The 53,755-nt window shown below is 40.8% G+C and overlaps 1 protein-coding gene across 1 annotated transcript; it reads right to left on the bottom strand.

The window, feature by feature from the left end:
- Nucleotides 1-7,665: 7,665 nt before the first annotated feature.
- On the bottom strand, nt 7,666-53,130 carry LOC118400550 (V-type proton ATPase subunit B, brain isoform-like). The gene is made up of 14 exons (XM_035797521.2): nt 52,855-53,130; nt 24,231-24,286; nt 23,569-23,667; nt 23,380-23,473; nt 22,741-22,818; nt 21,903-22,042; nt 19,639-19,740; nt 18,695-18,792; nt 18,399-18,522; nt 12,418-12,568; nt 11,685-11,767; nt 11,364-11,468; nt 10,131-10,260; nt 7,666-8,549 (listed from the first exon to the last, which is right to left on the bottom strand). Exons 1-14 carry the CDS (start codon nt 52,958-52,960, stop codon nt 8,407-8,409), a joined length of 1,509 nt encoding a protein of 502 aa, XP_035653414.1. The 5' UTR covers nt 52,961-53,130; the 3' UTR covers nt 7,666-8,406.
- Nucleotides 53,131-53,755: the final 625 nt, after the last annotated feature.

The following is a 53,755-nucleotide window of genomic DNA, read 5'->3' as shown; positions in this document are numbered from 1 at the left end:
TGGCCTGACCTCACTAATGAATGGAAGCAAGTCGGTACAGCAATGTAGTGGAAAACCTTCCCAGAAGAGTGAAGGCTGTTATAGCAGCAAAGGGGGGAACAACTCCAAATTAATGCCCATGATTTTGGAATGAGATGTTTGACGAGCAGGTGTGAGTAAAACCTTTAACAGGTTAACTTTCACAAGACCGCATGGTGGCCCGACGGAGCTCTAGTGGAGAGGGTCGAGAGCTTCAAGTTCTGCGGTGTCCACATCACCAAGGATCTATCATGGTCCACACACACCAACACAGTCATGATGAGGGCACGACAACACCTCTTCCCCCTCAGGAGGTTGAAAGGATTTGTCATGGGACCTCAGATCCTCAAAACGTTCTACAGCTACACCTTTGAGAGCATCTTGAAATACTTTAAAGTACTACTTAAGTGTATTTTTTAGTATCTGTACATTCCATTACTATTTCTATTTTTGACAACTTTTACTTTTCCTCCACTTCATTCCTAAAGAAAATATGTACTTTGTACTCCATACATTATCCATGACAGCCAAAAGTACTCGTTACATTTAAAATGCTCAGGCAGGACAGCAATTCATGCATCTACTGTAATCAGGTCCTATTCATGCATCTATCAATATAACGCTTTGTCATCCCTACAGCCTCTTATCTGGCGGACTCACTAAACACAACTAGTGTGTTGGTAAATTATGTCAGAGTGTTGGAATATGCCCCTGTCTGTCCGTAAAAAAAAAAAAATTAAATTGCGCGGTCTTGTTTGCTTTAATGTTAGGAATTTGATCTATAGAATTGACTTTTACTTTGTAGCTTTACTCAAGTATGACAATTTAGTACTTTTTCCACCACTGCTCTAGACAAGGCAGTGTCAGGGGAAGGCTAAAAAAAATGTCAAACCACCCAAGTCATAGGCTATTCTCTCTGCTACCGCAACAAGTCCGGAAACAACCGGACACTGAACAGCTTCTAACCCCAAGCCATGAGACTCCTAAATAGTTACCCAGACTATCCTCTTTCAGACTTTTTGCAGAAACTCTTTTGAGTCATCACACACGCTGCTGCTACTATTTATTATCTGCCACTTGATTCCAAGTTATATGTACTGTATCTACATCAATTACCCCGTACATCACCTCGGAACTGGTATCCCATGTACAATACCAGTCAAAAGTCTGGACACACCTACTCATTCAAGGGTTTTTCTTTATATTTACTATTTTCTACATTGTAGAATAATAGTGAAGACATCAAAACTATGAAATAACACATATGGATCATGTAGTAACCAAAAAAGTGTTAAAAACCTCTAAATATATTTGATATTCTTCAAAGTAGCCACCCTTTGCCTTGATGGCAGCTTTGCACACTCTTGGCATTTCTCAACCATATTCATGAGGAATGCTTTTCCAACAGTCTTGAAGGAGTTCCTACATATGCTGAGCCCTTGGTGGCTGCTTTTCCTTCACTCTGCGGACCAACTCATCCTAAACCATCTCAATTGGGTTGAGGTCGGTGGATTGTGGAGGCCAAGTCATCTGATGCAGCACTCCATCACTCTCCTTGGTCAAATAGCCGTTACACAGCCTGGAGGGGTGTTTTGGGTCAATGTCCTGTTGAAAAACAAATTATTATTATTAAGCGCAAACCAGATGGGATGGCGTATCGCTGCAGAATGCTGTGATAGCCATACTGGTTAAGTGTGCCTTAAATTCTAAATACATCACAGACAGTGTCACCAGCAAAGCACCCCCACACCAACTCACCACCACACATGCAGAGTTAATCCGTTCACCTGCTTCGCGTCTCACAAAGACACGTCAGATGGATCAAAAATCTCAAATATTATTTGTTTCTTGGCCAAACAAGTTTCTTCTTCTTATTGGTGTCCTTTAGTAGTGGTTTCTTTGCAGCAATTCGACCATGAAGGCCTGATTCATGCAGTCTCCTCTGAACAGTTGATGTTGAGATGTGTCTGTTACTTGAACTCTGTAAAGCATTTATTTGGGCTGCAATCTGAGGTGTAGTTAACTCAAATGAACTTATCCTCTGCAGCAGAGGTAACTCTGGGTCTTCCTTTCCTCATGAGAGCCAGTTTCATTATAGCGCTTGATGGTTTTTGCTAGCGCACTTGAAGAAACTTTCAAAGGTCTTGAAATGTTCCGGATTTGTTCATTGTTTTATTTTACCTTTATTTAACTAGGCAAGTCAGTTAAGAACAAATTCTAATTTTCAATGACGGCCTAGAAACAGTGGGTTAACTGCCTGTTCAGGGGCAGAACGACAGATTTTTACCTTGTCAGCTCAGGGATTTGATCTTGCAACCTTTCGGTTACTAGTCCAACGCTCTAACCACTAGGCTACCTGCCGCCCGGATTGACTGACCTTCCTTCATGTCTAAAAGTAATGATGGACTGTCATTTATCTTTGCTTATTTGAGCTGTTCTTGTCATAATATGGACTCGGTCTTTTACCAAATAGTGCTATCTTCAGTATACCACCCCTACCTTTTCACAACACAACTGATTGGCTGAAACGCATTAAGAAGGAAAGAAATTCCACAAATGTATTTTTAACAAGGTACACATGTTAATTCCAGTTTACCTCATGAAGCTGTCATCAAGGCAAGGTGGCTACTTTGAAAAATTTCAAATCTTTCAAATTTCAAATAAAAAAACAAAGAAAAACCCTTGAAGGTGTGTCCAAACTTTTGACTGGTACTGTATATAGCCAAGAGTTATCGTTACTCATTATGTATTTATTATTTCCTCTGTTGTTAATGGTTTTAGTTATCTATTATTTCTCTATTTTCTATCTCTTTGCATTGTTGGGAAGGGCCCGTAAGTAAGCATTTCACTGTTAATGTAGGAAGCATGTGACGAGAACAATTTGATTGAATTGAAGCCCAAGAACTACATCTATTTTTTTTATTTTGAACAATAGCAGAGTTGCACTACAGCGGTAGGAATACAGTAGCTTGGTTGTTGGCATACTGTAGACAACACAAATGTTGTTTTTATTTTGAACAATAGCAGAGTTGCACTACAGCGGTAGGAATACAGTAGCTTGGTTGTTGGCATACTGTAGACAACACAAATGTTGCCATGTTGTCTGATCCTAAGGTTCACCTTATTGGAACTCATCTCTTTATGTTTCAGTCTTGAATATCACACAGATAAAAAAAATGGACATGTCTTTGATGGGTCATGTTCAGTTGCTTTCACAATTAGCTTTACATCTCAAGAACAGAGGTAACGCTGAAGGATGGGATGACTAGGACTTTGACGCTTTGTGCACTTCTTATGTGCTTTTTACAAAACAAGCAGAAACACGAGCATTTCTGTAGACTCGCTTACTGTGAAATCTGAAACTTTACTAAGAAATGTACTTGACAAACTTGACAATATAAGTATGTATGTTTGCATTTTTCTGTTCTGTCAAAGCTTTGCCGTGAACCACATATGTTCTCTTTTCAATTGAAAAGGTGAACTAATATTTCCACTGCGACTGAGGTGTTAACTATTCTGCTTTCTGTAAAAGCCACAACATCAGCGGAACTACTTGAACACGTTTGAGACTACTTGAGATCACTATACAAAGGTCAAAGAAAACCGCCTCCCTGCAACAATGGGTGCATTTTATTACAGCGTAATTAATGTCATTGTGTGATCAAGGTCAGAAAGGCAAATTATTCTAGAAACATAATGGATCTTATCACCAGAATGGTTATAAATTGTTGATGGAAAACAAAGGACATGAGATTCAATCTATTATGAATTATTCAAGTTATTTAGGGAACATTTTTTAGCCCCTGATGTTAGACTTTTTAAACATTGAAGTATAAAATCTCACTTTAGCCAGTTAGAGTTGTTGTAAAAACAGAAACATTCAGAGACACACTTAATACTATAAACATTGACAGGCGTAATCACAAACCCCAGTGAAAGAGTCTTACTGCCACTTAACTAATTAAACATTGTGGTCGAAGGGGAAAAATAGGAATTAAGGCCGTTAACACGGGCCGTTCCCTTCCCAATGACACCTAATTAAAACTTGATGAACGTCTGTGCCTGCGATATCAAAGTTCCGCCTGCAACCTCTCCACGTCATTCATTCAACAGCACTTAGCTGCCAGTTTCATCCCAGCCTCTCTCCTGCTCTTCTCTTTCACAGATTCCATAATGCCCAACTCACTCAACACCAGAAAATGACGTCTTGAACTAAATTACACGTTAATTATAATTGCTGGTAGACATGGTAAATAAACAGGCCTGGAAGTGTACAAGTGCGGGGTGACAGGGGTTCTGACACGTCAGATTTGGCAGTCTTAATTGTAAGTTTCGGCCTCACCATCATCAGTCCCGTCTTTTTTTTCCTCCCCTCTTTTCCCTCCTATCGGGGAAGACAGTGATTACCCCTGTGCCGACGTGCTGCATAATGGTATCAGCGCAGACAGAGGAGTGAATTAAATTGTATCTGCAGCCGTACGGAAGCCTTGATGAGGGGGCAGATGCTTTTGTGGTGTTATCATTATAGTACAATAGTCATGTTGTCATCAACCTTGCCATCGTCAATTGAAAAGACATGATTGTGTGTTGGGGGCTTTTTTTCTCTCCCTCTGTAGCCCCGGTGTTTCGTCGTGAATAGGAGCAATTTTCTAAGAGCTATGAAATCACGTAATAGGTCCTAATATGCAGCTGCTTGGCATAGCAAGGCAGCCTCTTAAAGTGGAAGTCAAACACAATATGTGTTTCTTGACTGGAGAAACACTGGATGTATGAGCAAAGGCCACATCTATTCAGATAAAAATCCCTCGACTGTAACGATTACAAAGAACTATTCCAAATATCTTCGATATTTTTCTAAAATTCCAGAGATCAAAATCACTGGCTTGAGTGATGCAGTTTTTGGTTTTAAGAAAAACTGTCCCTGCAAAATAACACAGAAACACATTGTATTTCGAGCACATTTGTATGTGTATGTGAAAAAGGAAAAGTAAAAGCCACAAGGAGAAGTGGCAGAGATGCTTTAGGTGTCATTTTGCATTCTGAACACTAACATCTACAAAAGAGAATCCAGTTAGTGTATGTTTCTCTATTAAACTAAAGATGAATACATTTTGCATTGACAAAAGGGGCAGCAAGAGTAAATAACTCTGTGCTAGGGTGTGCTTTTTACCAAAGGTAAACGTCAAACATACACAGTTCATAGCGAGTCCAGGTTTCAAAGGTCACAGCAGCAGAGATTGTGTGGTTGACAGTTGACAGAGAATGTTATCAGTAAACACTACACAACAGAATTGAATGTGTTAACAGTCACAATATTCCCTCTTATACAATCACGGACTAGTTTCCAATATGATGCAAATGTTGCCAGGTGGGAAAACAATATCAGTCTGATATGTAAGAATATCATGTTAATACGAGCTCAATCATCTTTGTCAATCATTTTCTAAGACTGCCTCGTCTCTTGCTGCCGGCATCCGTCGACACTGATACGACCAAAAACACAAAAGAGAACAAAAAACACTGACAATATCTCTTTTTCATTTTCATTAGTGACCTACTTTCACTGAGCCAGTCAATGCAAGATCAGACTCCACTTAAACTCAAATCGGAGTTAGATATTCAGAGGGAGAGAAGCGGAGGTCATGAGGATGATGGGCTATGTAACAAAGCTTCCCAATATGAATGAACCTTATGTGAACCTTAACAAGTGCTATATAAACCGCTGCCGTATGGCTTTAAAGTGAAATGAGAAAAGCAATATCATCCAAAAGTCAGACTACATTGATGGTCCTAAGGCACAATGCATACGCTCTTAGAAAGAAAAGGTGCTTTCTAGAAACTTATGTGTTCGTCAGATGTCCCCATAGGAGAAACCTTTGAATAACCCTTTTTGACTGCAGTTAGAAAGAACCCTTTTGGTTCCAGGTAGAACCCTTTCGATAGAGGGTTCTACATGGAATCCAAAAGGTTTCCAACTGGAAGCAAAAAGGGTTCTCCTATGGGGACAGCAGAAGAACCCTTGTGGAAGTATTTCAAATGTATTTATTTTTTAAATTGAGGATAACTCTGACTTACATGTAACATAATCAGCATTGGTTGCTTAGTAGGTACCCTACTGTGAGGCACTGTGCAGTCATTTCAATCTACACACCAGGTCAAGTACTATTTCCTTTAAGTACTATTTCCTTTAGGGTACAACATTTAGGTCACATGTACTTTTACTCAACACTGCTGATCTAACACATCATGCTGGCTAGCACCCTACCCCCAAACTCATCCTCTCTCTGAATGCTTGGCCCTATTTTTGTTTTTACCTTAGGTAGTTTGTACCTGCAGCCAGAGAGGATGAGCTGGAATTTGGGGTTGAGTGGGTGAATAATGTGCATTCACCGTGTTCCAAATAGGTGATTCAGAGGGCACCTCAGACAGACATCATACGTTCAGTTGGGGTAAAAATATTTCAAAGTAGTAGCTAGTATGTATGTGTATGTATTCAATATAATTAAATATTTAACCAGTCGCATTCCTCAAATTAAGGGGATGATGACGCAATCTTTGCAAGATGAGGGAATATGATTTCATTGGTCATCAACGCAAGGCTCAGTAATTTCATTCAGGGTAAGTGGAGTTAGCCTACCCCGGAGCAAGTTAGTTCTGAAAGATGTGGAATGTTGTCCCACTCCTCTTCAATCGCTGTGCGAAGTTGCCGGATATTGGTGGGAACTGGAACACTGTTGTACACATCAATCCAGAGCATCCCAAACATGCTCAATGGGTCTGCTGAGTATGCAGGCCATGGAAAAACAACATTTGAGATATGCTCTTTTTTTATTTTATTTAGTTCCTCTGGGGTTACCATTGCAAGAAATTCCAAAATTACAGTAGTGAGTAGGCTACACATTACTGGCACGTGCAACAGGAAATTGATACCTTGAGACACCTGTGCCAGAGATACTGTATATAATGTTGAGATGGTCTCGTCTCCGCAATGGGAGTCATTGTCCCAAACACAGTAAGGCAGGTGTTCTGCTTATAGCTGCATTTCCACGGGGACAGATTTTAATGAGAGTGGACCCTCTTGCCATGCCTCTTCCTTTCTGCCTATGTACACGACTCACCTTTGGTCATATTTTACAACCTCAGGTCTGATCTAGGATACAAGTGCATGTTTTTGTTAATTTGGGCCTATATTACAGTCTATGACTCACACTTAAAATCAAAAAATATCACACAGATTTTTTGCTGACAGTCACTACTAAGCCCTACTACAAGTGCGCGAGACCCATCAACCTTAAAAGGGTCAATCTGCTGTTGCTATATCCATTTTGGGATTCTTAAATTCATATATACCCATTGATTCTTGAAAGGTATGACTTATAAATGTCTCACGAGCTTCGTTAATTGGTCTTAACCCATGATATGTGTAAACAAACACCGTATAGCCTCAACGTGGTTTAGACTATAATTGCATTATGATGGATGGACAGCCCGCCCTTGCAACTATAGCTCCATCTATGAATTTGACAGTGGTCTAAGCTACATACCAAATCAGTGGCAGGGTAGCGGCTGTTTGAACTGCAGATTGCCCCTTTAAATAACATTGATTTTGTATGCAATGTCAGGTGGGATTATAAACATGTCATATCCTTCATAGTTCTAATAGAATTTATTTATGGACAGGAAAACAGAAGAGCCATAACAGATGATTTCGGCTAACGAACAAGAGAATTAACAACGAAACAGGGGAATGTTTAGTATTATTTTTACAGCGCATACATATAGCAATAACAAACCATGTAAACAATTATCTTTCAATAGTAATTAGAGGCCAATAAATAAGCAATTACAGTCTACAAAGTTCGACATCTACAATATAAATCAATTTCAAGTAGCCCAAAAGTTTGTCCAATATCGAAACCCTTACCTGAAGCCTATACAAGTAAACATTTAAGTACCAATGAGGTTCAGTGTAATAAATTAAACTACGTCATGTCACTTTCAGACCTCCTGGGTGTTTGATGAAGTCCTACAACATCTGAAATAAGTGATTGAAGTGCTATCTTCAGGGTGACAGTAACACACATATTGGACAAATTTAAACCATTGAAATGTGAAAGAGAACACACAACTTCCTTTGAGATCTAAATGTATAGGATGTCTTACCTTCTTGGAAAGTTTCATTTACTTTAGGTGGGGACAACATTCAATGAACAAAATCCAACAGTAACATATCCCAATAAATAACAGGATCATTCTTTGATTTAAGGGTAAGCTTAAATCTCTAAATAAAATGAGACACAATCCATACGGGGTTCTGGACACAGATACAGTACAATACATTACAGAGGGAGCTGAGATTACTGCTCTGATCTCTGAGTTGAGGGGCGCTCAGTGACGAGCTGCAGACTCCCTGGGGTAGAACTCAGCCAGGGTGCTCTGGGGAATCCGCTTCAGCATTTCTTTGGGAAAGATTCGGAGCAGCTGCCAGCCAATGTCCAGGGTCTCATACACAGTCCTGTTGTCGTAAGGGCCTGAGGGGTGAGGTTACATTGTTTTAGATATTGAATGCTATGACATTTGACAATATTCCATGTGATGACCAATTGCAAATGTAATATTTTACTCAGAGGTTTTATTAAGAGTATGAATAGAACAATATCCCCCAGTGATATTTTTCAGAACACTTGTGGGTGCCATGGTCAACGTCAGGTCATCGAGCTTAATATGTCTTAAATGCTGCCGCCCCTCCCCCCTAACAATACATCACAGATTACTCTTGTCAGAAAGAGATCATTTATAGGCTAGATATTAAGTCAATAATCATACCGTGTCACAACAGGATTACAAGCATTAGGTCCCTGTGAAACATAGCCTACAATTGTGCAACCCCTTCTTTGTAATCTCATTATCTGAAGGACAAGACTGAACGGCAGGCACTTGTTTTTCGGCCAAAAGACAGCCCCATTTGTCTGTTTTAGCTGAGAGAGAAGACGCAAAAGTCTGACATGATACTTGCATTTCATATTACTACTATGGAGCGAGGGTTTCCATTTGAGGTTTCAATTCATGTCAGTAGACTCAATACTAATGAGATTCTCATTTTAATGGATCGCATTAGGCTTTGACTCATGTTAAAAAAGGAATTCAGGCTCACTATACACTAGGCTGGATAGATTTGCTCACAAATCCTTCCTTTAGCAATCTCATCAATCCAAGGCCAAGTGTGAGAATAGGTTTGGCATAATGCTTTGACAACATGCACACATTATGAATGTCACCAAGGTGCTGAGGGAAAAAAATACATTATATATCTGACATTTTGTTTGCCATTGGTTTTTGTTTCCCTCTGCTGATAAAAATGATCATGACTGAAGGCATTGAAAAGGTACCTTTACTAACAAAGACCTGAAGGAAAGAAGAATAAACAACATGCAGAATTCATAGGTCCTTTGCTAGAGCCAAGAGCTGGCAGATCTCAGTCAAATATATTTCAAAACCCAGCGATGCAACATCTTATGATAATATCGGCAATTAATGACATGCAAAACAAAATGGTTTATTAAGAAACATCTAACAAACCTTAAATAGCTGAAATGTGATTCAACATGCAAACTAAATATTGGATTATTGGATTACAATAATAAAATATTTTTCAGTCATTGGGCAAAATCAATCTCCATTTTAATATCACACTTGAATGATGCCGATATGCAGGCAGAATTTTGGGGTAATAGAGGTCAGAGACCTCAGGCAACACATGATCAGTCAATGCTTTAAAGGAATTAGTGGAGTAAAGGTAAGACAAACATAAGATACAGGAGAAGCCATGGTGGCAAATGTATAATATGTAATGCAACATGTAAATAAAATCTCCAGACAAGATCTCTGAACAAGTGTGTCAATGACCTGGCCAAGCATAATGCCTCTCACTTAACGTTGTAAAAAGCCTGCCAAAACGCCCATTCATTCTGTTACCAAATACTGGACCCCGGGAGAATGCCATGCCACCGTTTTCACCTTTTGATTTAAATTATGCCATACAACTAGATTTTTACTAGGCATGCTCTCTGGTTGTGGTGCTACGGTCATAAGTTGAGTCTCATCTGTCTCACCCTGAGCGATGAAGTTCTTCTCAAACTTCTGCAGGAATTCCAGGTAGAGCAGATCATCGGAGGTGAGGGCCTCCTCTCCCACCACGGCCTTCATGGCCTGCACGTCCTTACCAATGGCATAGCAGGCATACTGAGGTGGACAAAGGCATGGGAAAAGAGGTAGATCAAAACATGGAGATTCAAATCAAATCAAATTCTATTTGTCACATAAGCCAAATACAACAGACCTTACGTGAAATGCTTACTAACAAGCCCTTAACCAACAATGCAGTTAAGAAATATATTTACTAAATAAACTGAAATACACAAAAACAAAATAACAATAACGAGGCTATATACAGGGGGTACCGGTACAGAGTCAACGTGCGGGGGTACAGGTTAGTCGAGGTAATATGTACATGTAGGTAAGGGTAAAGTGACTATGCATAGATCATAACTGAGTCAATGCAAATAGTCTGGGTAGCCATTTAACTAGATGTTCAGGAGTCTTATGGCTTGGGAGAAAAGCTGTTAAGAAGCCTCTTGGACCTAGACTTGGCGCTCCGGTAGCTCTTGTCGTGCTGTAGCAGAGAGAACAGTCTATGACGACTAGGGTGGCTTGAGTCTGATCATTTTTAGGGCCTTCCTCTGACACCGCCTGGTATAGAGGTCCTGGATGGCAGGAAGCTTGGCCCCAGTGCTGTACTGGGCCGTACGCACTACCCTCTGTAGCGCCTTGTGATCGGAGGCCAAGCAGTTGCCATACCAGGCGGTGATGAAACCAGTCAGGATGCTCTCGATGGTGCAGCAGTAGAACTTTGGGGATCTGAGGACCCATGCCAAATCTTTTCAGTCCCCTGAGGGGAATAGGTGTTGTCGTGCACTCATCACGACTCTCTTGGTGTGTTTGGACCATGATAGTTTCTTGGTGATGTGGACACCAAGGACTTTGAAGCTCTCAACCTGCTCCATGCTGTAGTCAATGAACAGCATTCTCATGTAGGTGTTCCTTTTTTCCAGGTAGGAAAGGGCAGTGTTGAGTGGAATAGAGATTGCGTAATCTGTGGATCTGTTGGGGCTGTATGCCAACTGGAGTGGGTCTAGGGTTTCTGGGATGATGGTGTTGATGTGAGCCATTGAGAGAGAAGCATGGAGGGAGGTCAGTGAATTAAAGGTGCTGTATGCAGCAAACGCTGAATGTGTATTGTCGTTCATTAGAAATTAGGCTTCGTTATAGAAGATCTTGACAACTACCAACTGATTGGAGACATCAGCATGGTCTTTACGGGTCATTCCTTCACCGATGGCAGACTTCATCAATCGAGACAGAGAGGGCAGCACATTGATGGGTGGGTAAATCTGAAAGGAAAGCATGAAATAATAGAATAATAGTCAATTCAATGTTCAACAAAGTAGTAGTAAACAAATGATCATTGGGCAACAATTGGACAATTGTCAGGAGAGAGAACTATAGTACTCAAGATAGACTCCTCAATAGTCAGGTACAAAGGGTGGGTTTGAGCCATATTAGTGAGAATGTGAATACATGTCTATCATCAGTGAGTATGTCTGTACCTGTCTGTTGTGCAGCTGTCTGTCCACATAGACCTGTCCCTCAGTGATGTACCCTGTGAGATCAGGAATGGGGTGGGTGATATCTGGAAAACACAGTTAACATGGAGGTCAACATCAAGAGATAATATCCAGGGTTCAAGTCACGATAAATCAAGTGGCCTTTGAATGTACAGTAAAGCGAGCGCATGTTTGATAAAGCATGCACTGAGCACGCTCGTAAATCACTGTTCCCAAAATAAATGTCAATGAACCAGGCATACACTTTAAAATGTCTACAATTTAAGTGTAGAATGCCTATAGATACTGAAATACAGATCCAATGTAAAGTTTACAGCATTTCCCAGTTTAAGGACAATGAGTGTTTTGATCCACATCTTGGGAGGATAGTGCTCAAAAATATGCTCGCTCAAATTCTCTGACATTAAAAGTGGGGGGACTCCCATTCAAATACAGATTGGAGGCCCATCAAGAGGTTACTATAGTAACGGCAAGCAACAATTTGTTCCCTGTCAAAAAAAAAAAGAAAGAATGCAGCTCTTCGGAGACAAAACAAAACATTTTTTATTTAACCTTTATTTAACTAAGCAAGTCAGTTACATTGACGGCCTACACCGGCCAAACCCGGACAACGCTGGGCCAATATTGCTAATGTGACAAGTAAATAATTTATATAAATACATTATTTCCTAAATAAATCTAGGTTGTTTTTCTGAGAAAAACCGGCATGTCTCACCATCGTTGGGCATGGTGAGGATGGGGATCTGAGTGATGGAGCCGTTCCTGCCCTCCACTCTCCCAGCACGCTCGTAGATGGTGGCCAGATCAGTGTACATGTAACCAGGGAAACCACGACGACCAGGGACCTCCTCTCTGGCAGCAGACACCTGGGGAGACATGGGACAAAGAAGTGAGCCATAGGTGGAACCAGGTAATAGGAAATGGGACCCTGAACACAAACTACTGAACATTTCATTGTTAGAGCATGTGATTGAGTCAATGAATGTATTGGACTGTGCATTGGGATTTAAAGTGGAATGGACAGCATTTTAGCAACATGAAATCTGTTCATATACAGTTGGAGTCATTAAAACTCGTTTTTCAACCACTCCACAAATTTCTTGTTAACAAAGCATAGTTTTGGCAAGTCGGTCAGGACATCTACTTTCAGCATGACAAGTATTTTTCCCAACAATTGTTTACAGACAGATTTTTTCACTTATAATTCACTGTATCACAAGGTCAGAAGTTTACATACACTAAGTTGACTGCGCCTTTAAACAGCTTGGAAAATTCCAGAAAATTATGTCATGGCTTTAGTAGCTTCAGATAGGCGAATTTACATTAGAGTCAATTGGAGGTGTACCTGTGGATGTATTTCAAGGCTTACTTTCAAATTCAGTGCCTCTTTGCTTGACATCATGGGAAAAATAAAAAAAATCAGCCAAGAACTGAGAAAAGAAATTGGAGACCTCCACAAGTCTGGTTCATCCTTGGGAGCAATTTCCAAACGCCTGGAGGTACCACGTTCATCTGTACAAACAATATGCAAGTATAAACACCATGGGACCACGCAGCTGTCATACCACTCAGGAAGGAGATGCGTTTTGTCTCCTCGAGATGAACGTACTTTGGTGCGAAAGTGCAAATCAATCCCAGAACAACAGCAAAGGACCTTGTGAAAATGTTTGAGGAAACCGGTACAAAAGTATCTACATCCACAGTAAAATGAGTCCTATACTGACATAACCTGAAGGGCCACTCAGCAAGGAAGAAGCCACTGCTCCAAAACCACCATAAAAAAAAGCCAGACTACGGTTTGCAACTGCCAAAGATCGTACTTTTTCAAGAAATGTCCTCTGGTCTGATGGAACAAAAATAGAACTGTTTGGCCATAATGACCATCGTTATGTTGAGGAAAAGGGGAGAGGCTTGAGCCGAAGAACACCATCCCAACAGTGAAGCACGGGGGTGGCAGCATCATGTTGTGGGGGTGCTTTGCTGCAGGAGGGGCTGGTGCGCTTCACAAAATAGATGGCTTCATCAGGCAAGGAAAATTATGTGGATATATTGAAGCAACATCTCAAGACATCAGTCAGGATGTTAAAGCTTGGTTGCAAATGGATCTTCCAAATGGGCAATGACCCCAAGCATACTTCCAAGTTGTGACAAAATGGCTTAAGGACAACAAAGTCAAAGTATTGGAGTGGCTATCACAAAGCCCTGACCGCAATCCTATAGAAAATGTGTGGGCAGAACTGAAAAGGCGTGTGCGAGCAAAGAGGCCTACAAACCTGACTCAGTTACACTAGCTCTGTCAGGAGGAAGGGGCCAAAATTCACCTAAATTATTGTGGGAAGCTTGTGGAAGACTACCTGAAATGTTTGACTCAAGTTAAACAAATTAAAGGCAATTCTACCAAATACTAATTGAGTGTATGTAATCTTCTGACCCACTGGGAAATTGATGGAAAAAATAAAAGCTGAAATAAATCAATCATTCTCTCTACTATTATTCTGACATTTCACATTCTTAAAATAAAGTGGTGATCCTAATTTACCAGGGAACAGGGCATTCTTACTAGGATTAAATGTCAGGAATTGTGAAAAACGGAGTTTAAATGTATTTGGCTAAGGTGTCTTTAAACTTCAACTGTACACTCCCAGGAAGAATTACACTTAAAAAAAATAATTCTAACAAGCAAGCGCTTAGACATTGTCATTTCCACAAGTAGTTAGAATGTTTAGGAATTACGTATACTAAGGCATTTGTGAAAATTCTATAGCAATATAAAGTGGGAAAGTGTCATGCGTTTGGAAAATTAAGACACTGCAGTTAATCAAACCTAATAAAAGCATACGTCTCATCGAGGACCGGAGTCTATGCAGACTAGTGCGCCATAGCCATTCAGCGGTACAGTAGTCGTATATGCAAATAAGCAGTTTTCCACAAGGGCCTGCTATCATTCACTTTGAATTGGACTTTGTTTACATGCAATTGCAACAGTGCGACTTTAGATCATTAGAATGCTTAGAATAATTTGTCAAAAGCCACAATACACACTTGAATGGATTTCTGCAAATACGAAGCTAAATACCACAAGAGTCCTCTTACATTTGGGAATTTTACAGTCCTACCGATCAAACAATCATAAATAGTCTGCTCGTCCTTCTGCAAATTGCCTGCCAATGCACGCGTTGTCCCAACCAAGCACCCAAGCTAACTGGCTAAAGTTGGCTAGCTTAGTAGCTAGTTACTTCCAGACACACATGAGAAAACACCTCACTGACCATTTCACTCAGTCTAGCAGAGCTGGTTAGGCTGTTGACATGTTTTATAGAGAGTGTTCATGACTAACTTATTTTGCCTACGTTTTGCCTCGATGGCTAGCCAGAGTGAATTTGCAAACGCAAGAGATATGCTAAATGGATAACAGTAATTTCTTACTTGCTAACCAAATGACATGTGCATCTCTAGCTGTGTAGCCACCGAAAAACAATATGAGGGGGGGGGAAAAGTCAGTCATTCACCAACTCCTCCAATGACATGACGTCCTCCTAGCTAATTTTAGGCTCTGTGTTTTTAGTTTGCTACATAAAGATACGCTAGAATTATTAGCCACGTTATGACTGACATTGCCCTTGCTAGTTGGATTGTAATGACATTCCCAGCCTTAGTTACATTCGACTGTTTTTGTCCAAAGTCATTGAAACGGAAACAGTGCATCCCGAATGGAAGCAGCAAACAATGTACCAGGCCAGCTGTGATTTACAACCTAATAGCAATATATTTTGGACTACCAAGGAAGTATTGGTAAATTATATTAATCATGCATTGAACTGCATCCATCTATTCTGCCAACAATGCCTTAGTGGACATCATGGAATGTGAGTCAAATAGAACACATTTTAAAAACATCTTATAAAGTTGGTTTTGTAGCATAAACTAGGAATTTGAGATTGTTGACTGATATTATGATCGACTGTTTGTTTCATATCTGCAAAAGTAGTGAACACTGTCAGTTCCACATCTGCCACACTGATCCTCAACACGGGAGCCCCTCTGGGGTGTGTGCTTAGTCCCCTCCTGTACTCCCTGCTCACCCACGACTGTGTGGTCATGCTCAACTCCAACACCATCATCAAGTTACTGACAACACGACGGTGGTAGGCCTTATCAGCGGCGACGATGAGTCAGCCTACATGGAGGTCAGTGCCAGAACAACAACCGCTCTCTCAATGTCAGTAAAACCAAGGAGCTGATTTTTAAAAAATGTTTTTTTTTTAACATTTTACCTTTATTTAACCAGGCAAGTCAGTTAAGAACACATTCTTATTTTCAATGACGGCCTGGGAACAGTGGGTTAACTGCCTGTTCAGGGGCAGAACGACAGATTTGTACCTTGTCAGCTCAGGGGTTTGAACTCGCAACCTTCTGGTTACTAGTCCAACGCTCTAACCACTAGGCTACGCTGCCGCCCCTGATAGTGAACTACAGGAAACGGGGCGGGCGAGCACACTCCCATCCACATCGACGGGCCGTAGTGGAGCAGGTTGATAGCTTCAAGTTCCTCGGTGTCCAAATTATTAAAGAATTAAAATGGTCCAAACTCACACAGTCGTGAAGAAGGCGCGACAGCATCTCCCTCAGGAGGTTGAAAGGATTTGGAATGGGCCCTGAAATCCTCAAAAAGCTCTACAGCTATACCTTTGAGAGCATTTTGACTGGCTGCCTCACTGTCTGGTATAGCAATAGCGTCGCCCTCGATCGGACAGCCTAGTACATCACTGGGGCCGAGCTCCCTGCCATCCAGGACATCTACAAGGCCCTTCTTCCCCGATTGCTCAATTTGGCAGGAAGACCAGCTCTAGGAAGAGTCTTGGTGGTTCCAAACTTCTTCCATTTAAGAATGATTGAGGCCACTGGGTTCTTGGGGACCTTCAATGCTGCAGAAATGTTTTGGTACAGTTCCCAGATCTGTGCCTTGACACAATCCCGTCTGTCTCGGAGCTCTACAGACAATTCCTTCGACCTCATGGCTTGGTTTTTGCTCTGACATTCACTGTCAACTGTGGGACCTTATATAAACAGGTGTGTGCCTTTTCAAATCATGTCCAATCAATTGAATTTACCACAGTTGGACTCCAATCAAGTTGTAGAAACATCAAGGATGATCAATGGAAACAGGATGCACCTGAGCTCGATTATGAGTCTCATAGCAAAGGGTCTGAATACTTGTGTAAATTAGTTTTTTTTTTTTCGCTTTGTCATTATTGGGTATTGTGTCGATTGTTCTGTTTTTTTAAATTAATTTAATCCATTTAAGAATGAGGCTGTAATGTAACAAAATGTGGGAAAAGTCAAGGGGTCTGAATACTTTCTGAAGGTAACGTATGTGGATGTGTAATGGAATACTTTGTTTGTGCTTTCTTATAACTAATTTCTGTGTTCTATTCATGTGCTGTTCTATAAACCAATGTCTGTGTTCATGCAAGTGGCTGACTGTACAAATCCTCACTATCAGTAGCTGCAATTTGTCAGTACAACTAGACCTTGTTTTGAGTACAAACGAAAGATCTCAGTTTCAAGGTCTCAGCTTAGAGAGAAGAGGTCTCGTGAGGTATTGGTCTGTCACATGTTATGAACCAGTATTGGTCGGTCACATGAATGAAACAAAACGGTAATGATTCATTAATTATGCAAATCTAACTTGTCTGTGCATAGCCGTATATAAGACAACTGCTGGGACTGCCCACAGACAGAGCTCCCGATTAACATGTGTACTATGCTGCATTTAGTTGGTTGGAAACTCTCCAGCGCGCTGACAAATAAAGGATGATTCATTTAAGATTGACTTCGAGTGTCCCTGTGTGAGAATTTCCACGACAGATGTTATGCAAGTGAGCAGATGATGATGGGGTGAATGTGTGAGTGTGAATAGAGACAAAAATAAATAAGTCAATGAGGATACAAGGTTACCTATGATAGTCTGTGTAGCTATTTATCAGTCTTATTGCTTGGGGATAGAAGCTGTTCAAGAGTCTGTTGGAGCCAGAGTTGATGCACAGGAACCGCCTGCCGTGCAGAAGCAGAGAGAACAGTCTATCGCTTGGGTGGTTGGATTCTTAACTATTGTAAATAAGGTATTTCAGTTTTTATTTTGATTAAATTAGCAAACATTTCTAAAAACCTGTTTTCGCTTTATCATTATGGGGTATTGTGTGCAAATTGATGAGGGATTTTTTTTCCCCCGATCCATTTTAAAATGAGACTAACGTAACAAATTGTGGAAAGAGTCAAGAGCTCTGAATACTTCCCAAATGCACTGTACACACACACACCCTAACATCTCTGTATTTCTTTATTCCATTCTTTTACTTTCAGATGCGTGTATTGTTGGATATTAATGCACTGTTGGAGCTAGGAACACAAGCATTTCACTACACTTGCAATAACATCTGCTAAATACGTGTATGCGACCAATAAAATTTTATTTGATTTGTGGAGGTTTTCAATATCACAACCATGTAGCCTGTACTGACCAAACTTTAACTGTCATATTGAATTTGCTACCCATATTCAAAAGTTTGAGAGTTAAGGCTCTCAAACTTTGACAGAATTAACGTGCAAGTCTGACACGTCACAAAAAGAAAGTATGAGTTATTTTTTCCCCCAGGAGTAAACAGCAGACCTCATTGAGTTAGTTTGGTTGCCCACCTCTCTCAGAGCTTCGGCATATGAGCTCATGTCAGTCAGGATGACCAGGACATGCTTCTCACACTGGTAGGCCAGGTACTCAGCTGAGGTCAGAGCAAGGCGAGGGGTGATAATGCGCTCAATACTGAGAAAGGAAAGAACAAGGAAGGAATTCAATTTGAATTAACATTAAAAAAAAGGTAGCAATATTATACAGACACTTTATTGCCGTGAATCCATGATTCCATAGATTATTTATTATAGGAGGGAGCTAGTGCATTACTGATTTGGCACAGAGCTTATGCAAATGAACTCACGTGGGGTCGTTGGCTAGGTTCAAGAACAGGCAAACATTGTCCATGGATCCATTCTCCTCAAAGTCGGACTTGAAGAAGCGAGCAGTTTCCATGTTCACCTGAAAAGACAGGTTTGAGATTGCACACCAAGTTGATAGTAGAAGGCCTTGAACATTCTTCAACAAAAGCAGGAATATATTAGTCACCCAATGGCAGAGAAAGAAAAAATGCATATCAGAAAAAGGAGCTCCTGTTTTCAAATATCACAACAAATTAGGGTAAATTCTTCCCAAATACTATACAGAAGGCAATGTAGTGCAAATTATGCTGCAGCTTACTGGTTCATCAGTTTTCAACTCAAGGTAACTTAATATGTTCTGATATGTGAAAACAGGGTTAAGTGTTAATACGCTCTCCTTTACACACGTGTCCTTTCCCTAAATTGTAATCTCCTTTACATATGCTTCAAAATGTCCTAATCCTTTTTCACACCAGTCTGCCCCATATGCATTGCATTTCCGCTACCCTGTTACAGAGTTCGTGCTTATGTTACAAGGCCCTCAATGGTGTGTGAATTAGCCATCAGCAGGGAGAGGATAAGGGGGCCCAGAGGAGCAGAGGTGGGGGTCACTAACATCTCTGCCACAGGTCACAGAAGATTCCCCACCCGGTGTTAAATAGTCAGGACCAGAGCAGCTGAACTAGAGAGAACTTGATACTGGCCGGCTGAATGTGTTCAAGACTGCTGAATAATAATCTGTCGACGTGGCCAGAACCTGCTCAAAGGAGCAGACGTAACAGGGCACTTAAAACGCTAAGTCACCTGGTGAATGAGAGTGAAAAAAGGAGCTGGGGCAGTGTCACATTGGGGTTAAGAGGAAGAATTAGCCACACAATAGAGGAAAAAACAGACAAGAACAAGATTTAAAAAAAAATTTTTGTCTATCTGGTGCCACTCAGCTCACCCCCATGGCGGCAAAGACGATGGCAAAGTTATCGTCGCTGTAGTCCATCACATCCTTGGATTTCTTCACCAGGCCAGCCTGACGACAAATCTGGGCAGCAATCTGAGAACCAAAACACAGGATTAAAAATGACGAGGTCTTGAAACATTTATGTTGATAAAACAGCCAGTCTATTCAAATGTTTGAACATCAGCGAGCGCCCCATCCAGCCAGCTAGCTACTGGAGTCTTCTGTGTGTGTCGGCATGCGTGTGTGCCCAACTCTGCTTGTGTCGGAGGTGCATAGTTGGATAAAAACTCAGTGATTAGGAATGTAGAGGGGAGGAATTTCACGCTTATCACTTAATGTAATGGTTGCTGTCTGTTAAATCAGGGTTGGCCTCTCAGTGCACCCTGAGCTGAGACACCTGGCCCATTGAGATCCGCGGCACAAATGACCCCATGACATCTGTTTAATGAAACGAGAAGCATTTTATACCATTCCAGTGACACGAGAAGTCAACCAGCACCATTAGTCAGGCAAGGAGTACCCTGTTCACTGTTTTTAATACAGTAGGATTCTACAGTGGGCGCTCCATTCAACCACCCTCTTTTGATTTGATCTTGCATGTTTTAGTTTGGCAGTGTGCCCAGACAGTCATAAGGTCATAATACGGTCATAATGAGGCTGTTTACAAACAGAGATGACTGGTGAGAGGACAGCCACCTCAAGCGTTTAACGACCTCATGGCTGGGCTACCAATCCTACATTAAATCAGTGCTATTCACACGATCGCCTAATCTCCTCTCGCCACCATTGTCTAATTAGTTTAATTCGTTTACCAGTTCAACCAGAAGGCCTCAGCGGCCATCACGCTCTCTCCCCAAGGCATCAGAAAATAGCCTCCCTTCAGTCATGGGAAACCATGGACACGGTCTGATATGACAATATGAAATCATAAAACGATGCAGTATACTCTTAAACGTGTTTAAGACTGTATACATTAACTATTGAAACTCATAACCTTGTTTTCAAAGTCATTGTGCAATAGCTCGGTGCTCCGGACTTTTTGGGTTAGTCCTTTAGCACTGATATATCTTATCTTTTCCCTGAGATTTCAAGTGATCATGGAGACTGATAAAACTAACAGAAAATTAGGCTTATAACATGTTGGAATGGAGAATGATTCTGACTTCACTGCCCAGCACCTTGCACCTATAATGTGCCATAACTCCCAAAATTGAGTCAGTTGAACAACAGTCAAGCTGGCAATGACAAGACATTATTTTTCACCCCATTCCAAGTTCAGTCAAAGGTAAAACCCTGACAAAAACATGTTGGTTTTACTTTCAACAATAAATAAGCACTTTTACCAACTTCAACTGTCCTCAAAGAGTTGATGAATGTCCTTTTCGCTTGAGTTCACGCCAAGTATGTTAGCTGTGGCACTTTTCCACAAAAAGTAAACTTTTCTAATGAATCCAATTTTAAATGACTGTCTGCGATACGCAAATATTTTCAACTCTGTTCTCCAAATCCAAATGACATACTCTATGACACCAGTGGAACTCTGGGAGGTTTGGTTGGTCCGTCCTATATTTTAGGCGGTGAGACAGGAAGTGAAGTCCAGGTGGCTGCCATGTGCCCATAACTAACACACTGACACACAGAGACATGGATCTGACTCATGTTTAGAGGCAGGTTGGCAACTAATAGCAGTGCCGTATAATAACGTTATACGCTACCTTCAGGTTCTCTCTTTAGTAGGTTTAATGCAATGTGTTCAAACCATTGTAACTAAATAGGTTGCTAATACATGAGCCTAAAATGAAATGGGGAACAAGCATCTAGTTAACAGTGTCTCTGATACAGACTATCAAATGTGACAGGTGCATGATTGTACAAACACTACAAGACATATGAAGTGAGTAAAATTAGTAGATGTGTGGATTTCTGGAATGCGGTGTGTGACGATAGACAGGGCGAAGCTCTCTGTGAAATAAGACAACGCCCTCCACAATCAGTAAAATGTCAGTGGATTTGTCAGTGGATTTCTGAGATGTCCTCCACAGTGTGTGTGTGTGTGTGTGTGTGTGGGTCTGGAGGACAGAAATCCAGAAATCCACTGACATTTTACTGATTGTGGAGGGCGTTTTCTTATTTCATGCACCTGTCCCATCTCCAATGCTATTGACTGAGGCTATATGGCAAAATGCAGCCTAAGGCATATATAGCGTATGCGTTTGGGTGTCCTAGCCTTCGCAGAGCAAGCGTCTACATCGTACCTCGTTGTGGGGCAGGCCGGCTGCAGAGAAGATGGGAATCTTCTGACCCCGGGCGATGCTGTTCATCCCATCGATGGCAGAGATACCGGTCTGGATCATCTCTTCAGGGTAGATACGGCACTGAGGGTTGATGGGCTGGCCTGGGACAGGGCAGCGGTCACAGCAGAGGTTCAGAAACACATACCAGAGTTAGCCACTTTGAACCCAGGTATTGCCCAGGTAGTAGTCAAATTTGGGATATAAATGGTAGAGTTGGCCTTATAATAGTTTCAATTCAGCCATTTACACTGTATGTGCAGTTGCACACATACGTAGCATAAACTATGGTTTAGCAAATAAAATGAAGTAAGTAAACTTGAAGGAGATGCATGAAATCCGCCAAAAGGTTATACATCCATACATGGTCCCAAGATGGAACAAATGGTCAGACCAGAGGTCAGGGTCAAAGACCTTATTGCCTTCTTGATGGAAGACTCATGACCCTCTTCAAGTCATCTATTCATTGGGATGCCATGCCTACACAATGGCAAGCTACACGTGAAAGGGATTCAGGGATGGGATCAACAGTCAATATAAATACAGTGTTTGGCCTTGTAGCAGTGAGATACAACTAAAGACTGAACTCACAATATACAAGCTAATGTTAGCTTCACATCTAAGTCCACTAGCAGAGTAAAGATGGGATTGATCCGGTGTAAGCTCAGTATACTAAGAATATAGTCCAGGTACAATGTTTATATATTTCTGCACATCAGGGTCAATTGCATTTCAACACAGATAAGGTTATCTAAGAATATCTTTCGCTTCCTGAATGAACTGAATCATAGCTCCGTCCTACCCATGATGTCCAGGTAGTCTTCAGCCAGCACAGTGGGGCCACGGTCAATGGGCTTGCCTGAGCCATTGAAAACACGTCCTAAAATGAAAGACATTCTCTATTAGTTTAATTTCATATTGCATGGATTGCCATCCACATAATAATCTCTGCCTCTGATTCGTTAAAGAATATGAGCAGTTACTTCAGACAATGGTAGAGATGCTGCATTTTATATTTCCAATTAATTTAGGCCCATTATTGAATTATACTAGCAACAGATGGTTCACTCAACTATTCAAATACACCTAACCTTGAGTCCCACTGAGGCGGTATGACTGGGAGATTTATAAAAAGTCATACAAGCCTCAAAGATTCTCTTCAATGTTTTGTTCCCCTAATTTGCTCACAGAGAATACTCAATGCAGGACTCAAATTGAGGCATTAAGAGAGGCGAGGTAAAAATGGAACAGAACAATTGTATTTAGCACACCAAGAGAGTAAAGCCTGCGGGGTATTTTCTTCTGTGTGAGAAAGAGGGTGGGTGGAAACAGTTATACAGAGTGATGAAAACATTAGTCTTAATCAGTGGTGGATTTCATGCTTCCTCCTGCCTAGCGCCCACCGGATGCCACTCCGCTCGTCGTTAAAGGCTCATCTTACCCAGCATGTCCTCAGACACAGGTGTGCGCAGGATGTCACCGGTGAACTCACAGGCCGTCTTCTTGGCATCAATACCAGATGTCCCCTCAAACACCTGAAAATGACATTAAACGGTATCTTTCAGTCGTTTGTGGTGTGCGTGTGTGTGTGTGTGTGTGTGCGCGCGTGTGTGTGTTGTGAGGGACTCACCTGTACGACAGCCTTGGTGCCAATCACCTCCAGCACTTGGCCACTCCTCCTGGTGCCATCAGGTAAAGTCAGGTGCACAATCTCTGCATACCTGGGAAACTGTCACATTAAAAAAGGTTGGAAAACTCCATTTAACAAGCATGTTTATTTCGGTCTTTCAAAACAGGAAACATACATGGCCAGCAATTAGGTTAAAATAAGACTATCAATGTCACTAAGCAAGCCAGAACCACAGAACAAAAATCTTGCATAATTGCATCACATGCTCTAATAAGTTCTGGGGGCGGAGGGGGGAAAGATACAAATGTGATTTGCAGTCTCCACCCCCCTTAATGAAAACTGCAAGTTTCACACAAGTCTATTCTCTTTCAAAATTCAAATGATGCGAGCATTGAGAAATTGTGATTTTTTCTAAATGACCAGCGACAAAAAATGTGCATACTGGAAAAAAAGTTCCTCCTTAGTCATCACATCCCAGTCTGTTGACAGAAGCTACAATGCCATTCACGTGCGTCTGTCCACCAGAGATTAAAGGCTTGCACACATCGCACCGAACGTGGACCTAGCGTGGGTCTGCTGATCGAGATACTAAGTACTCGTTCAGGAAATGCTATTGCTGTGTCTGAGCCCTCGTAGAAAAGTAATTTTAAATATTTAGTCACCTTCACATTATCCAGAATCACCAGGGGGCCATTCACTCCAGACACAGTAGAATATGCTGAAATAGAGAATAACGGTAAAGATTTTTTTTATTTATTTTTTTATAAATAAAAACCACACACACACACACACACACACACACACACACACACACACACACACACACACACACACACACACACACACACACACACACGTATATTTTCCTTAGGTTGGGTTTATTTCGATCCTGCCCACAGCTGGCAGCTGTAAGTAAGTAAGTAATCATAAATTGGGTGCCACCCAATTGTAATTCCCATGGTCAATTTGCTTTGACATTTGATTTCCCTAAGGGGCTAGTTAGGGACCGTCGGTTAATTTCATGGGACAATATTGTAAAATGTAAATAGCCCCAAATTTCAATGACTTAATCTCAAACCAACTATTGCTTATAGAAATGAATATACAACTATTGAAATAATTTAATGAGACAACTAAAAGCGTGCGCAACATGAAAATATTGTCCAATTTACATTGTGTAATTTATTGACGGTCCATAAATAACTATAAATTGGCTAGCACTAGCTAGCCTAGGAGACTTCAAGACAAGACCTGGTTAGACTCTCAAGTTATCTAGAAGAGTGAGTGACTAAATTGTGTACTGTGAATGTATAAACTTTTGCTATGTGAGAACACACACATTAAATGACAACAGTGGTAGGCCTGATCACCGACAACAATGAGACAGCCTATATGTAGGTGGTCAGAGACCTGGCTGTGTGGTGCAAGGACAACAACCTCTCTCTCAACGTGATCAAGACAAAGCAGATGATTGTGGACTACAGGTAAAGGAGGACCGAGCACGACCCAATTCTCATCGACAGGGCTGTAGTGGAGCAGGTTGAGAGCTTCACGTTCCTTGGTATCAACAAACTAACATGGCCCAAGCGCACCAAGAAAGTTGTGAAGAGGCCACGACAAAACCTATTCCCCCTCAGGAGACTGAAAAGATTTAGCATGGGTCCTCAGATCCTCGAAAGGTTCTACAGCTGCACCATTGAGAGCATCCTGACTGGTTGCATCACCACTTGGTATGGCAACTGTTTGGCCGTCGACCACAAAGCACTACAGAGGGTAGTGCGTACGGCCCAGGACATCACCGGGGCCAAGCTTCCTGCCATCCAGGAGGACCTCTATACCAGGTGGTGTTAGAGGAAGGCCCTAAAAATTATCAAAGCCTCCATCCACCATTGACTGTTGTCTCTGCTACCGCATGGCAAGCGGCACCGGAGCGCCAAGTCTAGGTCCAAAAAGGCTTCTAAAGAGCTTCTAAGCCCAAGGCATAAGACTCCTGAACATCTAATCAAATGGCTACCCAGACTATTTGCATTGTCCCCCCTCCCATTACTGTTTGTAATGATTTGTCTGCTGGGCTGTTCTCAAATAATCAATCGTAAGGTATGCGGTCACCGTAAAGCATTTTTAAAATCTGACACAGTGGTTGGATTCAGAAGAAGTAATTCTTTAAACCTATGTAAAATAGTTGTATCTTTTCTCAATGTTTATAGTGAGTATTTCTGTATTTGAATTTGGCGCTCTGCAATCTCACTGGATGTTGGCCAGGTGGGAGGCTAGCATCTCACATAACCTCTCTAGGGTATGTTACTTATATATATTTTTACATTTTTAATTTTACTGCATTGTTGGTAAGGGCAAGTAAGGAAGCATTTAATCTGTAAGGTGCTTTGATTTGAAACCACCAACAACTCTGGTTTGGCTTCAGTCATGGCCACTGCATTGCTTAATGACAAAAACGAAAAACTAGGCCAAAATCAGGAAGTTCAGGCCCCCCTTTAAAGGCCCAAGTATGGAGAAACAGAAGAGCATAGGTGTGGTCCAAAACGTTGTCCTCTTACTTTCTTTGGGAAAACATTAGCTCTGCTGACATTAGAGCCAATTTGGTAGTGTCTGCAAAAACCGGGGGCCTCCGTCTGCTTCTCTTCGCACAGCTATAGCATGAGGAGGCGAAGTGAAGGGGAGTAAGGGGGCATTGTTGTCACCAGGTCTTCCATCATGCCCTTGTGTTTCTTTTTTTCTATGAACCGTCAATCTCTTGGCCAATATCAAAGCTGCAAGGAAATTAGAGCAGACTGGTTCTAACACAGAACACTAAAGCCTGGCGGGGTGCATCCACTTTGCCACTAATTAGGCAGTGGCCAACAAATAACCTGTCAATGCACTATAGCGCTATAGCCATTTCCCACACACACACCTGCATTTCAACCCCTATTACCCAGACAGGCTGTAAGAGAGAGATGGGGAAGAGTGAGAGAGAGTGAGACAGAGAGTGTGAGAGACAAAGGGAGTGCTCAAGTGTGATAAAAGGACCACCCCAACAGAGGGGCACTAGTTTCCCTTCCTTCTCCAAATAAACTGCCTCTGCTCGGACTACTCTATGAACTCCCTGCACCGGGACTAAAGACATTTGTAGAGGCGTAAAGAGACTTAAAGATTCCAAAATCTACAATACAATTATGCAGCATCTCATCCTGATAGAAACTTAGCGCCTACCAGTGATTAAAGTCATTGATTAATTCCGTTTTGCCTCCCTCTACCCTAAGGCACAGGCCTTGAACGTAGGCTAATGAGTAGTCTAGGATTAATTAACATTGCTAAGTCTCAGTGCGAGACCACAATCCCAGTCTCAAAACTGTTTTATTTCAAATGATCTCCTTATGAGCTATGAATACTGGTTAGCTCTATTTCATAACTTGGCACAACTAAAAATCTAAATAAATAAATAAATAAAAGTAGGCCTATATGAATTAAATATAAGCATGCAGTGGTGATAATCATGATGTAGGCTATAGCCTACATGATATCTTGACATATTAAATTATTAACTATGCCACACCATAATACAGCCTAGCATTTGAGTTTTGGTTATAACTACCCGGTTGATAAAAATATAGGCAAATCTTTGATTATCAATTTTTTTAAATTTAAGGTTAGGGCCCCTAACCCCATCTCTCTCTTACAGCCTGTCTGTTCAAACCTTGCAATTAACCGTGCATCTAAAATCTGTAAAAAATCAACCTCATCTCAGATGGACTTCTACTTCATAGCCTAAAGCTAGAGTTCCCACTCAAATGTGTTCCCAAAACTAAAAATACAAAAACGTAACTGCAGAAATATGCAGAAGCACTGTCAATATCCCAAATAACGAGTAATGCAGGCCATCACAAATATGTGTGATATACTCCTAGTCATCAGCACACCCGTATCTCCTATTGGCCCACAAGCTCAACAGTCAATTAAATAAAATATTAGCCTCATGATTGACATGATTATACTTTCGCCTCTGACAAATCTTGCATCCAAATACCCCCTTAAAAAGTGTCTTAATGTATGTGTTGTACAGTTTTTTTTTGTTTGCCCATTTCTCCTCAGACAAATTGCAGAATGTATGTTGGTTGGTCATGTTAGACCTATTATGGACGTAATAGCTACACTTACCCTACAAATTATCCATATATGGCTCAAAGGAGATACATATGGCTACTTACTGAAGGGTTATAATAATTATGATGCAAGAAAATTGTGGCTGTACAATTGTACATCATCCTCTTAAGATCTTTCCACAAGTCCACAAAGCTCTAATGGAAAATATTTGAAAACAGAAAATGGGAACATAAGCCCAATTTCAAGATAGCCCTATTTGCAGAGACCATCTTCACATTTATTGTGTGAAAAAATTACCATAGTTTAATCTGGTGGATAGTACCCTTTTAGAACACAATAAGTACTTCCAACAAAGCAAATAAAATGTTGTGGTGCATTGCAGACACATTGTTGAAATTATGGTTTAGATTAGGCCCACCAGAACTTTCCTAATAATGAAGAAAAGAAAAAAAACCTCAGATGTCCTCTGAGACAGTTGCACACAGCTAAAAGAAATATAGTACCCACTCATTACACAAGATCATGATTAATCAATGCGCTACACATTCATATGATGTGAAGGAGCAACATTTCTCATTAGGTTTGAAAAACTTTCCCCACCCCTCTTTTGCTACTTGAGCTCAAGTGCAGCAGTCCCCTGGCTTGGCATGCAACGGCAGTGTGGGTCACCCTCTGGCCTGTTCAGCTGCCAGAGCCCTTTGTGTACAAAGATGTTAATTGGTCCTAATCCGCCACTAGAAACTGTTTTGGTAGCCTGACCTCACACCCTGAAGGACACCTTGGTGTGAAATACTAAAGGGCCCATTCAAGTATCAGAGAAAAGAGGCACAGAGCATTCCAACACAATTGAATTTCCCAGCTAAAAAGAGGGGGCTCTGTGGGTGCTGGGATGGGGCGCAGCATCATTCGAACGCTGAATACATGGTACAAAGCAGTGGTAACAGTGACATGCGGCTCACAATCAAGTTCTACCCGACCACAAGCACGCACAGGGGGCTTCTCACAGGCCACCAGGAGATGGGAATGCTAATTGGCCCAAGCCTGAAACCAGGGAACCTCCTTAACTCAAACATGCAACTCTTAGCCAACAAACACACTCAACCAAAAAAGTTTGCTTAGATCAGCCTAAACCTAACAATCTCCTTGTTGCCACTCATCAGACGAAATATGGCAGCATTTAAGACAAACAGTACAAATCCTGTATAGTATCAGAATAGGCTTATTGGATGTTGGAATGAAAACATCCCTACTATCTTTAGGCAAATTAAAGGCTTGCCCATTGCCAAACAATGCTCTGCCTTATTCAAGTTGGATAGATAGGTTACTCTGAGATGGAGGTGTTGGATCTTCGGTGAATGTTCAATGGTGCAAAATCCAAGGCAAAGGAGACAAAATGGACCAAGAGCACCAATCAATTTGTAATAGGGAGGCAATTTCAACTCAATTCTGATGTCCTTGATGGTAAACAAAAGTGTATATTCCTAGACTTTCAATGATCATTTACAGGACAAAAGGGATTCAAGGAAGCACACCCCCAGAAATGTTCAAACTCAGAGCCTTTCATGTTTGTGCAACTACAAATCACGGAGCATGCAACGAATTGTTAAATTGTCCAATAATCATGAAGCAACAAGCAAAGAATCTCAAAGCACTTGAAACTTGAAAGTAATTCACCAAGACAAGGGTTCTTTAAGCAGTGTTCACATTGGCAGTTTGAAGTGAATCAAAATCCAATTTGAATTGGTTATTTTTCGTCCATTCTGAACAGCCCAAAACCACATGTAATCTGATATTTCAAGCCACCTTCACAGGTGGTTTGAAGTCTGATACAAATCTGATTCCTGGCCATGTGCCTGGGCGGCAGGTAGACTAGTGGTTAGAGCGTTGGACTAGTAAACGAAAGGTTGCAAAATCTAATCCCCGATTTATTTATTATTATTATTTTTTAAATCTGTTGTTCTGCTCCTGAACAAGGCAGTTAACCCACTGTTCCTAGGCCATCATTGAAAATAAGATTGTTTTCTTAACTGACATGCCAAGTTAAATAAAAAATTAAATAAAAATGTAACTTGTCTGAATGGTCAAATCTGATTTATTTGCCCTTGTTTTGTTAGACTAATGACAAAAAAAGAAATGTCCTCTCACTGTCAACTGCGTTTATTTTCAGCAAACTTAACATGTAAATATTTATATGAACATAACCAGATTCAACAACTGAGACAAACTGAACAACTTCCACAGACTTCTGACTAACAGAAATGGAATAGTGTGTCTCTGAACAAAGAGGGGGTCAAAATCAAAAGTCAGTCCGTATCTGGGGGGAATGGTCCTAGCCCTCACCCTCCGATCCAACAGGTCCCAGACGTGCTCAATGGGATTGAGATCCGGGCTCTTCGCTGGCCATGGCAGAACACTGACATTCCTGTCTTGCAGAAAATCACACACAGAACAAGCAGTATGGTTGGTGGCATTGTCATGCTGGAGGGTCATGTCAGGGTGAGCCATGTCAGGGTGAGCCCGCAGGAAGGGTACCAGATGAGGGAGGAGGATGTCTTCCCTGTAACGCAGAGTGTTGAGATTGCCTGCAATGACAACAAGCTCTGTACGCTGATGCTGTGACACACTGACCCAGACCATGACGGCCCCTCCACCTCCAAATCGATCCCGCTCCAAAGTACAGGCCTCTGTGTAACGCTCATTCCTTCGACGATAACGCGAATCCAACAATCAACCCCGGTGAGACAAAACAGCGACTCCTCAGTGAAGAGCACTTTTTACCAGTCCTGTCTGGTCCAGCGACTGTGGGTATGTGCCCATAGGCGATGTTGCCAGTGAGGTCTGGTGAGGACCTGCCTTACAACAGGCCTACAAGCCCTCAGTTCAGCCTATTGCGGACAGTCTGAGCACTGAGGGTGGGATTGTGCGTTCCTGATGTAACTCGGGCAGTTGTTGTAGCGATCCTGCACCTGTCCCGCAGGTGTGATGTTCGGATGTACCGATCCTGTGTTGGGGTTGTTACACTGCGAGGATGATCAGCGGTCTATCCTGTCTCCCTGTAGCGCCGTCTTAGGCGTCTCACAGTACGGACATTGCAATTTATTGCCCTGGTCACATCTGCAGTCCTCATGCCTCCTTGCAGCATGCCTAAGGCACGTTCACGCAGATGAGCAGGGACCCTGGGCATCTTTCTTTTGGTGTTTTTCAGAGTCAGTAGAAAGGCCTCTTAAGTGTCCTAAGTTTTCATAACTGTGACCTTAATTGCCTACCTTCTGTAAGCTGTTAGTGTCTTAACGATCGTTCCACAGGTTCATGTCCATTAAATATTTATGGTTCATTGACCAAGCATGGGAAACAATGTTTAAACCCTTTACAATGAAGATCTGTGAAGTTATTTTGATTTTTACGAATTATCTTTGAAGGACAGGGTTCTGAAAAGGGGGCATTTCTTTTTTTGCTGAGTTTATGATATGTTAGGTTCCGTATGATAACATAAAACAGATGGTTCCTTAAATGAATAATCCACTCCAAACCACACATTCCTATTATTAACAGTGTTAAAATGTGACCACGTGAAAATCGTTTTGGGAACTCTGTTGCAGCTGAAGTCTACTAGCTGGCTGGCTAAATAGGTACAGTTGAAGTCGGAAGTTTACATACACTTAGGTTGGAGTCAATTAAACTTGTTTTTTAACCACTCCACAAATGTATTGTTAACAAACTATAGTTTTGGCAAGTCGGTCAGTCCATCTACTTGGTACTTGAAAATTAAATTTTGTTTACAGACAGATCGTTTCAATTAAAATTCACTGTATCACAATTCCATTGGGTCAGAAGTTTACATACACAAAGGTGACTGTGCCTTCAAACAGATTAGAAAATTCCTGAAAATGATGCCATGGCTTTAGAAGCTTCTGATAGGCTAATTGACATCATTGGAGTCAATTGGAGGTGTAATGTGGATGTATTTCAAGGTGTACCTTCAAACCTAGTGCCTTTGCTTGACATCATGGGAAAATCTAAAGAAATTCAGCCAAGACCTCAGAATAATTCTTTTTGTAGACCTCCACAAGTCTGGTTCATCCTTGGGAGCAATTTCCAAAAGCCTGAAGGTACCACGTTCATCTGTACAAACAATAGTATGCAAGTATAAACACCATGGGACCACACAGCCGTCATAACGCTCAGGAAGGAGACACGTTCTGTCTCCTCGAGATGAACGTACTTTGGTGCGAAAAGTCAAATCAATCCCAGAACAACAGCAAAGGACCTTGTGAAGATGCTGGAGGAAACGGGCACAAAAGTATCTATATCCACAGTAAAATGAGTCCTATATCGACATAACCTGAAAGGCAGCTCAGCAAGGAAGAAGCCACTGCTCCAAAACTGCCATAAAAAAAGCCAGACTACGGTTTGCAACTGCACATGAGACTGAAGATAGTACTTTTTGGAGAAATGTCCTGTGGTCTGATGGAACAAAATTAGAACTGTTTGACCATCTTTATGTCTGGAGGAAAAAGGAGGAGGCTTGCAAGCCGAAGAACACCATCCCAACCATGAAGCACAGGGGTGGCAGCATCATGTGCATGCATCACTGCAGTTAGTGCTAAATACGGCTGCGAGAATAAAAAAAAATAATGCTGCCACTGTTTTCAACTCTCTAGAGACACTCTCAATAACCGGCTATGAAAAGCCAACTGACATTTACTCCTGAGGTGCTGACCTGTTGCACCCTTGACAACTACTGTGATTATTATTATTTGACCATGCTGGTCATTTATGAACATTTGAACATTTGGCCAGGTTCTGTTATAATCTCCACCCTGCAGAGCCAGAAGAGGACTGGCCACCCCTCATTGCCTGGTTCTTCTAGGTTTCTTCCTAGGTTTTGGCCTTGCTAAGGAGTTTTTCCTAGCCACCGTGCTTCTACACCTGCATTGCTTGCTGTTTGGGGCTTTAGGCCGGGTTTCTGTACAGCACTTTGAGATATCAGCTGATGTAAGAAGGGCTATATGAATACATTTGATTTGATGTGGGGGTGCTTTGCTGCAGGAGGGACTGGTGCACTACACAAAATACGAAACATCTCAAGACATCAGTCAGGAAGTTAAACGCTTGGTCGTAAATGGGTCTTCCAAATGGACAATGACCCCAAGCATAATTCCAAAGTTATGGCAAAATGGCTTAAGGACAACAAAGACAAGGTATTGGAGTGGCCATCACAAAACCCTGACCTGAATCCCATCGAAAATTTGTGGGCACAACTGAAAATGCGTGTGCGAGCAAGGAGGCCCACAAACCTGTCTCAGTTACACCAGCTCTGTCAGGCGGAATGGGCCAAAATTCACCCAACTTATTATGGGTTAAGCAATTTAAAGGCGATGCAACCAAATACTAATTTAGTGTATGTAAACTTCTGACCCACTGGGATTGTGATGAAAGAAATACAAGTTTAAATAAATAATTCTCTACTTTTATTCTGATATTTCTATTTCTTAAAATAAAGTGGTCATTCTAACTATGACTAAATGTCAGGAATAGTGAAAACTGAGTTTAACTTTTTATGGCTGTAGGGGCAGTATTGAGTAGCTTGGATGAAAGGTGCCCATATCAAACGGCCTGCTCCTCAATCATAGTTGCTAATATTTGCATATTATTATTAATATTGGATAGAAAACACTGAAGTTTCTAAAACTGTTTGAATTATGTCTGTGAGTATAACATAACTCATATAGCAGGCAAAAACCTGAGAAATTCCACTTCCTGTTTTCTTTCTTCTGGAGGTGGCAGATTTTCAACCAAGGTCTCATTAAAATTACAGCGAGATATTTGTGAGTTCACACTTCCTACGCCTTCCACTAGATGTCCGCAGTCAATAGAACTTTGTCTGATGACTGATGTGAAGGGGGGGGTCGATTGACACAGGAAATAGTCACCACAGCCATGAGTGGCCGATGCTTTCACCAGGTGCGTTCACAGGGGAAGGACTTGCATTCCACCGCTCATCTGAAGCAATTCTAATTCTCCGGTTGGAACGTTATTCAAGATATATTTATTTATATTTTTATTTATTTAACCAGGCAAGTCAGTTAACCCCTTGCCTAGCTAATGTTAGCCAGCTAGCTAACATTGCCACCTAGCTAAAATTCATAACATAGTATGTTTTGCAAATTTGTAACATATAATACGAATTGTAATTTGTAATATTTCACATAAAATGGTTAATGGACAACCACAAATGAATACATGCCATACTAAAGGGAGTGTCTTAGATTCTACACAGAATAATACACAGAATAATACAAAATGCTCTTCGACCAAGTTGTGTCAGTTGTTTACAAGCTACCTAGCTAGCTAGTTGACTGCTGTGGCGAGCCAAAAAAGGCCTGCAGTGTGAACAAACTTTACAACACTATACAGTCACAGTTGTAACTGTTCGCTATACGCAGTGGTTCTCAAACCTTTCATTGCGGACCTCCAGACGTTTCACAATTTTGTTGTAGGCCTCAACAAGCTCACCTGATTTACCAAGTCAAAGGCTTGATGATTAGTTGGGGGCATGCTGAAATCAGGTGTGCTACCTCTGGAATAGATCCAATACATGGCTGGGGTTCCCCGAGGAGAGGTTTGAGAACCACTGCGCTATAGGAACCTCAAATACAAATCTGGACTTTGAAAGCAATTCCACACTTCCCCTTTAATTAGGGACTGATATAAACCTGAGGCACCAGGTGACTATAATTAGTTATCAGGTAGAAAAGAAAACCAGCAGCAGAGATGGAAGAGGAGGCGAGACATCCCACTCCCTAATTTTGTGTGGTTCATATACAGTCCATGAACGAAGTGGACCAGACCCAGCTGCTAATGCATGTGTGCCTATGGGAGAGTCGCCATGTTAAACAGACCGGAACTGACATTATTTTCAATGTTAAACGGCCTAAATGGGACATCTTCCTTTATACACCATATTTTCAAGCAGTACTCCGGACCTCGTAGTGTAAGATTGTTCCCATACCATTACAGGAAATCAGAAAAATACTACCCTCTGCCTATAGGCTACTTAGCTTATTCAAGCCTGCCTCAATACAACGTCAAAGATGTCTAGAAATGTACACGTTTTGTGCTCTTAATCACTCCCTTATCGTTGACTTCAAATGATCTATGAATTCGGCTAATAACTAACTAGCAAAGGATAAACAAAATGTGCACAAATGGTACCTTCAGCTTTCGCTTTGATCTCAAAACAAGGCATCTACTCAAGACCGCTCATGCAGTAAACACAGTCCAGTTCAAAGTAAATGACACAGATCCATATATGGCAATGGTCTATTTTCATAAAGGCCTACTGCAGCTCTGATTGCTTATGCTGCACTGGTCTGTGTAGGGTACGGGCTGAGTAGTGCGTGTCAATACAATAGAATCCTACTCTGATGCGTTCAGCCTACAAAAAGATCTCTTGCATAGTTAGTTTTGTTTCGGTATGTTGCATTGAAAGTGGCTAATATTGTGTTGATTTGATCACAATTGCCACAGTAAAGGGAGATGTTGATAGTCCTAACAGGGAAAACACTAAAACAGTGGTCTCCAACCTTCAAGATTCCTGAGTCAAAATGCAAGCCAAGATCTACCGCTCAGATTATTATTTGTATTTGTTTTTTAAAATACATTTGGTCATTTAGGAACAAGGCTTTATCGTTGGGTTTATTACAGAAATGTTTGCCAACTAGGAAACCCTTGGAGATCAACCAGTCCAGGTTGATGATCACTGCTGTGGAAACTTGAGTGAAGTTCAATCTCGTGCCTCTCTCTGTGGACTTTTTCTGAGCAGCATTCCTGGGGGAGATGAGTGGCAGCTTAGAGGGAACATTGGACAAGAGTCAAGACGGTCCTTGCAAAACTGAATTAAAATAACCTTCAGTAAAATCTCAATGGCTCCTAAAACCAGTGTAAGAGAGATCACAAACGAAAACCAATTAATAAAAATATATTATAATGGTACAAGGACAGTTTAGCAGGATTATTTTTTTAAATGAATATGACATTACATAGCCTAAAATCAGCCTGCTTTATGAAATCATTAAAGGCTATAAAAGCCTGCATACAGGCATTGGTACGTTGACTAATTTCTTGAAATGGCAGAACTTCAAACTAGAAAGTATCACGTTTCTGAGAAGCCAAATTCCAAACAAAATAGAATGTCCACCCTTGTATGATGGATGGGGAGGAAAAGGAGGTTTAATTTTAAGTATCTTGAAATATTCCAACTCATCATATAAAAAAGCGTACAAATGATTAAGACATTCATCAAATAGTATGAATAGGTTTATTTAATGAATAGCCTAGGTCTGAGGCATTCACCAAAAATGTGGATGCTGCCAACCTTGCTCTTTCAAGTTTCTAACGCTTGGCTCTTCTAACAATGCTCCTTATAGTGATGACAACCCCATCAAATGGGCAGGCTTTTAACCCTGCAAGTAGATGGACCCAATATGTAAAGAAAACTCCCCACCTGACTGCATTGATTGGGGCAGGTGTAATCAGGCTTGAAAATGGGGTAGAATTGGCTGGCAGGGTGCATACTGATCGGGACACCTACTCAAAGAGACAGCTGGTTAAACCCACAGCTTCTGCAAAAGGTGGCAGAGTGGTGCAGTTACTATAAATCGAAAGAACAATGACACCACAGTAACAGTTTAGAGCCATTTGCTGGGGCGAGGAGCATTTCGTCACTCTTGGTAACCTGCCTACAGTGGTTCCTACTTTAAAAGTTGCAGCGTACTGCGGCGCAGCTTGCACAGTGCAGCAGAATTTTATGGCTCGTTATTTAAGTGTGAACCACTGGTACCAGTAATGCTAGTTAGTGCTAGTTTGACCACCAGAGGACATCTTTAAGAAGCATTTGATAGCCTTCAATAAATGGCTGTACTAGAGAATGCGGGCACGCGGGAGACCGGGGTTCAACTCCCCAAAGGGGAGGAAGGAGTAGGCTGTCCTTGTAAATAAGAATTTGTTCTTAACTGATTCCATGTATGTTATTTCATAGTTCTACAATGTAGAAAATAGTTTTTTTAAATAAAGAAAAACCCTAGAATGAGTAGGTGTCCAAACTTTTGACTGTTTCTTTATTAACCTCTAGTAACTCCCCATCCCGGGTCCGGGAGCGTAATCATCGACTGACACTAATTAGCATAACGCAACAGACATAAATATTCCTGGAAAATATTCCTATTCATGTAAATCACAAGTTAAATATATTGAGACACAGCTTGGCCTTTTAACCACCCTGTCATCTCAGATTTTCAAAATATGCTTTACAGTCAAAGCTAGACAAGCATTTGTTCTTCACGTTTGGCTGAGAAATCGCCCGGAAATTGCAGTCACGAAAACGCCGGAAAATATTCCAAATTAGCTCCATAATAGACAGAAACATGGCAAACGTTGTTTATAATCAATCCTCAAGGTGTTTTTCAAATATCTATTCGATAATATATCCACCGGGACAATTGTTTTTTCAGTAGGACCGACTGGAATAATGGCTACCTCTGTATTTTACACGAGAATCACTCTGAAAGCCATCAGGTGACCACTTGCGCAATGTAGCCGCTTACGGGTATTCTTCAACATACATGAGTAAAACTGTGTCACAATGCTGTAGACACCTTGGGGAATACGGAGAAAAAGTAATCTGGTTGATAGCCCACTCACTGCACAATAGGGACGCATTGGAACGCAGAGCTTTCAAAGCATGAGTCACTTCCGAATTGGATTTCTCAGGCTTTTGCCTGCAATATCAGTTCTGTTATACTCACAGACAATATTTGTACATTTTTGGAAACTTGAGTGTTTATCCTAAGCTGTCAATTATATGCATATTGTAGCATCTTGTCCTGACAAAATATCCTGTTTACTACGGGAACGTTATTTTTCCAAAAATGAAAATACTGCCCCCTAGTCACAAAAGGTTAAATCTGATTAATATTATGGTGTTTCAATTCCAAGAAAAACCCTTGGTTTCTGTTAGGATGGAACTGAAAATATGGCTCTGTACAACGTGACGGTCGAGAGTACATTACTGGGCTATTTAGCAAAAAAAATCCCCATGTCCTGCAGGCAAGTGGGACACCGGGGTTCAATTCCCCGACAGCGAGGAAGGAGTAGGCTGTCCTTGTAAATAAGAATTTGTTCTTAACTGACTTGCCTAGTTAAATAAAAAGGTTACACTAAGAGCATCACATTTCTATACTTGAGGTCGGCCGATTATGATATTTCAACGCCGATACCGATTATGGGAGGACCCAAAAAGCAGATGCCGATTATTATTTTATTTTTTTGTAATAATGATAAGTAATAATGACAATTACAACAATACTGAATGAACACGTTTCTTTTACCTTAATATAATACATCAATACAATCAATTTAGCATCAAATAAATAATGAAACATGTTCAATTTGGTTAAAATAATGCAAAAACAAAGTGTTGGAGAAGAAAGTAAAAGTGCAATATGTGCCATGTAAAAAAAGCTAACATTTAAGTTCCTTGCTCAGAACATATGAAAGCCGGTGGTTCCTTTTTACATGAGTCTTCAATATTCCCAGGTAAGAAGTTTTAGGTTGTAGTTTTTAATAGGAATTATAGGACTATTTCTCTATATACGATTTGTATTTCATATACCTTTGACTATTGGATTTTCTCATAGGCACTTTAGTATTGCCAGTGTAACAGTATAGCTTCCGTCCCTCTCCTCGCCCCTACCTGGGCTCAAACCAGGAAAAAAATCGACAACAGCCACCCTCGAAACATCATTACCCATCGCTTCACAAAAGCTGCAGCCCTTGCAGAGCAAGGGGAACAACTACTCCAAGTCTCAGAGCGAGTGAGGTTTGAAATGCTATTAGCACTCACCCCGCTAACTAGCTAGCCATTTCACACCAGCCTAATCTCGGGAATTGATAGGCTTGAAGTCATAAACAGCTCAATGCTTGAAGCACAGTGAAGAGCTGTTGGCAAACACACAAAAGTGCTGTTTGAATGAATGCTTACGAGTCTGCTGCTGCCTACCGTCGCTCAGTCAGACTGCTCTATCAAATCATAGACTTAATTATAACATAACACACAGAAATACGAGCCTTTGGTCATTGATATGGTTGAATCCGGAAATTATCATTTAGAAAACAAAACATTTATTCTCTCAGTGAAATATTCTGTATTTTATCTAACGGGTGCTGTTACATTGAACAACCTTCAATGTTATATCATAATTATGTACAATTCTGGCAAATTACGGTCTTTGTTAGGAATAAATGGACTTCACACAGTTCGCAACAAGCCAGGAGGTCCAAACTGCTGCATATCCCCTGACAACTTGCACGGCACGCAAGAGAAGTGACACCATTTCCCTAATCATAAGAAATTCACGTTAGCAGGCATTAACTAAATATAATATACAATTAAAAATATATACTTGTGTACTGATTTTAAAGAAAGGCATTGATGTTTATGGTTAGGTTTGCTGCAACGACAGTGCTAAATCACCCGTTTGGCGTAGGCTGTGATTCGATGAGAAATTAACAGGCACCGCATTGATTATATGCAACGCAGGACACGCTAGATTATGTTAAGATTGATTGTTTTGTATAAGATAAGATAAGTTTAATGCTAGCTAGCAACTTACCTTGGCTTCTTGCTTCCCTCGCGTAACAGGGTCCTCGTGGAGTGCAATGTAAGGCAGGTGATTAGAGCGTTGGACTAGTAACCGGAAGGTTGCAAAAACAAATCACCGAGCTGACAAGGTAAAAATCTTTTGTTCTGCCTCTGAAAAAGGCAGTTAACCCACCGTTCCTAGGCCGTCGTTGAAAGTAAGAATGCCTAGTTAAATAAATAAAAATTATTCGTCCATATAGGTGTCCAAAACAAATACAGATTTCTGATTATGAAAACGTTTAAAAATCGGCCATTCCAATTAAAATCGGTCAACCTCTATTCTATACCCTAATTTTCTAATTCTAGTCTAACCAATAACCAAACGGAGATTCAGTGAAAATAAAAATCGCATTGATTTATCAAGACCAGTTCCCATGCTTGTCTCAGAGCAGCGCGAAACGGTGCTAAAATAGTTGTAGGCTATCACTTTAAATCCTATTGCTTATACCTTCAATATAGTCTAAGTAAGACCGACACTACTCGGGAGCCATGAACAAAATATATTGTCCTACTAATAACAGGGTTAATAATATATTTGTGAGAATATACAACAGGCTTTTATATCATTCTAAATCAATCATTTAAAAAAGGTCATTGTTGAACATGAAGGGAGACATTGTTACTAATTTGTAAATAAAGCCAGTTTGTTATTTAGAATTATTTATTTCTGTTTTTAGAGGGAGAAAAACCTAGTCATCTCATGGGTCTCCCAGTTGAGGCCGGCACAGGTATTGAACCAGTATCTGCAGCAACACAGTATGCTATGCAGCGTCTTAGATCGCTACGCCACTTAGGCGCTGTAAAACGTGACTGGTCGGGAGTGGCCTACAGTAAAACCAAAATAATGCTTACAAAATAAAATAAAAATCTTAGTTTAACAGCAGTTTTAGTAAGTAATACTGAAGTTGTGCACAATTATCAGTTTATATTTAGGTTTATGTCACCCATTCATTGTCAGTTAAAGACACAGTAGGACCCAAAAGCATAATCAGTGTCCTAACTCCCCCTTGCGCTGGTCTGGAGCAATGAAGTGGTTGACGCAGGGTACCGTCCTAAACCACAAATTACCTCTAGGCCCTGCGGTGTAAGCTTGCAACTTTTAAAGGAGGAACCACTGAAGATGCTTGGAAGGGATAATTTGAGCAAACAGGGTGTGGACCTCAAAACCCCCTCTAACCGGCTGAAGACATGGCATTCAATACGGCCTTGTCCAACATTCAAGACGGCCTTGTCGTACACCACTTCTATCGAGAGATCTGTGTCCGAGCCAGAGTGTACAGCATCCAGTTGAAGCTATCAACTGCCTTTTCTATCAGGAGTGCAAAATAAGTCCATGTGGAGTGAGCATGGAGAGAGATCCGTTCCAAAACTTCTCACATTGCTGGTATACTGGTTGACAAGACATAATAATTTTGGTGGGGTTCAGGTGAGATATTGAAATTGGGGCATTGTTATGGGCCATCCACTTTGAAGCTATCTGAAGAAGAAAAATGAAGAAATGCCAGAAGATTGAGTGCTGGGCAAGGGAGGGGGTTGGTCAACTGTGCACGTAATTGATTATAATAAATCAGGTTGATTGAGGTCTATACACTGTTACTGATCTGTAATTATAACCCCGATGAGAAAGTTTGTTAATTATGAGGTGAATGTATTGTATGTTATAAATATAAATGTACATTCTGCCAGTGTTGATTTGTGTTAAGATGGGGGTTTTACATTGAGTGATTGACATTCCTCAGTGATTCACATTGGTTCTTTCTAAATTTGGGTTGGATAATTAAAATTGGTGTTTTAATTATGATTTGGAAACTGAATGTTTTTTTTTTTTTAAATGACTGATTTGAGTAAGTTTTGTATGATAACTATATGAGTGGAGCAATGAATGTATTATGGATTGATTGTTGTTATACTAATGATGCCACGGGTAAAGAAGTTGTGTACTATGTTGAGACTATTCTCAGCATGCCGTGGTGAATGGAGGGGTGAACTCTGATCCAGAGTGAAACTGATCCTAATCCATTTGATTTATATCCATTGCCAAATTGCAATTTTTGATGATAATACTTAGGAACTATAATGGCACAGAGTTCATAGGCGTTGCCTTTTACATAGTGGAATCATGATGCTTGTCCTGGGTCATGTTCATTAGGCACTAAACAGAGGAAATGTCTTTAAAACCTTGTAATTCTTCTTTTTAAAAAGGTAAGAGAATTCTCAAAATGGGGGAATGTCATAAATTACATTTTACTTGATTTGTCTGATATGAATAGTTAGCAATCAATACTTAAATAGTAGGACATTCCTGTTCTGTTTAATAATGCATTTCTATAAAGAGGTGGTTCCCACTCTAGCTTCCTGCAGTTAGTCTGGGCGTATGGTCAAGAAAAATAGGTTTTGCTAGAGATAGCCTGAGCTGACAATGACTTGGTGATTAAAAACCTGTAGTGTGTGTGAACTGAGAGCCTGGGAGAGTTTAGAACAATGCCTCAATGTCTCATCTTCCTGGCATCTGGGAAACTAAGGAAGTCAAACAACATCCCATGCAGATAACCAGGAGATGGACCAAGGTGGCTTATGGGGAGGTTGGAACTAGTCTGAGTAAGAATTTTTAGGTCCTATACAAGATCTGTTTGTTAATTTTCAGTTAGGCTGCTCATCCCAACAGTGAAGACTGTCGAGTTGTCCGGTTTCATCATTGCAAAAATGTATCGATATTTAAATAAAGATGATTGTTTGAAGGCATGACAAAGTCTCTCACTTGAATTGCATATTCCACCAGTGTTCCAGTTCCCACCAATATCCAGCAACTTCACACAGTCATTGAAGACAAGTGAGACAACATTCCACAGGCCACAATCAACAGCCTGATCAACTCTATGCGAAGGTGTGTCACGCTGCATGAGGCAAGTGGTGGTCACACCAGATACTGACTGGTTTTCTGATCCACGCCCCTACTTTTTTTAAGGTATCTGACCAACCGATGCATATCTGGTTTCCCAGTCATGTGAAATCCATAGATTAGGGACTCAATTTAATACTTTCAATTAATTGATTCCTTATATGAACTGTAACTCAGTAAAATCTTTGAAATTGTTGCATGTTACATTTATATTTTTGTACACTACAAATTAGATATCTATTTCATTTTTCAAAAAAAATGTGCTAAAAACATGTCTTCATTGTCATTATGGGGTATTGTGTGTAGAGGAGTGAGGAAAAAAAGATTTAATCCATTTTGAATTCAGGATGTAACAACAAACTGTTGTTCACATTAAGGTTTCTGGTAAACATATACTATATAAAATAAAATCTGTCACGTTTTTATTTATTCAAACAGGCAAGTTAGTTATGAACAAATTCTTATTGACAACGACAGCCTATCCTGGCCAAACCCTCCCCTAACCCGGACAACGCTGGGCCAATTATGTGCCGCTCCATGGGACTGCCAATCACGGCCTGTTGTGATACAGCCGGGATCGAACCCAGGTCTGTAGTGACACCTTGAGCAATGCGATTAAGTGCCTTAGACCGCTGCGCCACTCAGGATCCCTAAACACACATGCACAGTAAACAGTGAAATTGTTACTTGCATAGTAGAGTCTTTTGTTATGACATGTAGGAAGCTAGCTAGCTTGCTAAACAATTAACCATAATCCCAACTCTAATACCGGGTTGAAAATAACTGGGTACGAGAGAGAGAGACAAAACTGACTGGGGGGGGACAAAAAAATAAATACAATTTGAACTGTCATCCAACTCGGGAACTCGTAGGGGCTTGTCCTACACAGATCGTAAACATATCCTAGCGAGCCAGCCAGCTATCTTTAGCTAGCGAGCCAGCTAGCTATCTTTAGCTAGCGAGCCAGCCTTCCCCACGATTGTCATCAGAAGACACTAATGTCTGGATCAATGAAAATGTCAACTAAGTCAGGGGTTTCCTCATTGGCTGATTCATTTTCAGAGTCAGTGAGAGTAAGCATGGCACGGCATCCTCTAGAAACTACTCCAACGTTTTTCCCACTGAGCTTTGTCGATAGGGCTATTAACTTCAGGGCAGCAGTGCTGAGAGCACTCCAGTCTTCAATTGTATTGATTATTTACGTAATAAAATACCTAAAGTTGTATTACAAAAGTAGTTTGAAATGTTTTGGCAAAGCTTACAGGTAACTTTTGAGATATTTTGTTGTCACTTTGCGCAAGTTGGAACCGGTGTTTTTCTGGATAAAACGCACCAAATAAATTGACATTTAGGAGATATATATACATCGACGGAATTAATCTAACAAAAAGGACCATTTGTGATGTTTATGGGACATATTGGAGTGCCAACAAAAGAAGCTCGTCAAAGGTAAGGCATGAATTATATTTTTATTTCGCGCCTGCAAGGTTGAAATATGCTTCTCTCTCCTTGTTTACTATGGTACTATCCTCAGAGAATAGCATTCTTTGCTTTCGCCGAAAAGCCTTTTTGAAATCTGACATGTTGGCTGGATTCACAAGTGGAGCTTTAATTTGGTATCTTGCATGTGTGATTTCATGAAAGTTAGATTTTTATAGTAATTTATTTGAATTTGGCGCTCTGCATTTGCCCTGTCTTTTGGCCAGGTGGGATACTAGCGTCCCACATATCCCAGAGGTTAAATCACACATGCAAGATATTGGGCATGCATTTCATCCGGATGTGAAAATACTGCCGTCACTAAGAAGTTCAAATCAAATGTATTTATATAGCCCTTCGTACATCAGCTGATATCTCAAAGTGCTGTACAGAAACCTCTCTGGGGTAGGTGGGATGCTACCGTCCCACCAGGTCAACATCCGGTGAAATGGCAGGGCTCTAAAATTATAAATAGACCATTCGTAATATTAAACATTTATGTAAATACATACATCTTACATAATTTAAAAGATGAACTTCTTGTTAACCTGTCTGGGAACAGCCAATGAAATTGCAGGGCGTCAAATTCAATCAACAGAAATCTCATATCAAATTTCTCAAACATACAAGTATTAGGCGCCATTTTAAAGATATACTTCTCTTTAATCCAGCCACAGTGACGGATTTCAAAAATGCTTTACAGCGAAAGCTCCACAAACGATTATGATTAGGTTACCATCAAGTCACAGAAAAACACAGCCATTTTTCCAGCCAAAGAGTTGCCACAAAAAGCAGAAATAGAGATCAAGTGAATCACTAACCTTTGATGATCTTCATCAGATGACACTCATAGGACTTCATGTTACACAATACATGTATGTTTTGTTCGATAAAGTGAATATTTATTTCCAAAAATCTCATTTTACTTTAGTGTGTTATGTTCTGTAGTTCCAAAACATGAGGTGATTTTGCAGAGAACCACATCAATTCACAGAAATACTCATAATAAACATTGATAGATACAACTATTATACATGGAACTTTAGATAAACTTCTCCTTAATGCAACCGCCGTGTCAGATTTAAAAACAACTTTATGGAAAAAGCATAATCTGAGTACGGCGCTCAGAGCCCAAACCAGCCAGACATATCCGCCATGTTGGAGTAAACAGAAGTCAGAAATAGCATTATAAATATTCACTTACCTTTGATGATCATCAGAATGCACTCCCAGGAATCCCAGTTCCACAATAAATGTTTGATTTGTTCGATAAAGTTCAGCATTTATGTCAAAACATAAATGATGCATGCAGATCTCCTCTAGAGCAGTGATGTTTTGGTGCTGTTGCTGGGCAACAAAGACTTTCAACTCCCTCCAAAGATTTTCTATGGGGTTGAGATTTGGAGACTGGCTAGGCCACTCCAGGACCTTGAAATGCTTCTTACAAAGCCACTCCTTCGTTGCCCGGGCGGTGTGTTTGGGATCATTGTCATGCTGAAAGACCCAGCCACGTTTCATCTTCAATGCCCTTGCTGATGGAAGGAGGTTTTCACTCAAAATCTCACGATACATGGCCCCATTCATTCTTTCCTTTACACAGATCAGTCGTCCTGGTCCCTTTGCAGAAAAACAGCACCAAAGTATGATGTTTCCACCCCCATGCTTCACAGTAGGTATGGTGTTCTTTGGATGCAACTCAGCATTCTTTGTCCTCCAAACACGACGAGTTGAGTTTTTACCAAAAAGTTCCATTTGTTTCATCTGACCATATGACATTCTCTCCATCTTCTTCTGGATCATCCAAATGCTCTCTTGCAAACTTCAGACAGGCCTGGACATGTACTGGCTTAAGCAGGGGGACACGTCTGGCACTGCAGGATTTGAGTCCCTGGCGGCATAGTGTGTTACTGATGGTAGGCTTTGTTAATTTGGTCCCAGCTCTCTGCAGGTCATTCACTAGGTCCCCCCGTGTGGTTCTGGGATTTTTTCTCACCGTTCTTGTGATCATTCTGACCCCACGGGTGAGATCTTGCGTGGAGCCCCAGATCGAGGGAGATTATCAGTGGTGGTCTTGTATGTCTTCCATTTCCTAATAATTGCTCCCACAGTTGATTTCTTCAAACCAAGCTGCTTACCTATTGCAGATTCAGTCTTCCCAGCCTGGTGCAGGTCTACAATTTTGTTCCTGGTGTCCTTTGACAGCTCTTTGGTCTTGTCCATAGTGGAGTTTGGAGTGTGACTGTTTGAGGTTGTGGACAGGTGTCTTTTATACTGATAACAAGTTGGTGCCATTAATACAGTTAACGAGTGGAGGACAGAGGAGCCTCTTAACCTGTTACTCCTACCCCCTACCTTTTCGAACATTCTGTTAAAAATCGCGCAACATTTCAGCGCCCTGCTACTCAGGCCAGGAATATAGTATATGCATATGATTAGTATGTGTGGATAGAAAACACTCAGACGTTTATAAAACTGGTTAAATCACGGCAGTGACTATAACAGAACGTGCGTTTCATCGAAAAGTGCAGGAAAATCTGATCACTGAAAATGGAAAAATATATCCATCCGCCACTTCAACCAATTGTTATAGGCGATCGACATTAAATGGGGCTGAGGTTGCAGTACCTACAGCTTCCACACGATGTCTAGAGTCTTGTCATTTGCTTCGGCTTTGATTCTTGGTCAAACCGACACAAGGGAACCGATTCCCTCCGGTCTCCAACCGGATGTTTTGGTTGAGATTTCTCCGGACATTTTTTTCCAGACGGACACATATAGAATTTACATCGCCTCCTGATGAATTGTATCGCTTATTAACGTGTACTAATACCTAAAGTTGCATTACAAAGGTATTTCGAGGTGTTTTGTGAAAGTTTATCGTCGACTTTTTTAATTTTAAAAAATGACGTTACGTTATGAAACGCTATTTTTTTTCGTTTATCACACAGTCTTCATAGATCGATATCTAGGCTATATATGGACCGATTTAATCGAAAAAAAAATACCCAATAGTGATTATGGGACATCTAGGAGTGCCAACAAAGAAGATGGTCAAAGGTAATGAATGTTTTATATTTTATTGAGCGGTTTGTGTAGCGCCAAATATGCTAATTATTTTGTTTACGTCCCCTGTGGGTCTTTTGGGGTGTTACATGCTATCAGATAATAGCTTCTCATGCTTTCGCCGAAAAGCATTTTAAAAATCTGACTTGTTGCCTGGATTCACAACTAGTGTAGATTTAATTCAATACCCTGCATGTGTATTTTAATGAACGTTTGAGTTTTAACTAATACTATTAGCATTTAGCGTAGCGCATTTGCATTTCCAGAGCTCTAGATGGGATGCCTGCATGCCAGGTAGGAGCAAGAGGTTAAAGAAGAAGTTACAGGTCTGTGAGTCAGAAATCTTGCTTGTTTGTAGGTGACCAAATACTTATTTTCCACCATAATCTGCAAATAAATTCATTAAAAACCCTACGATGTGATTCTCAATTTCGTTTCTCATTTTGTCTGTCATAGTTTAAGTGTACCTATGATGAAAATTACAGGCCTCATCTTTTTAAGTGGGAGAACTTGCACAATTGGTGGCTGACTAAATACTTTTTTGCCCCACTGTGTGTGTGTGTGTGTGTGTGTGTGTGTATGTGTGTGTGTGTGTGTGCGCACAGTGGGGGGGTGTTATAATAGCATTTATGTATTTTTATATAGTCATTTGCTTCAAAATGTACCACTTGTGTACATTTGTGTGGGACACCTGGGAGACTTCATGCTCAATATCATGTAGCTCGCTCATTCTTGAAGTTATCTGTCTGAAACTTTGCTAAACTATTGTTGCCCTCTTATGTTCTTCATTCAAATTATAACCAATTGGAGTTATAACCAGTATCCGATCTGAATGTTTGGCTGTTCTTGGTCATTTGAAATATGATGCAACAACAATAAAACTGTTTTCCTCATATTATCTTCTACCAGATCTATTGTGTTATATTCTCCTACATTCAATTCACATTTCCACAAAATTTAGAGTGTTTCCTTTCAAATGATACCAAGAATATGCATATCCTTGCTTCTGGGCCTGAGCTACAAGCAGTTAGATTATAGTATGTCTTCAGGCGGAAATTGAGAAGGGGGGGATACCCCGAAGAAGTTAATTGATTCATTCCCTCTTGTATTATCATCCTGTATAAATATACATTATTTGTAAACATGTTTTTGACAATAACTTTGTCTACGACACTGCAAATATTACAACTAATCATCTCGCCGATTCCCCGTTCTAAAATATCCATTAAATGGTTGAAATTGGCACCCAAGATATAGCCTAGCCAACTGCAATTTAGGTTAATTGACTCATGTTAGCAGTAGGGCAATTCCATGGTAACGAAATCACGCGGACTCAGATTTTTCACTTTACAATGTGTACCAGACGAACAATTGATTTTAAAAGTTGAACAAACCATAGAAATCTATGCACAATGACTACTTTTAACAATTTCCACAGAAAATTGTATAACACATTTACAGGAAGAACTGTGCAGATACCAAGTTTGGTTTCTGTTACCTAAATTAAATTTCCCATTATCAAATTATGACTAGCTTTATCAATTGAACTGAAGCTTGCAAATATTTTGTCTTGTCTGTACAAAAATACCTGTCTGCATTGTGTTGCTAAATAATCAATTTTTCAGCCCAGCGTTTACTTACATTTACATGAATCTCTTTGCCTAAATGTGGATAACATGTGGTTTTTGATGTGTTCTTGAATATTGGCAAAAAAAATTCTATAGGAAAGAGTACAGAGAGAAATCACATCCCCATGTTATTATTTCAAGGGACAGTTAATGGGGTCACCATCCATCTGTGATATGCCTCCATCTCACAGGCCTTTTAGCAGTGGTGTATTGGGAAAAGGCTGCCTTTCAGAGATCTATTCTCCACCACAGTGTGAAAATAGGCCTGGCCATCATCCTGCTGTCTCTGATGCCGGCTAAAGGCAATACACAAACAACCTTAGAACCATATTAGGAACACAAGCATTTCTCTACACCTGCGATAACATCTGCTAAATATGTGTGTGACCAAACATTTTTTTTATATTGTAGTCTGAATTCAGCCTTCTGCTCTTGGTGACCATATGCGACCCGTTTCAAGAAACTAGGCGTAATTTCGCATGTCACTACTTTCCAACATGGTGGAGATTTCTCTGGCTGGTTTGGGCTCTGAGCGCCGTTCTCAGATTATGCTTTTTCCGTAAAGTTTTTTTTAAAATCTGACACAGCGGTTGCATTAAGGAGAAGTGTATCTAAAGTTCCATGCATAACACTTGAATTTATCAACATTTCTAATGAGTATTTATGTGAATTCATGTGGCTCTCTGCAATATGCATGTTTTGGTATTACTGAACATAACGCGCCAATGTAAAATAAGATTTTTGGATATAAATATTAACTTTACCGAACAAAACATACATATATTTTGTAACATGAAGTCCTATGAGTGTCATCTGATGAAGATCCTCAAAAGGTTAGTGATTCATTTTCTCTCCATTTGTGCTTTTTGGGACTCCTCTCTTTGGCTGGAAAAATGGCTGGGTTTTTCATTGAGTTGTTAGTAACGTAACATAATCGTTTGTGAAGCTGTCGCTGTAAAGCATTTTTGGAATCAGACACTGTGGCTGGATTAACGAGAATTTAATCTTTTAAAATGGTGCCTAATGGTGCCTAATACTTTGATTTATGAGACTTCTTGGTTGTTGGCGAGGGGTTCCACTAGCGCAACGGGGTTCAGGTTAAAGACTGTTCTCGCTGCTTAAGCATGGCAAGCAGTACCGATTCAAGTCTGCAACCAACAGGACCCTGGACAGCTTCTACCCCCATGCCATAAGTCTGCTAACTTCATTGACCCTTTTAGTATAAACTTTTTTTTGTATAAACTGACTCATCATATGCTGCTGCTGCTGTTAACAATCTAACTTTATTCCTAGAAATATGTACATACAGTGCATTGGGGTAGTTCAGAGCCCCTGACTTTTTCCACATTTTGTTACGTTAGTCTTATTCCAAAATGAATTAAATACATACAAATTCTCAACCTACACACAATACCCCATAATGACAAAGCGAAAAACATTGTTTTAATTTTTTTAAATTAAAAACATTTAAACCAAGAAACAGAAACATTAAATTAGATAAGTATTCAGACCCTTTGCTATGAGACTCGAAATTGAGCTCAGGTGCATCCTGTTTCCATTAATCATCCTTGAGATGTTTCTACACCTGTGGTAAATTCAATTGATTTGACATGATTTGGAAAGGCACACACCTGTCTATATAAGGGCCCAAAGTTGATGTCAGAACAAAAACGAAGTCGAAGGAGTTGTCAGTGGAGTTCCGAGACCGGATTTCGTCGATGCACAGTTCTGGTGAAGGGTACCAAAAATGTTTGCTGCATTGAAGGTGCCCAAGAACACAGTGGCTTCCATTCTGAAATGTAAGAAATCTAAAGGACTCTCAGACCATGAGAAACAAGATTGTCTGGTCTGATGAAGCCAAGATTTAACTCTTTGGCCTGAATGCCAAGCGTCACATCTGGAAGAAACCTGGCACCACAGTGAAGCATGGTGGTGGCAGCATCATGCTGTGGGGATGTTTTTTTCAGTGGCAGGGAATGGAAGACGAGTCAAGATCGAGAGAAAGATTAACAGAGCAAAGTAGAGATCCTTCATGAAAACCTGCTCCAGAGCACTCAGGACCTCAGACTGAGGGCGAAGGTTCACCTTCCAACAGGACAACGACCCTAAGCACACAGCCAAGACAACGCAGGAGTGGCTTCAGGACAAGTCTCTGAATCTCCTTGAGTGGCCCAGCTAGAGCACGGACTTGAACCCGATCGAACATCTCTGGAGATACTGAAAACAGCAGTGCAGGGACACTCCCCATCCAACCTGATAGAGCTTGAGAAGATCTGCAGAGAAGAATGTGAGAAAATCCCCAAATACAGGTGTGACAAGCTTATAGCATCATACCAAAGAAGCCTTGATTGGAATTGCTGCAAAGGTGTTTCAACAGAGTAAAGGGTCTGAATACTTATGTAAATGTGATGTTTTATTTTTAATACATTTTCAAACATTTCTAAAACCTGTTTTTGCTTCGTCATTACGGAGTATTGTGTGTCGATTGATCAGGGGAAAACGATTTAATCAATTTGAATAAGACTAATGTAGCAAAATGTGGAAGAAGTCAAGGGGTCTGAATTATTTCCCAAATGCACTGTATCTACCTCCATTACCTCATACCCGTGCACAGACTCGTTACTGTATATAGCCAGGTTCTCATTATTCACTGTCTTTTATTAACCTTCTGTTAAAAAAAATGCTATGCATTGGGAAAGGCCGTAAGTAGCATGTCACTGCTCATGGTAGTCTACATCAGGGTTTCCCAAACTCTGTCCTGCCCCCACCCACCAGTGCACTTTTTGTTTTTTGCCCTAGTGTAACAGTAGCTTCCGTCCCTCTCCTCGCCCCTACCTGGGCTCAGCCCCTAACCAGGGACCCTCTGCACACATCAACAACTGCCTCCCACGAAGCATCGTTGCCCATCGCGCCACAAAAGCCGCGACCCTTGCAGAGCAAGGGGATCCACTACTTCAAGGTCTCAGAGCAAGTGAGGTCACCGATTTGATACGCTATTAGCGCGCACCACCACTCGCTAGCCATTTCACATCAGTTACACTAGCATGACAACTGATTCAAATAATCAAAGCTTGATTGAGTCAGTTGTGTAGTGCTAGGGCGAAAACCAAAAACGTGATATCTAATGACTACCAGCAGCAGGCCTGCAACAAAGATTGTTTATAATGTTTATTTCACTAGGTAGGCCAGTTGAGAACAAGTTCTCATTCACAACTGCCCAAGATAAAGCAAAGCAGTGCGACAAAAAGTTAAACAAACGTACAGTCAACAACACAATAGGAAAAATAATCTATGTACAGTGATAACTAGACCAAAGCTTGTAATTCCCAATAGGAACAAATGAGTCAGTGGGCAGAACAAGCAATAGCTATATCCTATTGGCGCGTTCTAATCTGCATCTGCATATTCTGTAAGAGAATGCCTACTCTGAGGTGACCGTGTGCAATACCTCAGTTCACCTTCACACACCTAAAACAGCACACTTTTATTTTTATTTTGCAAAGAGTGAAGTCTACAAAACTTAGTCCGTTCTGTTTATAACAGATTCTAGTTTTGGGAACAGAAAACTGTATTGAGATTAAAATGTTTAATTGAGTAGATTTGCTGAATATCGGTCAAAATCCATCTCGTTCCATTTTCTCCCACTGCACGCCAGTTGGCTTCCTCACTACCATATTTGGTAGTGGTGGAAACGCCAACCGGATGCGTCACAATTGTACATCCAGTGAAACATCGGTCTCAATGTTGTCTGTGCCTTCAGCCTCACGTGATTACGTCTTAGTGGGATAATCAACATTTGTCAGTCTATAACTCCATCTTCCTAGCAATAATTTCCACACCACAAACCAATACAATTAGTTAGTTCCATAGTTACAATTCCCATGACATACAATCTTCTGTACATTATAGAGTAAAGGCGTTGATTTCGTGACACGCTATATTTTGCTATCGGTTATTCATTCTGTCAGGAGCAGTCAGCTGATTTGGCTATCCTAGCTAGTTAGCCTACTTTGCCTTTACCTTTAGCTAGTTAGCTTATGTTCGCATAACGCTTGATGATGAACAAATATAGTAAATAGTTAAACGCATAGTTATATTTACAAGTGTACGCTAATATTAAACTGGTAGATTACACTTTTACATAACAGACAAGCAAAGATTATAAATGGGACTGTTGTAAAACAACTCCGCACACAGGTTTGCTAGCTTGCTAATATTAGTTTGTAAGCAAGCCATTTCACACCTTTAAGCATTTTACTTATGTCACTGCAGTGACAGTCGGTTCAATGGTAAAGCAAAATGTATTTTATATCGAATATTTCACATACACTGTAAGTATTTGTTTTCGCGCAAACAATCCAGTAGTTAGCAAGCTATGGAGAACCAATCATCTGCCTAGGTAGCTAGCTACGTACTCAGCCTTGGTTGAGAGATGTAGTTTCTGGTCACAGCTTGTGTGTGTGTCCTTGCCGCAGCAGGACCGTTGATGTCCATTGTCCTGTTTCCCACCAAGGTTGTCATACTTAAATAAACGAAACCCTCTACCTGAACTACAGTACTAGTAGCTAAGGGTAATAATTAAAAGATACTGGTAACAAGCTAGCTATTTCTGTATGGTATTAAATTACACTGCGGCGGCTAGTCATATGACATTGGAAGGCACGACAGAGGGCGCGTTCACATGATCATTGCGGGTGCCTGCGCGCGCCTCTCTTATCACAGGCACATTTTTTAAAATAAACTACATAGTGTATATGGGATACAGACCGATCCTACACTAAATAATTATATTAACACGACTCACAACCGAAGAATTGGTGGACATTTTTAAACGCACACTTGATAGATTTTATAATGCCAAATTAAAATGTGATCATCTATAATCGAACCAAAATATAAACGCAACATGAAACAATTTCAAAGATGTTACTGAGTCACAGCTCATATAAGGAAATCAGTCAATTGAAATTAATTCATTAGTCCCTAACCTATGGATTTCACACGACTGGGCAGGGGTGCAGCCATGGGTGGGCCTTGGCGGACATAGGCCCACTCACTTCGGAGCCAGGCCCAACCAATCAGAATGAGTCTTTCCCCACAAAAACACTATGGACTTTTTAGGTGAGTGCTGAGCCGCCCTGAGATAAGCAGTACCCCCTTTTTACACCCACAAAAACACTTTATTACAGACAGAAATACCCCCCCCCCAACCCCAAATGTGGTTTTGACTGTTGGACCTACTGCCAAATTCTCAAAAATTATGTTGGGAGGCAGCTTTTGTTTTAGGAACTGAACATTACATTCTCTGGCAACAGC

This window comes from Oncorhynchus keta, chromosome 2 (genome assembly GCF_023373465.1).
Source record: "Oncorhynchus keta strain PuntledgeMale-10-30-2019 chromosome 2, Oket_V2, whole genome shotgun sequence".
NCBI classification, from domain to species: domain Eukaryota; kingdom Metazoa; phylum Chordata; class Actinopteri; order Salmoniformes; family Salmonidae; genus Oncorhynchus; species Oncorhynchus keta.
Note: the sequence above shows the minus strand (reverse complement) of the source record. Positions and strands in the feature narration are given on the sequence as shown.

Coding starts and splice junctions, on each gene's coding strand:
- LOC118400550 (XM_035797521.2), bottom strand. CDS start 52,960: ATGACAACCTTGGTGGGAAACAGGACAATGGACATCAACGGTCCTGCT. Junction 23,474..23,568: donor GCACCAAGGCTGTCGTACAG/GTGAGTCCCTCA, acceptor TGTCATTTTCAG/GTGTTTGAGGGGACATCTGG. Junction 8,550..10,130: donor GAAGAACTTCATCGCTCAGG/GTGAGACAGATG, acceptor CTCACCCCTCAG/GCCCTTACGACAACAGGACT.